This window comes from Platichthys flesus, chromosome 11 (genome assembly GCF_949316205.1).
Source record: "Platichthys flesus chromosome 11, fPlaFle2.1, whole genome shotgun sequence".
NCBI classification, from domain to species: Eukaryota; Metazoa; Chordata; class Actinopteri; order Pleuronectiformes; family Pleuronectidae; genus Platichthys; species Platichthys flesus.
The window spans coordinates 6,337,763-6,407,440 of record NC_084955.1 but is presented as its reverse complement, the minus strand read 5'-3'; the positions used below and the strand labels follow the sequence as shown (position 1 = coordinate 6,407,440).

The following is a 69,678-nucleotide window of genomic DNA, read 5'->3' as shown; positions in this document are numbered from 1 at the left end:
ATAACACATTCTGTATCAACAGTTGGGAATGTGATAATTTGAACAAAGTCAACTTTTTCATTGAACTGTTTGAGTGTCATTCCTCATGCTGATGTCTTTCAGTAACACTTTCATAATGATGTCATGTCAGGTAATCAGCAATGACTTAGTGACATCAGAGAAAAATACAGAACCAATGAGTGGAGGGGACCTCTGCTGTAAAAGAATGTGTTGTTTCACAGCTTCTCTTCTCCCTGTATACCAACAGCTGCACCTCCAGTCACAAGTCCGTCAAACTCCTTAAGTTCGCGGATGACACCACCCTCATTGGGCTCATCTCTGATGGGGATGAGTTCGCAGGTGGGAGATTGACCATCTGTGACCTGGTGTGACCAGAACAACCTGGAGCTCAATGCTCTGAAAACAGTGGAGATGGTTGTGGACTTCAGAAGGAGTCCATCCTCACCTCCTCCATCACTATCTGGTTCGCTGCTGCCACCGCTAACGACAAAAGGAGGCTGCAGCGTATCATCCGTTCTGCTGAGAAGGTAATCGGCTGCAATCTGCCATCTCTACAGGACATGTTTGCATCTAGGTCCCTGAGGCGTGCATGCAAGATTGTGGCTGATCCTTCCCACCCGGGTCACAAACTCCTTGAGGTTATTCCCTCAGGCAGGAGCCTGCGGTCAATCAGGACCAAAACCTCTTGCCACAAGACCAGCTTCTTCCCGGCTGCAGTTGGCTTTATCAACAAGGCCCGGGACCCACACCTGACTCTGACTTTATTCCGCCCCCACAACTCCAGGATGTGTTAAATTAACACATTATATTATATTATATTATACTGCATTACATTGCATATTGCAATCTGACACTGATTGTCTTGCATCTTGCGTTTCACTTTTTACTTCACTTTTTATATCTTTTATCTATTATATATATTTTATTTAGATATGTTCATGTCTAAATAAATGTTACTTGTATATATATAATAGAACAAGGGAGTAAATAAGAAGTAAATAGTGAGTAAATATTTATTGTTTCTTTTATTGCCTTTCTTATGTGTGTTGTATTTATTGTGTTTTTATGTTTTTATTTTCATTGTATGCACCAATAACCAGAGCAAATTCCTTGTAGGTGTAAACCTACTTGGCAATAAATACTTTCTGATTCTGATTCTGACTTTCATGGCACATGAGCAGAAAGCATCTTCAGGAGCTCAGTAGCTCTCTTTGCTGGAGAGGTGAGGAACGACATGACAAAGTAACCGAGGCAAAGAATCAATCACCTTTCATTTCGAACCTTTGAACTCAGTAATAGAAATGGTCCGCCAGTGTTCACCCTCGTAACTTTGCTTACTGTGATGTCACTTATTGTTAAGAAATGACATCCCAATTTAAAGAAATTGTCATAATTGTGTTATAAACAAAATAAAATGCCTAACGTTCTGTCATTACATTTTACAAAGTTAATACATAAAATAATGATGCAAACCATAGATAGGAGGAAACATTTCAATTTTGAGATGCAGCCCTTTTTGCACCACAAATAACAGAACCTAATGATGTCATCACAAGCGTACAACACGATGAGATGGAAGACACAGGTCTTGGATTTCTGCTTCATAAAAAATGTATGATTTGACTTGACTGTGTAATTTATATTTTACATCGATTTAAACAGGGTTGTGCAAACAAAAATAACAGTATGAAACTAACTGGACAAACTCTCAGGAAACAGAAACCAGTGCTTCTTAAAACAACAGCAGGAGCTGTATAAATACAGAGCTAGAGTGGCGAGCTGTTCACACTCTCAAATACAGCTTCCCTGACTGACCAGCTGGACAGAAGTTATATCGCCAGCCTTAAGTGCTTCGTCATGATGGGAGGCTCGGGGTTGATACCGGTCCAATCCGGACCCTTGTCTCCACCAGCTGCCAGGATTCCACCAGATACAGACACACAGAGAGACACAACGCACACTGACATCGACAGGTGTGGTACGCCAAGCCTAGGAAAAACCTGAGCATAACATAAAGTTTGGCTCCCCTCTTTCCCCTCTCCCAAGGATGACCAGTGCCACAGCAGATTGCAGTCCGAACAAAAGCAATTTATCTTATCAATCAGATAGAAGAGGTCTCAGCCAAAACAACAGGCAAAACTAACTATAATACCAACAAACGATATACAAAAGAAACAGAAAGAAAATAACCACAAAATTCCCAAGATCCGCAGTGTGCCAGCATCCTGATAGAACATTAGCCCGAGGCGAGACGTGGCGCTGGAGGCCGTGCCTGTAAAGTCCTGCAGGGCTAATGGCTGGCTCCTAAGAATACCCGCTTCAACATGCAATCCCAGCAGCTCGGTGTTCTGGCGGCTGTACAGACAAGTGGTTGATGTGTGGTTGTCTAAGGTTCTGCCTTCCCTGCTGCGCCAAGTCACCCTCTCCCCCTCCGCCAGAGACAATGTGGTCCTGTCAATCTTGGAAACTGTGAGACAGGACTATGCTCCACGCGTCCTGGTACGGGAGATCGACTGCTTTGTAGCTGACCTCTTAAAAAACTGCAGTAATGTGGCTTCTCAGAAGATCTGTGTACTGTTTTTGCTGCAGTCCTGGAGAGAGAGGGTCTTTGTCTGGGACCCAGCAAACACTGTGTTCCAACCAGCTCCTGTCACCACTGCAGAGCAGCCTGAAATAGACCTCAGGCAGGATGATGCCAAAACTTCAAAGAAAACCAAAAAGATTCGGCTGAATCCACACTGTAAAAAAAAAAATGTTGTTTTTACAGGAAACCGCTGGCAGCTGTGGTTACCAGAGAATTCCTGTAAAAAATACAGCAGCACAGTAGATAACTTTACGGATAAAATATGTAAATTGATTTACAGTAAATGAAATTACATCGGAATCACATTAAAAAACTGTTACGTCTACAAAAAAAACTGTGAATTTTGCATAACGTTGTTGTATATATTTAGACCATTTTCTGTATTTTTTACATCCAATAATTGCTCATTGTGTATCAATAAATTATAAAATGAACAGGGAAATATCAAACAAAAAACTTATTTAAACTGGTAGAATAACAGTAAAACTTTGCAGTTTAAATAGAGCGGTTCTGTAAATTATACATAAAATCGATTAATGTTGTGCTGTATTTTTTATGTTTTAATAATCAAGTTATTATGTAAAATGTACTTCTAAAGCGTCAAAATTATTTCTACTAGGCCTAAACCAAAACATGCATAATTACATTTTGAACAAGGCAAGAGAGGAAAATAACACTTTTAAGGATATTTATTTAACAGCCATTTTAAATAGTTGTAATCAATTGGATGCATTTTTTTTCAATGTATACAACATACAAAGATGCTTCAACAGGCCAAGTTTCAGGTCAGATCTGTGGAGAGGTAAGCCCCCTCAGAGTAAGAATGCACGTTTGTTAATGTATTTTTTTGAAAAAAAAAAAAACTGTTCTAATTGAATAAGTGCAAGATAGAAGTTTTATACCATACTTTGGAACATCTTCACAAAACAAGCAGGTGGCGGCCCTCTACCAGAAAAAGTAACGGTGCACCATTAAGACTTTAAAACAAAAATTCATTATTGTGCCTTAATTACCACAATACACATTGTGGATTAAACGAAATGAAAATTGACACCAGCTCTTCTCAAACAAACATCCAGAGTCCATAGAGGTACTTTTTTGAAATAAAAACAGTTCTAATTGAATAAGTGCAAGATAGAAGTTGTATACCATACTTTGGAACATCGCTGCAAAGAAAGAACATCTTCACAAAACAAGACGATGGCGGACCCTCTACCAGAAAAAGTAACAGTGCACCATTAAGACTTTAAAACAAAAATTAAATATTGTGCCTTAATTACCACAATACACATTGTGGATTTAACGAAATGAAAATTGACACCAGCTCTTCTCAAACACACAGCCAGAGTCGAAAGAGGTATTTTTTTTAAACAAAAACAGTTCTACTTGAATAAGTGCAAGATAGAGATGTTGTATACCATGCTGTGGATCATCGCCACAAAGAAAGACCATCTACATAAAAAAAGCAGGTGGAGCACCATCTACCAGAAAAAGTAACAGTGCACCATTAAGACTTTAAAACAAAAATTAAATATTGTGCCCTAATTACCACAATACACATTGTGGATTTGACGAAATGAAAATTGAGACCAGCTCTTCTCAAACAAACAGCCAAAGTCCATAGAAAGAGTCCACATTTAGGCTTAACGCCACTCGTGATCGGAGAGTTCCTGTATCAGGGTGAGGACTCGTGGGTTCATGTTGAGATGGCGCCTGCAGTTTTTATTCTCTACTTTGGTTCCTTTATCTGGGTTAATTGAGAAAAAACACCTGTAGAATAAAAGCATATTGAAGGATATTAAGCATTTTCTTCTTGTAATTCCTTGCACAAAATCAAAGTCTTTTGCACTGGGAAGACTGCTCCTCTCACTGTTAGTACTCCTTCCGTCATTACTTTGATAGAGAGAGCTAAATATGCTTGCTCTGAGTGTATGTTAGTTTGAGCTGTGCAACACCCTGAAGGACAATGTGAAGTTGAGGCGGGCATTACTCAGTAATATTGACAGATAAAAACAACCAATCATGTACAAAAACTTTCCAGACTTTGTATTTTGATTGGATATGTTTTAGTAATGAATGTAAAAGGCATATTTCGTTTGGTTAAGTTTCATAAATACAACGCCCCCTCGGTCCCCAACAGAAGCTCGTAGTAAAGTGACTACACACGTATCTCAAGTTTGAGGAAGATGAAGGTTAGCTTACCCGTCCTTCAGACCACCGCCGCCATCCTCAGGTAACTCTGCTGCGTGCTAACTCGGCTCAGCTCCAGGCGATAGCGACCGGTCGGAGTGGTGGGTTGTGGCGGAGTGGGGAAGCGCAACAGCGCGCGCATTCAGGCACGAGCGGTGAAGTTCACGGATCTGGCTGCTCTAGTCCAATCACAATGAATCTCTAACAGTCAGTGAGTGTTTGAAATTCAAACACAGCCGTTTATTTTAGCGGGAATGTAAAATGTACATTGAAATTCATTACATAATTCTTGGTGGAAAACGCTATATAGTTTAGCAATGTTTCTTATAAAAATGCGTTTTGATGATATTTATGGCGAGATATGTGTGTAAAAAACAAGCGGCTGTGTGTGTTGCTCCCATCTTTTGTAGTTCTAATGTGTTTTCACTATTATGTGAGTTTGCGACAGGGAACGTTGCATGTTTCTTTAGGTTTTTTTGCTGTGAGAAAAACACCTGTTTAGTCAGATTTAGTTTTTCTTACCAATAAAACGGTCAAATCTAGTTTTTAAGATTTTGGCCCTACTCAGTGGTGCCCCCCATAGTTTTGCATTGGGCTATGGTAGTGGAGCTCTAGACCTTTCCAAAACAGTTCATACAATGTCTGTTTCATATTTAGTTTCCATCCTGTAGGCCATCAAAACTGACTCAGGTGCAAGGTTCAAAGGTCATCTCTGAGGAGCAGGAGCCATCCAGAATGTTCCCAGTGACAAAATGTTACTCCCGAGGTCACAACCTTTACGATGATGTCTTTGCTTTTGTCCTACGACAACGTTTACATTTTATCTTGCTCCAAGGACAGGCCCTCTCAGGTCTACTTTCTCAGACCCCTTTGAGGTCCAAGCTGGAACAAATCTGTCAAATATGTTTTAAGTGGTATTTAATGGCCAATTATGATACAAATATGAACGTTTACTCTATACACAATCATATGTTTCCCTTTGGACCAAGTTAGAGACATCTTTGTTCATTAACAACCCAATTTCTCACACTCAGACTGTTTGCCCTCCTCCCCTCTGGGAGGCGCTATAGGGTCCTCTGTTCCCGGGCCAGCAGGTTCAGGAACATCTTGGGGCTGACACACCGCTGAATGTCTGTGGTGTTGACTTCATATGTATTTTTCATGTTAGGGTTAGATGAATGTCCGCCATGTTTTTTGTTTTCACGAAGCGAGAGAAGCGCATAGGTCACTTGTCCCTGGCCTCTTTACTCACGATAACTTGGAATTCATACGAATTCTAGTGCATTACTTCTTGTAGCATTTCCTACGAAATTTTGATGAGACCAGCCGGAAATACTACAATGAAATAATTATTTAACCAGGCTATTGACGAATTATTATTTATTTTTTTTTAACTTATTTATGTGTCAAAGCTGGGATCTCGTTGTTTACATGTCTAGTCCATCACGCCCCTCTGTGATGACAGGCTACGAGAACTTAGAAGGCTGTGCAAAAAAAATGAACGGAAGTGGAAAAAGACCAAACTGCATGTCCACTGCCTAAATATGAAAGAACTATTAACCTCCTATATGACAAAATAAAAATTGCAAGAGCCAACTATTTCTCGAAACTAATCACTATTAATTACCATGATAACAAGAAAAGTTTTTATGATCAAGTGCTTGCTCATTTTGGGCTTACTCAAGTCTAAACAGACACATCACCTGGTTTTTTAAACCCCTCATATTAACATAATTTAGCTGTATTTTTGCATATTATTATCTGTAAAGTATAACATATCAATTTGTAAAATGTAATACAGTTTTATTCTGTATAAAAAAGTTGTTTTTAACACTGTCATGTTGTAATTTAAACTGTATTGTATTGACTTTTGTATTACAGTTTTTCTTTGTTTAAACTACAGTTTACTGTAAATTCTACAAAGAATTATAATTATTTTAGCATATTTTCACCTTAAATTAACTGTTACGTTACGTTCAGTATTTTACAAAATATTAATGTAAATTAAACCCTGCTTTATTGTTTTTCCATTTAAATTATTTTTATGTCAGGATATTACAGCACTTCACTGTTAATTTCACCGCCTTTTTTTACAGTGCAACACTTCTCTTGATGGTAAAGCAAAAATCTCCGCCGCTGTTTCCATTTGAAATCATTGTCCCTAGAAATTTTGTATGCATATGTTCATTCTGTTCACATTGTGAGACTGCTCACATTATTACCATAATGAATAAATAAATTGCAAATATTATTCTAATATATATTTTTTTCATTTTGGTATATGACCTATTTCAAATCCACTGAATGTTGTTATAATTGAAGGGGAACATCAGAGCAACAAGTTTAAATCTAAGAAGAAGCAGCTACAAGTCGATGGAAAGGGATCATTAGGGGCAGCTGCTCGGAGGTGGAATGCACTTACTGTTTGAAGGGGTGAATGCAGAAACTGTAATGTAAATGGTTTTAGTGGGCATCAGAAGTTCCTTTACTCTTAAGATAATAATTTACACAGTTTGGGATTTTGCCTTTTTTCCAGTTTACATTATAAGCTCTGAATCAAATGTTTTATGGGCTCCCCTCCTCTGACCTCCTCTCTCCTCCATGCAGGACCAAGCACCAGACCTGGGGAGACAGAACCTATTCTGTAGCGGCCCCATCCCTCCGGAACTCTCCTCACAGAAACAAATCAGAGACTGCACTGAACTGGCCACCTTCAAATCATCCAATTAGAACTGCTTTTAATGTATGATTATGATTTATATTTTATATTCAGTTGTTTGCTTTTAGGTTTCATTTTGTGTTGTTGAAATCCTACAAAGTGTCTTGAACATATATTAAATCTTTTTTTGACTGGAATTTTCTTGCGTTGTTATGAGGTAGCGCTCAAAGGTTTGAGTCCTAAAGCAAGACAAACTATTTTTATAGCCTTCATCAGTCATTTAACAATGCGGCGGCATTGTGTTACAAACAAGAAAGTCCAGTTCACCTCCCTCACTTATGGGAATCCACTCACAATGACAGCCCATGTTTTCAGTAACTAATTTCTCTCATTCCATTTAACTACGTCACTACTCCATTTGAATGGAATTTTTTTTACACATTCTTGAAGCACAAGATAACAATAGGTGTGTAAGCCAAAAGTCAAAATTTATACTAAACTAGACCGAAACTGCAATGACCCATATTCTGACCTTTCCTGCAGCTAAACACCTCCTTTTCTCTCTATCTCCTCAACCTGAGATACTTGTGTCCAGTTTGACAGTGTGGTATGGTGGCCACCGCTGTTTATTCAGTTTAACAGGATAAGACGGCATGTCTCTAGATCGGACCATCTTCAGAGCTCAGAGCTCACTGTGGCTCTACACACACACACACACACACATACCCCCCCACACACACACCCACGCCCACTCCTGGTATTTCATGAGGGCCTGATACGATGATGATTTAAAAAATTAACGTGACGTTCACTCACGTTCATCGTTACCCACACGTTAATAATATGAAAACTGATTTGTTAAGTTCAGCAATCGCGAAACATATGCACAACACTGTACAGTACAGCCACTGCAGAGGGACTGAAGAGTCGCGTTCGGCTCCAGAGCCGCGGGTTGCCGACCCCTGTGCGGAACCAAATGTGTATGATGTATTGGACGTCTTTGCGTCTCATGTGGCAGTGGTGTCCATCCCTTTTAGCTGTCCTCTGGAAACACTTCCGTTGTGTTGTCGCCTCTATTTGCAGCGCGTTTGTCTATTTGCAGCGAGTGTGTCTATTTGCAGTGCGTTTCTGTAATGTGTTGTTTTGTGAAATTGATGCAGATGTTTTCTTACTTTGCTTGTGTTTTGGCAAGTTGACAAGTTGCTGTTCGTTGAGCTCTCAGGGCCACCGTAGTACGGGCTTGATGCACCCATTCAAACACATGGTAACTACGACTACCAACATTTGTCAAACTGATTTTCCCCAGAGAAGAACAGACTCACAAAAAACTCAGGAATTAAAAAATCACTATCAGCCAATGGAAAAAACTTTAATCAATAACACACACCAGTGTTGGAATAGCCGCATGTAAAGAAGAGGCTATTGTTCAGGTGTTCAGGAAACACAAACTGCAACATCTGAGGAATTTAATGATGCTGATTTTCCACCTCAACAGTTTGACAGGTTTGACTTTGGGCTCTCAATCCACACTTTTGTCTTTTGAACATTTCTTAAAATGTAATCTTAAGTCTCCAACCCCCTCTCCTGCTGGTTGGGTCCTTTGTGACTTTTTTTCATGATAATGGACCATCCACCTCTGCGATCAACTATGGTCACGGAGCCGTCGGCTGCTCTTTGTCAACAGATGCTTTGACAGCAATGACTGCAGCTAAGAAATGCAGCATCAGCCAATCTCTGAGACCTACATTTTTGATATGTCTGAGGTTTGGCATTACGAAATCAATAACCATCCTGAATGGGAAAGCATGACCCCCAGATAAAAGTAGGTAGAGTGTGATTAAAAACACACTAAAAGAAAACAATGTCAGAATTCAATCCACATAGGCCACCTGGCAGGGGATTTTCTGATGTGCTCACAAGGAAGTCTAGATTTATCATAAATCAAATCTCCCCCCTCCTCTCTCTGTGTCTCATGTCCAAATATTTTTGGTAAAGGGTGAGGTCAAGTACAAGTGAGACATGTCGGCCAAGGACTCCAGGTGAGTCCAGTAGAACCAGTTAAAGCAATCACGAGGAACATTTGTTTTGTGTTACTTCCTGGTTTTATGTAACTATGAAGAATGTCACTTGTCCACAGGAGGACAATTTCTATGAACTGTCAGAAGGTGGATAAACTTTCGAGTTAATTGTATTATTTGTATCGACCAGTAACATGTGTAAAAGGCTGGTGGGTAGAGTGGTCGTTCTCCAACAAGAGGTTGCCGGTTCAATCCCCACTCTGTTCCATCTGCATGGCAGATACTGAACAAGATAGTGAACCCCTAAAAGGCCCCTCATAGATGTTGAGTGTACTAATTGTAAGTCGCTTTGGACAAAAGTGTCAGTAAAAAGACATGTAAAGTAATGTAAAACCCTGTGATCTCTGTTTTTCCTTACCTTCCATATATCGTGATTAATAAGAATAATTGTCATTATTGAGTCATTATAATGTTTTTCATGAAATGAAACTGACTTTGTTTTGAATGATTTATTGAACGGTTGTTATTTTTATCATACATTGCATTTCGGCTATTTAACTGGTCTGTTTAGTAATCTTCAGACCCAAGTTCACAAACAGTAAAATAAAAAACTGTGCAATTGAACTTGATATAAATCAATAAAGCAACAAACATTGTGCTTTTACCCTGTGGACAAATTGTGAAACTGTCAGTGTTGTTGCTATGACCGAGATCAAAAACCACCGTGGGTCAGTCCGTCTGTGTCTGTGTCCAAAACAGTGACATACAAATATCTAATCATCAATATGATCTGGTGGTGACTTTGACCCATATTCATTTGGAATTTGCTTTAAACTAAAAAAAATAGCTCCTGCAGAGCTGTTAAGAATTTTATGTAGGGCAAGTTTGAGAATAATTCACAAATCTGGTGTAATGTTTTTTTTTGTTTGCTTTATTGCCAAAATATTTCTTTTGAAATTGTTGGGATCAGTAGCATTTTACAGCAACAATAATAATAGAGGAGAGCGGGGTAATGTGGGACATCGGGTAATGTGAGACACCCCCTGTATCTAGGCAACGGAACATTACGGAAATTAACGGAATGTCCTGAAGACATTCTGATAATTTCCATTTCTAGAAAACATTCTGAATTAATGGGAAATATATACATTTTACTGATATATCATTTTAGCTCGCCTAGAGGGGAGCAAATGTAAAAATGTCTCACATAACCCCGCTCTCCCCTACCCAGTTTAAAAATATATGGAAAGAAATTAAGATTTCAAGATTTCCATTACAACGACTGCTGGAAAAATAATCGGTTACATGCTCAAAAGCTGCAGAGCTACTAAATAGGCATCAAGGTGAGATAAAGGGAGTTTTCACACCTTAAGGCCTGGATGTCTTTATTACACTGTTCATATTTTGCCCAATTAACAATTTGCCAAAATTGTCTGAACGATCAAATAAAATGTTTTCACATTTCAAAAGAGTTGAACCAAGGTTCCATTGATCTGGAACTTTTGTTCGGCTTAAATTTCGGTCTGTTGGTCCTGTCCGTGTTACGAGGCATCTATTAGTTAATCAGGAAATGTACAGCTCTACTTACTGTAACAATCATAATCAGATTCATATCAATGGATTTTTCCATTTAGCCTGCGGAAAAACATGCCGCTGAACAAATGCACCGAAGGATGGCTGTCAAAATTCTCTTCCTGGTTCAGCGTTTATTTCCTGCAACCAAAAGCTTTTCTGTGACATAACAAAAACTCAGCTACTATTCATCCAATCACAGGCCTTCAAGTAGAAATGTTTGTTTTTTTGAGTGGTCAGCAAGGTAGGTAGCTGAAGGTATTTAAATGCCAGTGTCACAGTGTCTGCTCATCCTCTGCTCAGTCTGCTCATCCTCTGCTCATTCTGATCACACAGGTACTAGAAGGTAAGTTGGATGCATCCAATTATTTCAGATTGAAATATTCTTATTTGATATATTTGATTTATATTTAGTTACATGATTAAAGGTAATGTTTAGTCACTGCTTCTAATAAGTTGAACTTAAAACATTACCAATGCAGATGACACTATTGCTCTTTAATGTCATCAGAATGCTTTCCCTCCTGTTCTTCGTCGGGCTCTTTGCCAGCTGCCTGGTAAAACGTAAGAAATTAAGCCTTTTTAAACAATTGCTGAACTTTGAACGCATCCTACATCCAAGATATCTCTATTTGGATGGTTTAGTGAAGAGATGAGATTTTTCCCTCATGTCATCCTTTTTTTTCCACTTCTCCAGCCAACACGGCAGACTACTCCTACTCTGGTTCCATTGGTGGTAGTGGGATTGCCTTTGCCTCATCAGGAAAGGGAAGGGTCACAGGGATCAGGGTCTGGGAAGTCCCAGGTACTTACATCACTGGGTGAGTCTTTCTTCCTTTCATTTATTATGAAAATCTTATATTGTGAAAATGATTTCATCGTAAGATTTAAATGGCACAAATAACAAATCCTGAGATATGGTAATATAGTGATGTTATAAGTAAAAGTTATATCATATCCTCCAACCAGATCTATCCTAGTCTTCCCCATCCCTCATGCCGAAGTGTTCTTGGGCATTAATACTGAACCTCCTCAAAAATTCTGCAAATAGATGCACTGTATGAATTGATGAAAACTGTTCTGTACAGCGTTTGAGTGGTCATGAAGACTAGAAAAGCGTTATATAAATACAGACCATGAACAGACCATATATTAAAGTAAAGCATAGATTCTTCTACTCTCTGTTTCCCATAATTTCCATACAGGTCCTTGCTTAAGATGGTACCAGTGTTTATCACTCCTTTCTGTGCATTTTTTCTTTATAGTACTTTTATTTTTTAATTGAGTAAGATATCCAGACTCTATGTTGCATCTTTTTTAGTTCACTGAGTGTTTCATCTGTTTCCTTGCAGTATCCAGGTGCGCCATAACTACATTTGGTCTAAAGTATTTGGACGAGCATATGGCCCGGTGCTTGAGATGTCACTTTTTGACGGAGAGAGCATTGTTCAGGTTAGAGATTTCATCGGTACTAAAATAAACAACTACTTACAAAAAATTCTGATAATTTCAACGATTAGATTTATGATGTTTTTATTGAAATGAAAATTTCACAAGTTGTTAACATCATGTATTAACTTATTGAGTACTAACTACATCCACAAACCGTGGTAGTTTGTTTACATTGTCTCTCTTGTTTCAGGTCTCTGGTAAATACCACACCGGCGGTTATATCTATCAGCTGATATTCATAACCTCCAGAGGACGATCCCTGACAGCTGGCCAGCCTGCTCAGGTCTGCTACCTATTTTCTATATTGGAATTATCAATACGAATGCTTGTGGTCATGCAATAACATTAAAATTATATAATAATGTTGTGTTGCAGAAATCATTCAACTTCTACCCGACTCACCCTGAATCAGAGCTGCGAATTCTGAGCGGGAAACATAACGGCAATGGGATCACTGCACTGGGAGCTCACTGGGCAACTGGGTTCAATAGCACTAGCGAATAATGAGCGAGTTCAAAGCTGAGTGGTGGAGTACTAATGATTGGTTTGATGGAATAATCTAAACTTGTCACCTATCAACCTGTGAATAAGTGACCAACATGTGTTCACCAATGTGCACTAAGTAATTTCACACCACTGTTGGAGCAATACCTTTGACAATTGAATATGAAACATTGTTTTATGAGTTAAAAAACAAAGATTTAATGGTGAAGGCTTTATAATAACTCATTCTGTGACTTTGGGGTGCATTTATCCTAAACATGCACATATCAGTCTATATACTTTCTTATGTGTCACATAAAGGGGCATTTATTCAAAGCACTTTGCTCATCTGTATTCCTGAAGGAAACAAACCAGAAATGTATGTCACTTTTAATCAAAATCATATAGTATATTTGGAGAATATTCAGTTGTTATGATAAAGGGGGATTATTGAAAAGACTGTATGGTTCATTCATGCATATTTTTAATGGTTGGAGAAAATGTACAATTTGAATCTTATTAAATTCGGGTGCATGCAAACACTGTTAAAATGTGTAATAATTTCCCCTATCCATACCCCTTACCAATCGCCACTCTCCCTCCAAAATGTAATTTATAATTCACGTTTTTTTCTACGGAGGGAGGAGACAGAATTATTCATCGTTCTTATAAACTAGTTGATACATATTTTTAGGCTCTATATACAGTTATTTGAGTATGTCATGGAGGAGAGAGCCAATACAAAGTAATTGCTTGGTTAAAATCCATCAGATATTGATGTTTAAGGTTTGTTAATTGATTCCAAATGTCAACCCATGCACTGAGGAACACACAAGAAAACATCCCAGTTTCAACGTTGCCAGTGTGAGTCGGAGTGATGCAAGAAGAAATACCAGCCATTTAGACATAAACATGCATTATTCAGAGGGAATAACATTGTGCAATAATAATTATAACTATTTGTCTGTCGATTCTTCTCTCTGGATCTCTTGCTCTCCAACACACACACACAGACAGACACACACACACATACACACACACACACACATACACACCAGTTTTGGAATAGCAGCATATAAAGAAGAGGCTATTTTTCAGGTGTTCAGGAAACATGAACTGCAACATCTGAGGCATGTAATGTGATGATTTTCCTCCTCAGCAGTTTGACAAGACTGACTTTGTGCCAGAAATGTCTTTTCTGATGTGATCTCAATCCACACCTTTGTCTTCGGAACATTTCTAAAAATGTGATTTTAAGTCTCCAACCACATCTCCTTCTGGTCGGGTCCTTTGTAACTATTTTTCATGATGATGGACCAGCCACCTCTGTAGGTCAGCTGTGGTCACGGAGCAGTCGGCTGCTTTCAGATGCTTTGACAGCAATGACTGCAGCTAAAAAATGCAGCATCAGACAATCTCTGAGACGTACATTTATGATATGTCTGAAGTTTGGCATTAAGAAATCAATAACCATCATGAATGGAAAAGCATGACCCCAGATACAAGTAGGTAGGGTGTGATTAAAAACACTTTAAAATAAAACTATGCCAAAAAAATCGATCCACATAGGCCACCTGGCAGGGGATTTTCTGATGTGCTCACAAGGAATTCTAGATTTATTATAAATCAAATCTCCTCCCTCCTCTCTCTGTGTCTCATGTACAAATAGTTTTTGTAAAGGGTGCGGTGAAGTACAAGTGATACATGTCGGCCAAGGACTCAAGGTGAGTCCAGTAGAACCAGTTAAAGCAATCATGAGGAACATTTATTTTGTGTTACTTCCTGGTTTTATGTAGCTCTGAAGAGTGTCACTTGTCCACAGGAGGACAATTTCTATGAACTGTAGGAAGGTTGATAACCTTTCGAGTTAATTGTAGTATTTTATCAAATAGTAACATGTGTACAACCCTGTGACCTCTGTTTTTCCTAACTTTCTATATTGTGAATAATACGAATAATTGTCATTAGTGAGTCATTATAATGGTTTTCATGAAATGAAACTGACTTTGTTTTGAATGATTTATTGAACGTTGTTATTTTTATCATACATTGAACTTCAAGCCTTATCTCTTGATTTTTATTAGAAAATAGAGTTTACCCAGTTTAAAAATATAAGGAAAGAAATACAAATTTCAAACTTTCCATAACAACGACTGCATCTGCTAGAAATATAATCTGTTATATGGTCAAAAAACGTCAGAGTTACCAAATAGGCATCAAGGTGAAATTGAGGGCGTTTTTGGACCTTAAAGACTGGATGTCTTTATTACATTGTTTACATTTTACCCAATTACCAAATTCCAAAAGAATTTAACCAAGGATAATTTTATCTGGAACTTTTGGTTGGACTAAATTTTGGTCTCTTGTCCCTGTCTGTGGTACGATGCACCTATTAGTTAATCAGGGAATGTACAGCTCTACTTACTGTAACAATCATAAACAGATTCATATCAATTTTTTCATTTATCTTGGAGGAAAAACATGCCGCTGAACAAAATTAACTTAAATATGGCTGTCAAAATTCTCTTCCTGGTTCAATGTTTAATTCCAGTAACCAAAAGCTTTTCTGTGAAGGATAATAATCTCAGCTACTATTCATCCAATCACAGGCCATCAAGTAGGAATGTTTGTTTGTTTGTGTGGTGAGCAAGGTAGGTAGCTAAAGGTATTTAAATGCCAGTGTCACAGTGTCTGCTCGTCCTCTGCTCAGTCTGCTCACACAGGTAACTAGAAGGTAAGTTGGATGAACCCAATTATTTCAGTTTGAAAGATTCTAATTTCATATATTAATTTTTATTTAATTTATTATGATTAACATAATGTTAAGTCACTGCTTCTAATAAGTTGAAGTTAAAACATAACTAATGTAGTTGATGCTATTGCTTTATTGTCATCAGAATGCTTTCCTTCCTGTTCTTCGTCGGGCTCTTTGCCAGCTGCCTGGTAAAACGTAAGTAATTAAGCCTTATTATACAATTACTGAACTTTGAACACATCCTACATCCAAGATATTTCTATATGGATGGTTTAATCAAGAGATGAAGTTTGTCCCTCACGTCATACTTTTTTTCTCCACTTCTCCAGCCAACACGGCAGACTACTCCTACTCTGGTTCCATTGGTGGTAGTGGGACTGCCTTTGCCTCATCAGCAAAGGGAAGGATCACAGGGATCAGGGTCTGGGAAGTCCCATCTCAATACATCACCGGGTTAGTCTGTCTTCCTTTCAGTTATTAAGAAAATGTTATTTTGTCAAAATTATTCTTCGCAGGTTTTAAGTGGGACACATTTATAATCCTGAGTTGTGGCAATAATGTTATAAGTTGTTATAAATGTTATAAATGTTATAAATGTTATAAGAGTTATATAAATACAAGACCATGTACAGATCATATATTAAAGTGAAGCATAGATTCTTATACTCTCTGTTCCAAAATCCTTTCTTATTGCTTAAGATGGTACGTGTTTATCAATCCTTTTTGTGCATTTTCTTTATTCTACTTTTATTGTTTAATTGAGTAAGACATTCAGACACTTTGTATCATCATTTTAAGTTAACTGAGTGTTTCCTCTGTTTTCTTGCAGTATCCAGGTGCGCCATCAATACATTTGGTCTAAAGTATTTGGACGAGTATATGGCCCGGTGATTGAGATGTCACTTTTTGATGGAGAGGGCGTTATTCAGGTTAGAGATTTCATCTGTACTAACATAAACAACTACCTAACAATGAAGATTTTGTTTTGATAATTTCAATGATTAGATTTTTTTATATTTTCATTGAAATGACAATTACAGAATTCTTTGACATCATGTATTAACTTATTGAGTACTAACTACAACAACAAACCATGGTAGTTTGTTTACATTGTCTCTCTTGTTTCAGATCTCTGGTAAATACCACAGCAATTACATCTATCAGCTGATATTCATAACCTCCAGAGGACGATTCCTGACAGCTGGCCAGCCTTATCAGGTCTGCTACCTATTTTCGATGTTGGAATTATCAATACTTTTAATCGTGGTCATGCAATAACATTACAATTATATAATAATGTTGTGTTGCAGAAATCATTCAACTTCTACCCAACTCACCCTGAATCAGAGCTGCGAATTCTGAGCGGCCGACACAATGGCAATGGGATCACTGCACTGGGAGCTCACTGGGCAACTGGGTTCAATAGCACTAGCGAATAATGAATGAGTTCAAAGCTGAGTGGTTGAGTACTAATTATTGCTTTGATTAATAATCCAAACTTGTCACTGATCAACCTGTGAATTAGTGACCAACATGAGTTGACAAATGTGCACTAGGTAATTTCACCACACTTTCGGAGCAATACATTTGACAATTGAATATGAAACATTGTTTTATGAGTAAAGAAACTAAGATTTAATGGTGAAGGCTCTCTATTAACTCATTCTGTGACTCTGTGGTGCATTCATACTCAACATGCACAGTCTTCACATTAAGGGGCATTTATTAAACGCTCTTTGCACTAAGTATCCCTGAAGGAAACAAACCAGAAATGTCACTTTTAATCAAAATCCTATGTATTTGGAGAAGATTCAGTTGTTATGATAGAGGGGGATTATTGAAAAGACTGTATGGTTTTCATTCATGCATATTGTTAATGGCTGTAGAAATGTTCAATTTGAATCTTATTAAATTCGGGTGCATGCAAACACTGTTAAAATGTGTAATCCTTTACCAATCACCACTCCCCCTAAAAAATGTAACCTATATTGCACGTTTTTTCTATGGAGGGAAGAGACTGAATAGCTCTTATAATTTAGTTGATACATATTTTAATTTTTAAGCTCTTAATGTGTGTTAATTCATTCAACAATGTCAATCCATGCACTGAGGAACACACAAGAAAACATCCCAGTTTCAACGTTGCCAATGTGTGATGCAGATGCAATAAGAAATACCAGCAGCTCTCAGAGTGGCACAGTGATTTACAAATACTAAAGCTAACATTAACAACAAATAAGGAGCCAAACATTATTTCATCATCATTTACCCATTTCAAGATTTCTTTTTTTTTTTTTTTTTTAAACCAGCCAATTAAACGTGGTCAGTTTGAAGCTACATATTCACGGCCTGACCTCTGTCTGCATTGCGGCTTTTCTTCAGAATATTTTCAACGCTCTTTATTTGTTCACTAGAGGGAAGATTAAATGATGTAAAACTACTCGATACAAAACGTTATATCTGCTACTTAACCATTTGTGTGACTGACTATGAATGTGTTGAATCTGGTCATGAGTTGTGGTTATCTCTGCCAAGGAAGTTTTTGTTTGTTTGTTGGCAGGATGGTACAAAAAAAAATACTGAACGGAAATCCCACAACACATTTGAACTTTGCCAGATCTAGCACTTTTTGACATATTTTCCATTTTCCCAGAAGCAATTCATGGCTGTTGATGAAAAAAGGCATATTTAGGGAACTGTTATCCATAAGTGTGTGAAATTTGCTGCACTTTGATTTAATTTAAGGAGATTATTGGAGAGATATGAGCTATAGAATCTTAACCTTGAGAAGAACCACTGATTAACTGTGTCTGTAAACTAGTTTACATGACAAATAATCAAAAGAAAAACTGACTCTGTTTGTCCACCACACATACACAATATTAATTTCTTATTCTTTTGTTTCGACACAAGAGCACTGATGATTGTAAATGACTTCAGTGTGACATAACCAAGCACAAACATTTTGAAAGCAACTTTTTGTTACCTGTCAAATACTCTACATTCCATCAAGATCATTTACAGTCTTCTCTCAAGTTTAGATTGAACTGAAGCATCTTGTTCGAAGCTTGATCTCCTGTCATCTGATATTCCCTTCATGTCCATTCCTCGGTAATGCACCTCCTTGGTTGATGGGAACTTAATTACACTAGTGCTCCTCCTCTGTGGTTTTCCAGGCATGGAAACTCAGGTAGCTGCTTCCTGCATAGCACAGTGTGGTCAGAGTGGCAAAGAACTGGAGGAGTGAGAGGTTCAGAAGAGATGACAAACACAAGGAGGAAAACATTATAAATTCAGCTTGGTGGTAAAAAACAAATACTAACAAATATTCTACTATGTTATTAAGTAATATATTATCCTAGTAAATGATTAACTAGGTGAAAGGCTATAGTCACACATACCAATATCGTTCACTAAAGTGAACTACACACTTTGATTTACCACGCTGAAGGAGGTGAATGTTTTGTGACCGGGCCCTAACAACTGTGAAAACATTTGCACATATAATGGCAGGAAATCTCTTACTGTAGATGCGACCCAGCAGTTGTAGTTGTGCCGCCCCCTAGTGGCCTGGTTGACAGTCAGCGCATCTGCCACTGCTGTCGCGAGATAGAGAGCTGCTGCGCTGGAGTTGAAAAACAGGGACTAGAGGAGACAAAGACACAAAATGTGAATTACAGATAAAAAGACCAAGTAGTCCAATCCTCTTTCTGGAATTTACATCCTAATAGTATTTAACGTACTATATAGGTATGGGCTGTAGAGTAATTTTTGTGAGCTTTGTGGGTGTGCAATTCAGCACAAAGGCCTGATACTGACTCACAGTATCTTTCATGCATGTTTGTCACCACAGTGTATTCGGGATGACACTTACAAGGTATATTCTGAAATAGTTTCCAGGAGAATAGGCTTCTGTACACTAAGGAATATTTGTTTTGTTGTTATGAACATTGTCTGATGTTTAAAACGATTGTGCTGGATCTTAGATAAAGACATTGCTTCATTCATCTGACTCATCATAGGACCAAAGCATTATTCCACAGTAGTGAGCCCTAACCAGACCAAAATAAGAATTTTAGTAACTATGTTATTTCAGAAAGAGAAAGGAGAAACTGAACAGAATATAAACTCATCAAGAATAAGCAGAACAATTTCACAATGCATAAAAGAGAGATATGTTTTTAAACTTGAAACTTGTAAGAGGGATTTGCATGCACAGTTCCCTTGTATATAATCTTCTAAGTAGGCTAAAATACACTATATATTGTTTGTGGGTTCATGACTTTGTCCCAATCCAGGGGCTACATCCTTTTAAGGAAGTGAAATTAGACTCTCTGGTGTAGATTTCCTTTTTTCCTAGCAACAATTAAGTTAAAAAAATTCAAGTATAAATCCTGCTTTAGGTTGGTGTGAGAGGGATCTATCTATTGAATCCTTTGTCGCTCAGGGATGGAGGGATGCATTTGCCAGCCATGTTTGAAGAAGCCATTGAAATGGGACAGTCTCAGTGGTCAAACACAACCTCCTAAATAAAGCCCCTGAATCGGGACATAGCTCATATCTGTTGAACTTGAAGGATGTTAATACGACCACTGTCATCACAAGGCATGCATTGTGTCAAGATTGTTGACACAACAATCTTGACACGATCATGGTACGTTACCAGTGTCGTCCAGGGGACCCGTGGTATTCTCCTGTGAGCTCCAGTGAGGTAAATTAAAAACAGGCAAACTGTCAGAGCCCAGCACGAGAGGGCGACAAACATCACCCAGCAAAGAGCAGAGAGATGAAAATACTCTGTACCTCCAATGAGAATCCACACTAACATACCAAACACCTGGAAGAGAGGAGAGGAGAGGAGAGGAGAGGAGAGGAGAGGAGAGGAGAGGAGAGGAGAGGACAGGAGAGGAGAGGAGAGGAGAGGAGAGGAGAGGAGAGGAGAGGAGAGGACAGGAGAGGAGAGGAGAGGAGAGGAGGGCGATTAGGCACAAAAAATTGCTTTATGATGATTATTTACTGAAGCACAAAATTAAGTTTTCTATCTAAACCACCTGAGCAAATATTTGTCTCAGTTTCTCAGTAAAGGCAATACATTCGATGTGGGACATGAAATGTAGTATTTGAGCTGGTTGAGGGACGACTTTTCCATTTTTTTCCCCACTTTTTCTTGTGTTTTTCGATTTGTTTTTTTTTTTTTGTATTCATATGTTGTTCAAAGAGCACTTTCACATCCAGCATTTCCCCTCTCCACTGCATCAAAGAGCTGTGGTCGTCAGTGACAAAATCGCTTTGCTCCCATGCAGCACTTCACCAAACCCACCCTTCCTGTCTCACAGGATTCCGGCTGCATGTTTCATATCACAGGAAGAAAACCGGTTTCCGGTGTGAATCACAACTTCGAAACCACATCGGTTTCTTTTACACTGAAATACAAATTGATTATTTTATGAAGTTATGAAATTCAATATCTATGAATATAGCTGTATAACCTATAATTCAATCTTACAGTGTGCTGTACAATTTCCTAAATAAGCAGCTTTAGAGTGTTCAATTCTACTTATTAAAAAGTGTTACAATCAGATCGGCCCAGCCTCTGCATGGCAGCCAGCCAGACTGTATTTACAGACCGGCTGTCCTGTTTCTTTCCCTCAGCTGATTTGGAAAGGAAGGGAAACAATGAAGGAGAGAAAGGAGGAAGAGTTGTTTTGCCTCGTGTGATGGTTGGTAACTTCCTATTTTCATAGAAATATAGTTTTAGTTTAATCTATTGAATACAATTCAAGGAAAAACACAAAAATAAATGAATGCTATTATTACCCAAATAAATTTCACATTGATTAATAATTTTTTTTCCTAGTGCAAAACCTGCTTTTATATGTTTCTGTAGCCTGGATGCCAGACGAACTTAGCCCCGCCCACAACATTGAGGTCGGGAAGTTCGGTCTGGCATTGCTCCGTTGGGGAGAAACAATGCCGAACAGAAGCTGTTCGGACCAATCAAATTGTCAGGGCGGGCTTTATTCGATGATGGACAGATGATCAACAGTAATGTAATCAACTACGTCACCAAAGAGCGCTTGGGTTGAATTCGTTTTCAACCAACATGCCTGCTGCTGGAGAGCTGAGATGTGTAGATGCTGCCATTGAGTCTGTTTTAGAAGACATCGACAGCTCATTCATTTTGAAAGAGGAACAGAGAAACGCTATCAAGGCATTTGGAGTTTAGTTCATCAGATGGGTTTTTGACCACCGTCCCTGACCGGCTGCTTCAAGCGAACGAGCTCGGATCTCAATGTGTGTCTCTGAGCAAGTGGGCAGGGCAGGCGGCGGGGCTCTTTACAGTGGACCCCCCGTTCCCCCCTTGTCCATTCCATTTGGGAGACCCAGAGGTGAACTGTCCTCCAAGACCCCTCCCCTTCCCCCTTCGCACACAGCATCAAGCAGGGGCGCCTGCAGTTGCAAGGACGTCAATTTGCCAATTCCCCACACAGTGATATGATAGATAATAGAAAACCGCATCGCGGGCCAGATGATTTTTTTAAGTGCTCAGACTCATGTTTTGACTAGAATTATGAGTATGACTGTGGGGATTGTGGAGTTTGTTGTTGTTCTCATCTTTCCCTGTAGTGTCCCCTCGGCGCGTGTGGGGGTCCGGGGCGTGGCCTGATTCCTGGCGACAACAGACGAGGCACACCGGACCCGAATCATCTCATTCACCTCCTCCATAAATGCCGGGCTCGATCATCACTCCAGCGCCGGATTATTCAGTATCCTCGGTAGCTATACGACGCGACCTTCTTAAACTCAGGCACCGTGTTGGAGGTATTCTAAAACCTTGTTCTTCAACTTCTACAGATCTCCGTGTGCCTAACCGCTGACGTCGCCTCCTCGCTTCCACCCTGGACTTCTTAACCAGCCGGCACCCTGCCACTACTGCCAGCTGTTATAACTGACAAAATAAACATTCCTCTTACGAACTCTCTCGTCCGTGTCTGTTGTGGGGCCACGATCTACTAAATCCCTAACAGAATAATCCGGCCACGACATGGACCCCGCAGACACGGAGAGATTCAGACTGGCATTGGCCTCCTACGAAGACCGGGTTGGACAACAGGAGAAGACACTACTCGAGACCATGGCGGCCATCACCACACTTACCTCCCAGGTATCGCTGATCGGCAGTCGGGTGGAGCAGATAGGGTCGCACCTCGCCTCGCATCCGTCTCCTCCAGCTCCGGGTCCAGCTCCAGCACCGTCATCAGCCGCTGCTTCGGGCTCGTTTCCCACTCAGCCCCGGGAGCCTGTTATCCCCACACCCGCCAGGTTTTCTGGTCAGTCTGGTGCCGGTAGAGAGTTTATTTTTCAGTGCGGACTCGTTTTTGAGCAACAGCCTTCAACATACTCCACAGATAGGTCGCAGATAGCTTTTGTGATGAGTTTGCTTTCAGACAGGGCCGCGGCTTGGGCTGTTGCACTTTCTCATAGTCATTCTCCGGTTTGCTCTTCATTTTCCTCGTTCTCCGACGAGTTTCTCAAAGTTTTTGACCATCCGCTACGCAGCAAGGAGGCCAGTAGCCGGCTCCTGTCTCTTCGCCAGGGAGCTAACTCCGTGGCTAAGCACTCGGTGGACTTCCGCATTTTAGCCATCGAGAGCGGGTGGGACGAGACAGCGTTACAGGGGGTGTTTCTCCGGGGATTACGAGACGACGTGAGAGACGAACTAGCTGCTCGCGACGAGACCACCTCACTGGACGAGCTAATCTCGCTAGCTATCCGCTTGGATTGTCGCCTCCACGAGAGACGCAGAGAGAGATCCGGGGGTGTCGGTCATGCACCTCCCGTGACTCGGACAATGGGTCCCTTCCAACGGGGATTTACGTTTTCTCCACCACCTCCATTCGGCCCGGACAGGATTCCTCCGCGGACCACCTCTTCTTCCTCTTCTTCTTCTCCAGGCACCGAGGAACCCATGCAGCTGGGGAGGACGAGACTACCTCCACGGGAGCGTCAACGTCGCCAGCTACAGGGTCTCTGCGCCTACTGCGGGCAGGAGGGACATCTTCGTGACAACTGCCCGGTTTTGTCAAAAGGGGGGGCTCACCAACCACTGGGGGAGCGTTGGTGAGTCAGTCTTCTGTGTGTTCGTCTCCTCCTCGCCTGCTGATCAAAGGTACTGTTTCCTGGAATCAAAACTCCCGTTCGCTATCCATCTTGGTGGATTCGGGGGCAGATGACAATTTTATCGACTCAAGTTTTGTTACGCAGGCTCAAGTTCCCTGTCAGCTCCTCTCTCACCCCAAGAGGGTCTTTGCTTTGGATGGCAGGCTTCTGGCGCAGGTTACTCACCGCACAAGGCCTATTTCCCTGTTGTTGTCCGGGAATCATCATGAGGCCATTTCTTTTTTTGTTATTTCTTCTCCAACTTCCCCTGTGGTGTTAGGTTTACCCTGGCTAAAGCTACATAACCCCCACATTGACTGGTCCTCGGTGTCCGTCCTAAATTGGAGTTTATTTTGTCATGCCCACTGTTTACGTTCCGCCGTTCCCTCCACTCGTTCTATGCCACAGGCTCCTCCCAAGCCCGTGGATGTGAGCTCCGTACCTGCCGTTTATCACCACCTCCGGGAGGTGTTCAGTAAGGACCATGCTCTGTCACTTCCCCCTCACAGACCTTATGACTGCGGGATTGAGCTTCTCCAGAACGTTCCGTATCCTTCCAGCAAGCTCTATAATTTATCCAAGCCAGAACGTATCGCCATGGAGACATACATCACCGAATCGGTGGCCTCGGGTCTCATTCGGCCATCGTCATCTCCTTTAGGGGCGGGGTTTTTTTTTTGTGGAGAAGAAGGACAAGTCTCTGCGGCCTTGTATTGATTTTCGGGGACTCAACGACATTACGGTTAAAAATAAATACCCTCTCCCTCTCATTGACTCTGCTTTTGGGTCCCTTCATGAGGCCACTATTTTTACTAAGTTGGACCTCAGGAACGCCTACCACTTAGTTAGGATCCGAGAGGGGGATGAGTGGAAGACGGGGTTTAACACCCCCCTGGGGCATTTTGAATATTTGGTGATGCCTTTTGGCCTCACCAATGCCCCCGCTATTTTTCAATGCTTGATTAATGACGTGTTAAGAGACATGCTTAACTGTTTTGTTTTTGTTTATTTGGATGATATTTTGATTTTCTCCCGTAACCACCAGGAGCACGTGCAACATGTCCAGCTAGTGCTCAGAAGACTCCTGGAAAACAGGTTATATGTAAAAGCAGAGAAATGTGATTTTCATGTATGTTCTATTAGTTTTTTGGGTGTCATTGTGGAGAAAGGGCAACTCAGGACCGACCCTGCCAAGGTTAAGGCAGTGGCCGAATGGCCCACTCCTACATCAAGGAAGCAACTTCAGAGGTTCCTCGGGTTTGCCAATTTCTACCGCAGATTTATCCAGGACTATAGTATAGTTGCTACACCTCTGACGCAGCTGACGTCGGTTAAAATTCCTTTTGTGTGGTCACCTGCAGCGGAGGGGGCGTTTGCTAGACTTAAATTGTTGTTTTCATCTGCTCCTGTACTCATTCACCCTGACCCTGCCTTACAGTTTGTGGTGGAGGTGGATGCCTCGGACTCCGGGGTGGGGGCCGTGCTGTCGCAGCGCTCCACCATCGACCAGAAGGAGCACCCATGTGCCTTTTTCTCCCGCCAGCTCTCACCGGCGGAGAGAAACTATGACGTCGGGAACCGGGAGTTGCTGGCGGTGGTTCTGGCTCTGCAGGAGTGGAGGCACTGGCTTGAGGGATCCACGCATCCGTTCATTGTGTGGACCGATCATAAAAACCTGTCTTATCTCCGCTCTGCTCGTAGGCTCAACTCCCGCCAGGCCCGGTGGGCACTCTTCCTGGGGCGCTTCCACTTTACACTCACCTACCGGCCCGGGTCCAAGAACATCAAGCCAGATGCGCTGTCACGTCAGTTTGCGCTCCCTATGGAGGACACGGCTGGAGACACCATCCTGCCAGCTGCCTGCGTGGTGGGAGCGGCCAGGTGGGAGATCGAGGGTGTGGTCCAGGGGGCCCAGAGGGACCAGCCGGTTCCACCAGGCTGCCCTCCGGACAGATTGTTTGTTCCTGAGGGAGTGAGATCCCCGGTTCTGCAATGGGGACACGCCTCCCGGATCGCCTGCCATCCGGGTTTTCGGCGAACTCTGGCCCTTCTCCAACAGCGTTTCTGGTGGCCCTCCATGGCGGCCGATACCAGGGGGTTCGTCGCTGCCTGTTCTGTCTGCGCCCGAGGTAAGGCATCACATCAAGCCCCCGCTGGTTTACTGCATCCTCTGCCCATCCCTCACCGCCCGTGGTCACATGTGGCGGTTGACTTCATAACTGGCTTACCCCCATCGGAAGGCAACACAGTGATTCTGACCGTCGTTGACAGATTCTCCAAAGCAGCTCACTTCATCCCGGTACCTAAGTTACCTTCCGCCTTGGAGACCGCTAACCTTCTCATCACACACGTCTTCCGTTTGCATGGCATCCCGGTAGACATTGTCTCGGACAGGGGTCCTCAGTTCACCGCTAGGACGTGGAAGGCGTTCTGCCAGGCGTTGGGGGCGTCGGCCAGCCTATCTTCCGGATACCATCCTCAGTCCAACGGCCAGACAGAACGGGCGAACCAGGATCTGGGGTCAGCACTGCGCTGTGTTTCAGCCCGACATCCGGTTTCCTGGGCCACACACCTCCCCTGGATCGAATACGCTCACAACTCCCTGGTCTGCTCCGCCACAGGTATGTCGCCGTTCATGGTTGCTAATGGGTTCCAACCTCCTCTGTTCCCATCTCAGGAAGCTGACGTGGCAGTGCCATCCGTGGGGGAGTATCTGCGGCGTGCTCGTCGGGTCTGGCTCGAGGCCCGGGCAGCCCTGGTCCGTACTGCATCCCGCAATCAGCGAGTGGCTGACCGGCATCGCACCCCTGCTCCTGACTATCAGCCGGGACAGATGGTCTGGCTATCATCCCGGGATCTGCCTCTCCAAACCGAATCACGTAAATTGACACCTAGATACATTGGGCCATTTGAGGTCGATCGGATAATAAATCCGTGTGCGGTGAGACTCAAACTCCCCCTGTCTTTGAAAGTTCATCCCACGTTCCACGTCTCTCATCTCAAGCCAGTGTCCACAAGTCCATTAAGCCCTCCTGCGGAGCCTCCCCCACCCACCCTTATCATAGATGACCACCCGGCATATACGGTTAATAAGGTATTGGATGTACGCCGGCGTGGTCGAGGTTACCAATACCTCGTGGACTGGGAGGGATATGGCCCAGAGGAGAGACAATGGGTTTCTCGTTCCCTGATTTTGGACGGTACCATCCTCGATGACTTTTATGCTTGTTTCCCGGACAAGCCGGGTCGGCCGCCAGGCGGCGTCCCTTGAGGGGGGGGTACTGTGGGGATTGTGGAGTTTGTTGTTGTTCTCATCTTTCCCTGTAGTGTCCCCTCGGCGCGTGTGGGGGTCCGGGGCATGGCCTGATTCCTGGCGACAACAGACGAGGCACACCGGACCCGAATCATCTCATTCACCTCCTCCATAAATGCCGGGCTCGATCATCACTCCAGCGCCGGATTATTCAGTATCCTCGGTAGCTATACGACGCGACCTTCTTAAACTCAGGCACCGTGTTGGAGGTATTCTAAAACCTTGTTCTTCAACTTCTACAGATCTCCGTGTGCCTAACCGCTGACGTCGCCTCCTCGCTTCCACCCTGGACTTCTTAACCAGCCGGCACCCTGCCACTACTGCCAGCTGTTATAACTGACAAAATAAACATTCCTCTTACGAACTCTCTCGTCCGTGTCTGTTGTGGGGCCACGATCTACTAAATCCCTAACAATGACAACGTCAGGTTAATGTTTCTCTACACATCTAGATGATTAAACTGTGGAATAGAAACACCCTAAACAGAGATTACACTGTGTCTGTTTTTCAAGTTTTACATACTTTTGTGATAAATATTTAAAATTATGATGATCCTCAACGTATGATCACATGATCCAATAATAAATTGTAATCACGAGTTGTATTGTAAACTTGACATTTAGACCTGCTGATCATTTCTACAGTAATTTAAACACCTCAAAACTTTAAATCACACTTACTATTTCAGCCTGGAGGAGAACTCCCTCAGCGGTGGTGGTGAAATGCTGGTCGAAGGCCAAGGTGGAGGTCGAGGTGTTGTAATCTGGTACTGGGGGACTCCTGCGGCCCGACACCACAGCGGATCTCTCCATGGTGCACTGACACAGAGAGAGTTTGTGTTTGTGTGAGTATTTTCAGTGTCGCTGCAGCAGAGGAAGTCGTGTTCCTGTCCTGGAATCTAACAAGGACACCCCTCTATGAACTGATGTTGTAGGTCAGTCCTACATTAATAGAAACGACATGAACAAATGTTTGAGTTGTGCCCTGTCCCATTTGATAATTCAAGAAAAAAGACTTTTCTCTCATTTGTAAATTTTAAAAGTCAGTAAACTTACAAAGTAAAGCCCGCCAAAATAGGTTTACAGTTCCGTGGCTGCTTTTCTGTTTCTCCTATTGGTTGATCTCATACAAGCTTCATTTGTAGGAGCCATGATGCATTACACAACTCATTACAGCATTGCTGGGATGTAAAGTTCTATTTACTTCTTCACTCTACTAAAATACATTTTTCGGTTACATTTTACCTTTAGTAGACTACATATATCTTTAAAAATCTTTACTTTTTACTATATTTTTATAATATTTTAACTAATCAATAAGAGAAGTGACCCTACCTCAATTAATTAATATGCAAAAGTCTTTACTGTTATTGTATTAAACAAATTATACAGTATAGGCACATCTTATGATAAAGTAGACATTGGAGAATACAATACATTCATACAAAAGTACTTTTACTTATAATATTATTTAAATGCATGTGCTTTTACACAAATGAAAACATTTATGTGGTACTTTTACTTAACTTCATTGAAATCTGGATTCAGATAAATGATACTGATCGTCAAGAGGAAGAGTTGATGTCTGTGTGATGGACCAAAGTAATGCTACAACCATTGTTAACCCCTAAACTACAATTATTTACTATTTAGGTTGATATGCTACATTCATCAATCCATCACTTCTAATTTATTTATTCCCTATTCACATATCACTTTTAGTCTCATTTGGCTTAACAAGGTGCCACATCTTCTGCGCTTAACACTCAACAAGAGAAATGAAAAACATAGAAAACACAGACAGAGCCACATGTGAGGGATTCCTCTCCCAGGATGGACAGAAGTGCAATAGTGTATTTTTTCAACAAAATAATAGTATTTACAAAATTGATTAGAAGAAATAATGTTTAACATAATGGAGATGTGTGTCAATGTTTAAAGGATAAGACAATGTCCGTCCGCACATTGAGATCTATGCTCCATGATCACAATTTCTCAAATTTATGTATATATCAAATGTATAATCAATGTCGTATGTCATTATTCGACACAAAAAGAGGTAGCTAAACATTCATACAGTACCAATAAATATGCTAATATCCCTTGTTAACACAAGTAATATGTGACTAGAATATCCCTCCTATATTCCGACTAATATCTACACACACTTAACTCACCATTTTCAACAGTAAGGTCAAACGTCCAAGAGAAGAAACCATGGGGAAAACACATTCTGAGCTCGTTAAGAGGGGAATGTGAGAAATTGATGCTCTAATAAGTAATTCTGTTAATTTATAGGATAAAGATTAAAACCAGGCTTGTGACGCGCTGGTGGAGTGGTTAGGGCTGTTACAGAATCCTGTCTATGTTGAACTTGTATGTTCTCCACATGTTTCCATGGGTTTTCAACAGATATTGTGACTCTTTCCTACAGTCCAAAGACTTGCAGATTTGGGTTCGGATAGTTTGAGACTCGACTGACAAAAGGTGGGTATGTGAGTGTATCTATTCCTGTATATCAGCCCTCTGATTGGCTGGTGACCTGTCCTGTGCCCCCCCTCTCTCCCAATGTCTGCTGGGATCGGACAAGCAGTAAGGATAATGAAAATATTGATTAAAACCATGGTCCCATCAAACTTCTGCTCCTTTTTTGATCAACATGCTATTGCTTGTCCACCCGAACAACTGAAACTATTTGTGTTTATTTTCAGGGTTTTTAGACTGCTATACCCTTCACGACCATGTGGGGTCCTCAGTGTTCTTGTTTTCCCTGTCACATGTGTGTTGACTAGATTGTTTCATTGTGTGAAACAATCACACTCGGTCCAGATGCAGATCCTCTCTCACTGATGATCACCTGTCAGATGTCCTTCGCATATCCATCTCAGATATTCATCCTGACTTCTGTGCACTTGTTCATGCCAAAAACAGACTAGATTTCTCTCACTGAACAAGAAAAAAAAATGAAAACCAGCAAATGGGGTGATTAGACTATATGCAAATAGTAATACCACTTTGTATAAATTTAATTCATTTCTTTGAAATACTGAAAACAATTTGCATATTTTGTTCACAACTGTTCTAAGTGTTGATTAAAGTGTGATATAATGTTAGCGTTATTACTTTGCCTGCCTCACTTTTTCATTGCCTAACCATAACATTTACTCTTACCTGTAGAAGCTTATCAAATAGAATTGAGTAGAATTGAGTTCAGCTTATTGGTCCGGCCCGCCCTTTCGAGACTGTTTCATAGATCAGAGGCTGAAAGAGTTCAAGCGTCCATCCACCTGCGCTCGTGGATTGTTGCTCCTGTCCGATGGGGAGTCAAGACACTGGTGCGCCAAGCCCAGAAGAGAGAGCCAGATCCCTGGGACGGACCCTCCAACCGGTTGTATGTCCCCACTGTGGTGCGGACCAAGGTTCTGCAGTGGGGGCATTCTCCGCGTCTGACCGGCCACCCAGGAATGGGCAGGAATCTAGAGTCCCCCCATTGTCTCCTTAACCCTCTACCCATCCCCAAGCGACCCCGGTCCCACATATCCATGGACTTTATTACAGGTCTTCCCCTCTCCCAGGGAAACACTGTTATTTTGCTGATTGTCGAACGCTTTTCTAAGGCCTGTCTGTTTGTCCCCCTGCCCACACTCCCTTCGGCTCTCGAGACTGCTGAGGCTATGTGTGAGAGCGTCTTAAGAGTCTTCGGTCTTCCCCTTGATGTGGACTCGGATTGTCGGACTGCAAGCTAATTTAGGCTACTGTCAGCCTCTCCTCTGGTATTAGTTTTCTACAGACTCCAGAGGGGCAATTATGCAACCAACCTAAATGTGCAGAATTGTACCCTTTAAGATTAAGATATTAAGATACATTTATTTATCCCAAACACATGCACAGACATGCAAAGGCACACTCATGCAATGGAAGGGAAATTTAACCTCTGCTTTTAACACATCTGGTGCAGGACACACAGAGCAGTGAGCAGCCATGTACGGTGCACAGGGAGCAGATGTTGGGGGAGTAAGGTGCCTTGCTCAGGGGCACTAGACAGTGTAGGGAGAATCCTCTTGGATTTTTGGACAGATCCATCCAGGTTCGTCTTTTTAGAGTCAAACCAGAGATGAACCAGAGACCTTTTCTGCCCATAGTTCAAGTTTCTGCCACTAGACCACCGCCTCTCTTTGTAGCTGAGGTTCACTCTGTACATTGTACCTTGTATTCTGTGAGTGTGGAGAGACAGACGTCGAGGTGTCAAGTCTCTGCTGGAAATGACAGGGCTTTTATTACGTTTTCAAACTCTTGCCTCTTCATCGTCTTCATCACTCCACTGGATTTACTCTTCGATCCCTCTAATTCTTTCCCCCCTGTTCTGTCCCTGTCTTCATGGTGTGTGTTTCCACTCGGCTGCAGTAACACAAAACCCCATTGTCACTGACACACACACACACACACACACACACACACACACACAATCACACACACACACACACACACACACACACCAGTGTTGGAATAGCAGCATGTAAAGAAGAGGCTATTTTTCAGGTGTTCAAGGAACACAAACTGCAACATCTGAGAAATTTAAAGATGACGATTTTCCTCCTCAGCAGTTTGACAGGTTTGACTTTGTGACCAATCAGCAGATAAAGAAAAGGGATGGGCCAGAAATGTCTTTTCTGACGTGATCTCAATCCACACTATTGTCTTTGGAACATTTCTAAAAATGTAATTTTAAGTCTCCAACCCCCTCTCCTGGTGGTCGGGTGCTTTGTGACTTTCTTTCACGATGATGGACCAGCCACCTCTGTAGGTCAACTGTGGTCACGGAGCAGTAAGCTGCTCTTTGTTGACAGATCCATTGACAGCAATGACTGCAGCTTAAAAAATGCAGCATCAGCCAATCTCTGAGATGCACATTTATGATATTGTGGCAAGACAAGGAAAGGCAGAGACGCAGGTACTGTTTACTGTCGTGTATTCAGTAGCAAGGAAGAACTAGCACATGTTCCCCATACGGGAAGTATATATAGCTACAGCCTCTAACATAACCCATCAACCCACTGGGTGAGAGGACACACCCATGAGTGCACGCCACAATATGTCTGAGGTTGGCATTAAGAAATCAATAACCATCATGAATGGAAAATCATGACCCCAGATACAAGTAGGTAGGGTGTGATTAAAAACACTTTAAAATAAAACTATGCCAAATAATTCAATCCACATAGGCCACCTGGCAGGGGATTTTCTGATGTGCTCACAAGGAAGTCTTGATTTATCATGAATCAAATCTCCTCCCTCCTCTCTCTGTGTCTCATGTACAAATAGTTTTGGTAAAAGGTACAGGGAAGTACATGTGATACATGTCGGCCAAGGACTCCAGGTTAGTCCAGTAGAACCAGTTGAAACAATCATTAGGAACATTTGTTTTGTGTTACTTCCTGGTTTTATGTAGCTCTGAAGAGTGTCACTTGTCCACAGGAGGACAATTAATATGAACTATAGGAAGGTGGATCAACTTTTGAGTTAATTGCATTATTTGTATATACCAGTAACATGTGTACAACCCTGTGATCTCTGTTTTACCAACTTTCCATATCGTGAATAATATGAATAATTGTCATTAGTGAGTCATGATAATGTTTTTCTTGAAATTAAACTGACTTTGTTTTTAATGGTTTATTCAACATCTGTTATTTTTTTCATACATTGCATTTCTGTTAAGTAATCTTCAGATCAAAGTTCACAAATAAGAACATAAAAAACTGTGCAATTGAACTTGATATAAATAAATGCAGCAACATTTATTTATATCAATGTTGCTGCATTGATATAATGCAGCAACATTGCATTATATATGCTCCCGGCTCACAGGGTAAAAGCACAATTTTGTGCTTTTACCCTGTGGACAAATTGTGGAACTGACAGTGACTATGATTGTTGTTGCCATGACTAGAGATCAAAAACCATTGTGGGTCAGTCCATCTGTGTCTGTGTCCAAAACGGTGACATACAAATATCTAATCATCAATATGATCTGGTGGTGACTTTGACCCACAGTGGGACACAGTTGGTGACCGCTGCTGCAGTTTATCAGAGGACGTAGAAGAAGACATTTTTTAACCTGAAAACACTGCCCCAGCCCCCACTGACTGCTACACAGGGCTGGCCTGTTGAGTCAATGCTCCTGCAGAGCTGTTAAGTATTTTATGGAGGGCAAGTTTGAGCATAATTCACAAATCTGGTGATGTAATGTAATTTTTTGTTTGCTTTATTGCCAAAATATTTCTTATGAAATTGTTGGGATTCTGAAGCATTTGAGAGCAACAAGAATTATACTGGCTAATATCCACTTATAAAACAAACAGCTCTACTTACTGAAACAATCATAAACAGATTCACATCAATGGATTTTTCCATTTAGCCTGGTGGAAAAACATCCTGCTGAACAAAATAAACCTAAATATGGCTTTCAAAATTCTCTTCCGGGTTCATAATTTAATTCCAGTAACCAAAAGCTTTTCCGTGAAATCAAAAAAAGCTCAGCTTTTGTTCATCCAATCACAGGCCATCAAGTTGGAATGTTGTTTGTTTGAGTGGTGAGCAAGATAGGTAGCTAAAGGTATTTAAATGCCAGTGTCACAGGGTCTGCTCATCCTCTGCTCAGTATGCTCACACAGGTACTAGAAGGTAAGTTGGATGAACCCAATTATTTAAGTTTGAAAGATTCTTATTTAATACATTTAATTTATATTAAATGTAATTTATATTAAATGTATTATGATTAAAATAATGTTTAGTCACTGCTTCTACTAAGTTGAATTGAAAAAATAACTAATGTAGATAATACTATTGCTCTTTATTGTCACCAGAATGCTTTCCCTCCTGTTCTTCGTTGGGCTCTTTGCCAGCTGCCTGGTAAAACGTACGAAATTAAGCCTTTTTACACAATTACTGGACTTTGAACACATCCTACATTCAAGATATTTCTATATGGATGGTTTAATCAAGAAATGAAGTTTGTCCCTCACGTCATACTAATTTTTTCCACTGCAGCCAACACGGCAGACTACTCCTACTCTGGTTCCGTTGGTGGTGGTGGGATTGCCTTTGCCTCATCAGCAAAGGGAAGGATCACAGGGATCAGGGTCTGGGAAATCCAATCTCAATACATCACCGGGTTAGTCTGTCTTCCTTTCATTTATTAAGAAAATGTTATATTGTGAAAATTGTTTCATCGTAAGTTTTAAATGGGACACATTTAAAATCCTGAGTTGTGACAATATAGTGATGTTATAAGTTATACGTTATATTATATCTCCAACCAGAACGATCCTAATCTTTCCCATCCCTCATGGAGAAGTGTCCTTGGGCAAGAACCCCCTAAAAAATACTGCACATAGATGCACTGTATTAATGTGTGTGTGAATAGGTGAAAACTGTTCTGTAAAGGGTTTTGAGTGCATGAAGACTAGAAAAGATTGATTGATTTTATTTTATCTGGACATGGACATGACAATGTCATTGGACGAACCAGATGCATTGTTTACAGTGTATTAGCATAAATGCTAGTTTACAACACCTGTCCACAGGAGGCTTTTTGAAAACAACAAAAGAAACTGAACTGAAGAGTTATATAATTACAGACTATTCACACATATTTACAACACGTGCCAGTGTTTATCACCCCTTTCTGTGCATTTTCTTTATTCTACTTTTATTGTTTAATTGAGTAAGATATCAAGACTCTATGTATAATTTTTTTTAGTTCACTGTGTGTTTCTTCTGTTTCCTTGCAGTATCCAGCTGCGCCATAACTACATTTGGTCTAAAGTATTTGGAAGAGTATATGGCCCAATGCTTGAGATGTCCCTTTTTGATGGAGAGGGCGTTGTTCAGGTTAGAGATTTCATCGGTACTAAAATTAAAAACTACTTAACAATGAACAAAAAGTTCCAATAATTTCAAGAACTAGATTTATGATATTTTCATTGAAATGACAATTACAGAATTTTTTGACATCATGTATTAACTTATTGAGTACTAACTACAACAACAAACCATGGTAGTTTGTTTACATTGTTTCTCTTGTTTCAGGTCTCTGGTAAATACCACAGCAATTACATCTATCAGCTGATATTCATAACCTCCAGAGGGCGATCCCTGACAGCTGGCCAGCCTTATCAGGTCTTCTACATATTTTCTATATTGGAATTATCAATACGACTGCTTGTGGTCATGCAATAACATTACAATTATATAATAATGTTGTGTTGCAGAAATCATTCAACTTCTACCCGACCCACCCGGAATCAGAGCTGCGAATGCTGAGCGGCCGACATAACGGCAATGGGATCACTGCACTGGGAGCTCACTGGGCAACTGGGCTCAATAGCAATAGCACTAGCGAATAATGCATGAGTTCAAAGCTGAGTGGTGGTGTACTAATGATTGGTTTGATGGAATAATCCAAAGTTGTCACTGATCTACCTGTAAATTAGTGACCAACAAGGGTTGACAAATGTGCACTAGGTAATTTCACCACACTTTCGGAGCAATACATTTTACAATTGAATATGAACCATTGTTTTATGAGTAAAGAAACTAAGACTTAATGGTGAAGGCTCTATATAAACTCATTCTGTGACTCTGTGGTGCATTTATACTAAACAAGCACATATCAGTCTATATACTTTTCTATGTATCACATAAAGGGGCATTTATTCAAAGAACTTTGCTCATCTGTATTCCTGAAAGAAACAAACCAGAAATGTTTGTCGCTTTTAATCAAAATCATATAGTATATTTGGAGAAGATTCAATTGTTATGATAAAGGGGGATTATTGAAAAGACTGTATGGTTTTCATTCATGCATATTTTGAATGGTTGGAGAAATGTACAATTTGAAACTTATTAAAATTCGTGTGCATGCAAACACTGTTCAAATGTGTAATCATTTTCCCTATCCATACCCCTTACCAATCACCACTCTCCCTCCAAAAACCAAAACTCCAAACGGAGGGAGGAGACTGAATTATTCATCGTTCTTATAATCTAGTTGATACATATCTCATAGCTCTCATACAATTACCTGAGTATGTCACACAAGAGAGCCAAAATAAACTAAATGCTTGGTCCAAATCCATCAGATATTGATTCACAATGTCAACCCATGCACTGAGGAACACAAAAGAAAACATAACAGTGTCAACGTTGCCAGTGTGTGTCAGATTGTGGCAGATGCAATAAGAAATACCAGCAGCTCTCAGAGTGGCACAGTGACTTATAAATACTAAAGCTTACATTAACAACAAATAGGGAGCCAAACGTTATTTCAATCATCATTTACCCATTTCAAGAAGATTTTTATTTATTGTTTCAAACCAGCCAATTAAACATGGTCAGTTTGAAGCTACATATTCACGGCCTGACCTCTGTCTGCGTTGCAGCTTTTCCTCAGAATGTTTTCAACGTCTCTTCATTTGTTCAACACTAGAAGGTAGATTAATGATCTTAAACACAAACTACTCGAAATGAAACGTTCTGCTACTTAAACATTTGTGTGACTGACTCTGAATGTGTTGAATCTGGTCATGAGGGCACCATTTGTTTGTTTTGTCAGTTGTGGTTATCTCTGCCAAGTAAGTTTTTGCACTTTTTGACATATTTGCCATTTTCCCAGAAGCAATTCATGGCTGTTGAGGAAAAAGGCATATTTAGGGAACTGATAACTGAGTATGCAAAATTTGCTGCACTTTGACTTAATTTAAGGAGACTATTGATGAAGATATGCGCTATAGAAGTTTAACCTTGAGAAGAACCACTGATTAACTGTGTCTGCAGTAGTAAAGGTAAAAGTAGATTGCATGACAAATAATCAAAAGAAAAACTGACTCTGTTTGTCCACAACACACCTTCACAATATGTAATTTGTTTTAAATGTCTTATTCTTTTGTTTCGACACAAGAGCACTGATGAGTGTAGATGACTTCAGTGTGACACCACTAAGCACAAATAACCACATGCATTTTGAAAGCAGCTTTTTGTTTCATCTTTCATCTTCATCGTATGTCTTCAATGAACTTTACTGAATTACCTGTCAAATACTCTACATTCCATCAAGATCATTTACAGTCTTCTCTCAAGTTTAGATTGAACTGAAGCATCTTGTTCGAAGCTTGATCTCCTGTCATCTGATATTCCCTTCATGTCCATTCCTCGGTAATGCACCTCCTTGGTTGATGGGAACTTAATTAAACTAGTGCTCCTCCTCTGTGGTTTTTCAGGCGTGGAAACTCAGGTAGCTGCTTCCTGCATAGCACAGTGTGGTCAGAGTGGCAAAGAACTGGAGGAGTGAGAGGTCCAGAAGAGATGACAAACACAAGGAGGAAAACATTATAAATTCAGCTTGGTGGTGAAAAACAAATACTAAGAAATGTACTATTATATTATCCTTACATATTATCAACTATAGGTGAAAGGGCCTGGTCACACATACCATTATCGTTCACTAAAGTTGACCTACACACTTTGATTTGCCTCGCTGCAGGAAGTGAATGTTTTGTGACCGGGCCCTAACAAAAGAGAAAACATTTGCACATATAATTACAGGAAATCTCCTACTGTAGATGCGACCCAGCAGTTGTAGTTGTGCCGCCCCTTAGTGGCCTGGTTGACAGTCAGAGCATCTGCTACTGCTGTCGCTAGATAGAGAGCTGCTGCGCTGCAGTTGAAACACAGGGACTAGAGGAGACAAAGACACAAGCTGTGAATTACAGATAAAAAGGCCGATCACGGTGTGATCCGCAACACGGACCACGGTGTGATACGGTTTGCGGGAACCGAAAGCGGGTTCACCTGCACAAAGCCTTCCCTAATTAACAGGCCACTCTCAATCAACTGGTGCACCTGGCGTTCTTCTTTTAAAAACACCACCACTGCTCTGCTCATTCTGGAGGCGAAAACTACATTATCGTGTCCTACCTGTTCGCCCACAGCCAGCAAGACCTCCTCCACCCTAATGTCCTCTCCCGGCCTGGACTTTCCTCACTCCCTGCCGGATTGACGGAGGAGGCTTCCCGGGGACGCCATTCCTCCAGAGACCCCCGACAAACCAGCGGTCTCTTGGTTGGTAATCAAAAACAATATTAACGAGAAAAACGGGAAGATAGGAGAAGAGAGGGGATTAGACATAACACATTGCTTAATGGGGATTATTAACTGAAGACCAAAATCAAGTCTTCTATCTAAACAAGCTGAGCAAACATTTGACTCAGTTTCTCAGTAAAGGAGATTCAGTAAATGTGGGACATGAAATGTAGCATTTGAGCTGTTGTTGGGATTTTAAAGTTTGTCTGTTTGTGTGTCTCTGCAATAGAACTGAAATCTAAATAAATGGAGGGTGGGGGCAGGAGCAGTTGGGTCACATATATGGCCTTTACACAATGACTTATAATAAACGTTGCTGCTTATTGTTAATCTTGAAGTTGGTTAGAATGTGCGTCACATCGCTGGTCAGTCTCACACCTGTCTTGATAAAAGGTCTGATAAGAGCTGCTGTCTGTTGTGAGACTGTGAATCTGTGACATAATATACACCGTACTTTAACTTGTTCTCATTTCTAACTTTTTATATTAAAGCATAACTCCCTTTAGATTTATTCAACATCACACAGAGTTCAAGCAGCTGCCCCAAGTTGTGACGGGCAGATAGAAAGGCATTGTTTGGTTTGGAGGATGCAAATTTTTAAACAAACATTCTTTACTCCAGTGACATCAGCACTGACCCACAAGGCGTCAGCTGAATTAAGGCTTGTTTAATATTTCACAAAATTCAACTGTCATGGTGTGAAAACTTTGCCCGGCGTGTCAGGGCTGGCAGAAGCGATGCAAACAAATCCAATAAGGAGCAGGCCAGAGATAATCCAGTGTAGACAGAGCAGAGGTCAGGAGCCAGGTAGTCAGTCCGAAGCAAACAAAACCGACAAGGAGCAGGCAGAAGAGGAATCCAGGGGAAAAGCAGTCAGGTCACGTTGGAGATCAGGCAGGCAGGAATCAGGAAAGTAACGCTGGAAAGATTAGGCACGAACACACTAAGCGATCTGGCAGAGGACAAGGGGAACAGGCATGCAGATATAGAGGGGAGACTAATGAGAGAATGGAAGACAGGTTCATCTGTGGGCGGAGCCGGTGAAGGGATAAGAGGAATAAGGAAGGTGCAGAGCAGGAGGGGAGTGGCAGAGTTCTGAAAAGAGAAGAGAATTAGTAACCAAAACTTAACAGACAAACTGAAAATATTAATAAGAAGGCGAATTATACCTACTATTATAAAATATTACAACCGCCGTCCGTGCGATACAAGTCTTTACTGCCCGGTGATGCTAGAGGGCCGGGGCTGTGCGGCCCTCTAGTGCCGCACAGCCCATTGCTGTGCGGCACTATGGGCTGTGCGGCCCATTGCTTTTCTGGGTGCCCATTGCTTTTCTGTTACTTTTCTCCCCATTTCATTGCTTCTTAATAAATACTTGATTTAACCAAACCGAGACAGGCTCTTCTCATATTTGGGATAAATACACAGGCGACACTGGTTGATGGACGAATTTTCCATTTTGTGTCATTTTTTATTCTATTTTTCGATTTGATGGTTGTCTCTTGTATTCACATGTTGTTCACAGACCAATTTCACCTCCAGCATTTTCCCTCTCCACTGCATGAAAGTGCAAAGGTGGTCAGTGGCGAAATCGCTTTGCTCCCATGGAGCACTTCACCAAATCCACCCTTCCTGTCTCAAGAATTCCTAATGCATGTTTCATATCACAGGAAGAAAAGAGTTTCTGGTGTGAAACGCAACTTCAAAACCACTTCGATTTCTTTTACACTGAAATATAAATTGATTTTGTTATGAAGTTAAATAAATTTAATATCTATGAATATGGCTGCATAAACCTAAAATTCAATCTTACAGTGTGCTGTACAATTTCCAAATTAAGCAGCTTTAGAGTGTTCAATTCCATTCTACTTATTAAAAAGTGTTACAATCAACTGATTTCGAAAGGAAGGGAAACAATGAAGGAGAGAAAGGAGGAAGAGGAGATTTGCCTGGTTGATTAAGACGTTTTTTCTCTAGTGCAAAACCTGCTTTTATATGTTTCTGTACAAATCTATACAATTAAACAGTGGAATAGAAACAACCTAAACAGAGATTACACTGTGTCTGGTTTTTAAGTGTGACATACTCTTCTGATAAATAATTAAAACTACGTTGATTATCAGCTTATGATCAGCATTCAACACCATCGTGCCCCTGAAGCTCGTCAACAAGCTCAGAGACCTTGGGCTCAACATCGCCCTCCGTGAGTTCAGGTTCTTCGGGGTCAAAATCAGTGATGACCTGTCCTGGATCCATCACACAGACTCCATCAGGAAGACGGCCAGGCAGCGGCTCTTCTTCCTCCGCAGGCTGTGGAAGCTCCACAAGGACTCCAGGATCCTCTGCAACTTCTACAGGTGTACCATAGAGAGCATCCGGACTGGCTGCATCACCGCCTGGTATGGCAGCTGCACCGCCCTTAACCGTAAGGCTTTACAGAGGGTGGGGAAGTCTGCCCAGCAAATCACCAGGACGGCGCTACCATCCATATAGGGCACTATATAAGCACCGTGGCATATTTGCACTATTGCACAAAATTGCACTACTGTTTTTTTTCTTTCTTAAGCTGTATATATATATATATATATATATATTTTATTTTAAATTTTTGATATTCTATTTTACCCCATTTGATTAAATTTTGTCTTTGTTTTTTTAATTCTTGAGCATTGTTAGAAGAGAGCCTGTGACTCAAGCATTTCATTGCCAGTTAATTGTGATCTCTGTGCATTTGATCATAAAACTCGAATCTTGAATCTTGAATGATCCAATATTAAATTGTTATCATTATGTTACCTTTCTGGCGCAGTATCTCGGCTTCTCAACCGTAGTTGGAAGCTCACTGTTGTCTAGGCTCGTTGTCTGGCCGGTAACCAGCCATCCGGACAACATTATAAAGGAGGAGGAGACGTTTTGGGAGTTTAACACCGCCACTTGCTCCATCACTTCTCGTTGTCACACACAATGTATCACCCTACCCACCATGCACAGGTGCACTACCCACAATCCTTAGGTGTACTACGTCACACAACACAACAACTAAGTTAAAGGGACAGGCCATACCTGCAACACTACCCCCACCTGGATGATGACTAAACCCTTAACATCACTCCAGCATGTATACATTATAAAGGAAAAGCATGAGACATAAATGGTACAAACACATTCCCCATAACCAATAGCCCTGAATTCCCACAGTTCTTGAAGGCATCTTTACCCAGTGGAAACAGCTTAAAGCAGGAGGCAATGTCCATATAATGTCCTTGAAGCATACTGCATAGATCCTTTTTTTTTATGCAAAACAAAGATGTCTGTGACACACATACTGAATATAGTGACGCTATTAATCGTTCCAGTTACCTTAAACTTGAAAATGGGACTAAAATGATACTGTTGTCAAACAACAATAAACATTCCACCTTCTTTCCGGTTGTTTACTCTCATACTGTGATCTCCATGGCGACATATTGTATAGCGAATTCAAAACAATAACAATAAAGCCTTCAGGTTGAAGGCTTTGCACACTTTAGTGACCCACCAAGTTACCAAACCTGTCTGGTGCTCCTCTGGTCCGCTGGGACCTCCGGGCAGAGGTAATTGGCAGAGGGGAGTCACTTGCTGCTCCCCTAACCAGATGCTGAGTCCCAGCCTCATCCAGCTGTGACTGAGAATGGTGGTCAGGAAACAGGCAGATGTCCGGCGTAGCAGGGGACGAAGAACTGTGGCCCTGGAGGTCCTCCACAGCAGGATCCTTTGTGTCTGATGGTGTATCCCACAGGTTGAGGGGCCCGATGACTGTGTAAGATGAGTTGAGATCTGGCTGAGGGGGCTCCACCTCTACAGCTGCCCAGGTGTCAGTGTCGTTGAAGACCCAGCTGTTGTCCAGCGGGGCCCTGGAATATTAGGGTTTGAGCTTGTCGTGGTGGACTACTTTGGCCTTGGCTCTTGGGCTCTTTTTAATCCTGTAGATCAAGTCGTCCAGTAGGCCCACGATGAAGTAGGGGCCCTCATATGCTGGAAGAAACTTTCGTACCCTGTCTTTAACTCTTTTGGTGCCTTTAATCAGGTGCCAGACAGCATTTCCGACCTTGTGTTGGACTCGACAGATGTTTTTGTCGTACTGTCTTTTAGCACGTTCAGAAGATTTCCCCAGAGCTTCTCATGTCAGCTGGTGAGACAGCTCTAGCCGTTCTCTGAGCTGCATGACATACTCTGGTGGGGTGTTTTCATTGTCACTGTCAGGTGGCAAACCAGCGACCAGGTCAACTGGCTCAGTGATTTCTCTTCCAATGAGCATCATGTTTGGGGTCAGTCCTGTGGAGCTATGTTTGGTTGCTCTATAAGCCATGAGTGCATAGGGAATCATCAGATCCCAGTCCCAGTGACATCTCTCCGCAGTGGTAGCCAGGATTTTCTGAAGGGTGGCTTCAGTGTGCTATGTCTGCATATGGTGGCCTGTCTCTCCCTTCATCCATCCATTTCTTCACTGGTCCTATGTCAGGATCAGACTCCTGGGCAGTGCTAAGCTGTTCTTGAGTCCAACCAGCGAATAAGTTGGTGTTGGGAGGCTCACTCACCCAGTTGATGCTTGGATGTAACAGGTCCTCACTACAGGCGTCCTCTACCCCCACTAGAGGTTTCTCTGTCGGAATCACCATGGTGACTTCAGCTGTGATGTCTGTCAGGTCACACTGGACCCCTTTGTGCTGGAAATGGTCATTGTTTTGCTCAGGCTCTGGCATCGTGCAGGGGCATGACTCTCTGCAGGGCCTCCTGGAGAGTGCGACAGCGTTTTGGTGGTGCTTCCCTGGGCGATGGACCACCTGAAAGTCGTACTCTGCCAGCTTCTCAAGCCAGCGAGCGAGTTGCCCGTCTGGTTCCCTAAACCTGGTTAACCAGCGCAGGCTGCTGTGATCAGTTCGGAGTGTGAACGTTCTTCCTAACAGATACTGTCTGAAGTGTGAGGTGAACTCTATGGCTGCCAGGAGTTCTCATCTGCAATAGTTTTGTTCTGTGGCTGACAGCCTCATGCTTCCATAGGCTAACACCCTCTCCTCGCCCCCTTGAACTTGGGAGAGGACCGCTCCGATCCTACAGTCACTTGCATCAGTGTCGAGAAGCATCTCACCGCTGTCAAGGGGGTAGCCTAGGACAGGAGCTGTTGTCAGATGTTCTTTCAGTTCATTGAATGCTCCCTGGCATTCTTCTGTCCAGTTAAAGCATGCATACTTTTTGGTGAGTTCGTGGAGCGGCTTAGCTATGGTAGCAAAGTTTTCTACAAATCATCTGTAATAGGAAGCTAGGCCTACAAATTGACGTACCTCGTCAATTTGTAGAGATGTTAGGAGGTGCAGGCCAACCTGCCACCTTTTTCACCTTCTCAGGGTCAGTTGCTACTGCCTGTGCAGAGACAATGTGCCCTAGATAGGCCACCTTTTCCTGGAACAGGCAGCACTTTGCTGGTTTCAGCTTGAGATTAGCTTCACGTAGCCTGGTGTAAACTTGGCTGAGTCGTTCTAGCATGTCTGCGCCATCCCTCCCCAGGACGATGATGTCGTTGAGATATACCAGGCACATTTCCCACTGCAGCCCAGCCAGCACCCAATCCATTAATCTTTGGAACGTGGCAGGCACGTTTCACAATCCAAAAGGCATCACATTCCATTCGAATAATCCTTTGCAGGTGCAGAAAGCTGCAGCTTTACGGGCTCTTGGTGTCAACTCAACCTGCCAGTAGCCTGATGTTAAGTCCAGTGTGCTGAAATACTTGGCATTGGAAAGAGTGTCCAACGTGTCCTGGATACGTGGTAAGGGATAAGCATCCTTAATAGTTCTTTCATTGAGGAGTCTATAATCCACACATAGTCGTGTGCTTTGGTCCTTTTTCTTCACCATTACAATTGGGGCAGCCCAGCTGCTGTTGCTGGGTCGTGCTACTCCAGTCTCTAGGCTCTGTTGCACTTGTTGATCTGCTGCAATCTGTTTGTCTCTGGCCATCCTGCGTGGTGTCTGTTTTACATGTGGCCCTTGGCTGGTCAATATATCATGCTGCACTAGGCTAGTGCGGCCAAGGTCTGTAGGACCCGTCGAGAAGACATCTCCATACGTACGTAATACGCCAGCTAGCCGGACTCTGTCTTCCTCAGAGAGTCGGGCACCACTCTCAGCATACAGGTCCTGTAGGTGTCTGGGTACGTAGGTAGATGGGGCGTCAGTGGGCGCAGGTGCTGCTCGGGCCTCAGTCGGTTGGGGATCCAGCTCCCCCAACACCTCTGCTGGCTGGAGAACCCTGCAATAGGGCTGCAGGATATATCGGCTATTTACGATATATCGATATAATTTCCACGGGGATACAAGATTTGACAATATCGTTTATATCGATATATGCGTTAAAATGGTCAGTTTCGCCTCAAGCGTCTGCGTTTGCCTTGGGAGACTGTTAGCGCTAGTGGTGCAACGGATCATCATTGATCCGTGATCCGTTCGGATCAATTATTTCGGTTCGGCACACACATCATCCGCGGATTGATTTATGGAGAAAAAAATATTGTGCGCACGTTCAGTCCACACACGGCGTGGTCATGGCGAGCGGAGGAACGGAGGAGCTTGAACACCCCGCGTCATTTAAATCCCCTGTTTGGGAGCATTTTGGCTTCCCTGTCAAAGTTAATGATGAAGGAAAGAGGTTAGTGGATAAAACCGTGATGGTGTGTAGGCACTGTGGCATAAGAAAGCCATACAACAGTGGAAACACATCTAGCATGGCCACGCATTTGCAGCGACATCACCCCGGTGTTTCACTGACAGGAGTGAAACCGAAAGCGGCTCAACAACCGCTTATCACCGCAGCATTTAAACAGCCCCTTCCTGCACAAACCGACCGGGCTAAAGCTATCACAAACGCTATTGGTGTGTTTATAGTTGCAGACATGAGGCCATATTCGGTTGTGCAAAACGAGGGTTTTAAATACATGTTGAACGTGCTCGAGCCACGTTACGACATTCCGTCGCGAACCCACTTCAGCGAAAAGATTGTGCCAGATCTTTATGAGCAGGAGAAGAAAAAAGTTGTGGATGAACTATCTGTAGCACCCTCTGTTGCACTCACAACAGACGGGTGGACGTCAAGGGGAACGGTGAGCTATGTGACAATAACCGCTCACTTCATCACAGCAGACTGGGAGATGAAAAGTCCGGTGCTGCAGACACGCCCCCTCTACGAAAGTCACACAGGCAGTCATCTTGCGCAGATGACTGCCTCATTTATATAAAACTATTTAATATATTTGTTATTTCACACAATGTTAGATGTTGGCACCACATAATTTGTCAAAGAGATTTAAAGATTTTATTTATTTTGTTAAGAAGCATAAAAACTGTTCTGTTCATGTGTTCATGTGTTCATTCAATTTACCTTTCTTGCACTTGGCACATGTGCCAGCCAGAGTTCCATGTTCCATTCTGGTGAAAATGACTATACAAAATCACATGTTGATATATGTTGCAGTCATATACTGATCTGTGTTTTATTAAAGGTGCTTGCAACGTCTCACATGTGGCTTTTGACTTAAAAAAAAACATCTAACCCACTCTATAGAAAATATCGAGATATATATCGTATATCGCCATTCAGCCAAAAAATATCGGGATATCATATTTTGCCCATATCGTGCAGCCCTACCCTGCAACCATCCCTCTCTTCAAGGTGACAGGCTCAGGACCTATCACAGTCAAGAATGTCCACCAGAAACGGGTTTGTGTCGGAGTATGGTCTCACGACGTTAGCATTAGCATTAGCTCCGAGCGCCGACATCTCCTCCGTTAATCCGCTCCAAACTTTTCTTGAAGTCATCCCGGGCGGGCCCCCAATGTTACCTTTCTGGCGCAGTGTCTCGGCTTCTCAACCGTAGTTGGAAGCTCACTGTTGTCTATGCTCGTTGTCTGGCCGGTAACCAGCCGTCCGGACCACTTTATCAAGGAGGAGGAGTCGTTTTGGGAGTTTAACACCGCCACTTTCTTTATTCCGCTGGAGTCACACACTTAACGCACTAAGTGCTCCATCACTTCTTGTTGTCACACACAATGTATCACCCTACCCACCATGCACAGGTGCCCTACCCACAATCCTTAGGGGTACTACGTCACACAACAGAACAACTAAGTTAAAGGGACAGCACATACCTGCAACAATTAGTTGTATTGTAAACTTGACATTTAGACCTGCTGATCATTTCTACAGTTATTTAAACACCTCAAAACTTTAAATCCCACTTACTATTACAGCCTGGAGGAGAACTCCCTCAGCGGTGGTGGTGAAATGCTGGTCGAAGGCCAAGGTGGAGGTCAAGGTGTTGTAATCCGGTACTGGGGGACTCCTGCGGCCCGACACCACAGCGGATCTCTCCATGGTGCACTGACACAGACAGAGTGTGTGTTTGTGTGAGTATTTTCAGTGTCGCTGCAGCAGAGGAAGTCGTGTTCCTGTCCCGGAATCTAACAAAGACACCCCTCTATGAACTGATGTTGTAGATCAGTCTTACATTAATATAAACGACATGAACAAATGTTTGAGTTGTGCCCTTTCGAATTTGATAATTCAAGTAAAAAGACTTTTCTCTCATTTGGAAATTTAAAAAGTCGAGAAACTTACAGAGCACTGCCCGACAAAACAGGTTTACCGTTCCGTGGCCCTTTCTATTTCTCCCAATGGTTGATCTCATACAAGCTTCATATGTAGGAGCCGGGATGCATTACACAAAACATTACAGCAGTCCTGGGATTTACTTCCTCACTCTACTAAAATACATTTTTCATGTATCTTTACCTTACTCATTTTGCGGGTTCATTTTACTTTTACTTGACTACATATATCAGTACTTTTTGCTTTTTACTATCTTTTAATAACATTTTAAGTAATCTATTACATAAGTGACCCTACCTCCATTTATTAAAATGCAAGAGTCTTTACTATTATTGCATTAAACAAATTATACAGTTTAATGATATAGTAGACTGTTGCTTTGAAGAATACAATATATTCATACACAAGTACACTTTCTTTTAATATTGTTTAAATGCAAGTGCCTTTACACAAATAGAAACATTTATGTGGTACTTTTACTCAGGGCTGGTGTTTCCTACAGGCGACATAGGCGGTTGCCTAGGGCGCCATTCAGAGGGGGGCGCCAAAAACTGCGCCGAGCAAAAAAAAATCTAAAAAATCTATTTTTTCAGGTAGTTTCATTAGAGAAATCAGTAAATGACAGCAGCACTCAAGAGGAACGTTTGGCACGGGAGCAGTTTCACCTCGTCCTGTCTCTTTGGGGTTCCGCCCACCTGCCAGGTGCAGTCTGGATGAGGAAGTGAATGCTCCGTGTCTTTACTGCTGCTGCATTCATCCTGTACTCTACAGGTTAGTAGTGGGTGAGTGTCACCTACGTTAGCTCCTAAAGCCTCGCTTGATCACCACGAGTGTCATTGAGACGTGTTGATGTGGTTCTGATTTTCTACTTAGACTGTTAAAACTTAGAAACTCCGCTGGGCAGTGAGGCGGGAGACAGTCGCGCACTAGGTGGGCGGGGCTACATTCGCGTGTATAGGTGTTTATTTTACCTGCACGTCGTCTTGCAGGCGGGTCGCGCTAGTATATTGTTTACTTTACAGTGTGTAGTTCAGCTCCGACACACACAGACTCTGTAATTAATGTATTGTTATTGTGCCTTATAAAGACCAGTTATAAGCTAATGTTCAATTGGTCTATATTGTAAATGTTTATATTTCTTTATGAGCGATAATGTATATTAAGATGTTTGGAGGAAAGAGACACCATAATAATTGAATGTATGTTTTATGCACTTTAAAATGCAGTTACACTCACAGAAATGCTTGTACTAGAAATTGTGTTTAATCTGAATAAGATGCAGTCTGGATGAGGAACTGAAGGCTCTGTGTCGTTATTGCTCCTGCATTCATGCTGTATTCTAGAGATATACTTTGTTGCTGTGGTATCAATTTTGGGACCCATAACATATATCTCCAACCAATATTTTGACATGAATTTTTTAACTAACATAAGGGTTAAATGAGGCAAAAATCGAGGTACGTACCTGGTGTTGTCAGAACATGCTAAAACATTGAGGCTTATGGTTAGAGTGTGTGTGTCCAAGCAACTTCGACGAAGAAAGAAATAATTTTATATTAAGTTTTCGTGGAAAATCGCTTTGAAAAAATATTTTTTGTGGGAGGGGCGCCAGGAGTGAAGCTTGCCTAGAGCGCCAAATGTGCTAGGGCCGGCCCTGCTTTAACTACTATTATTGACTATTTAGGTTGATATGCTACATTCATCAATCAATCAATTTTAATTTGTTTAGCTCATATTCACCAATCACTGTTAGTCTCATTGGGCTTAACAAGGTCCCACATCTTCTGCTCTTAACGCTCAACAAGAGAAATGAAAAAGATAGAAACCACAGAGAGAGCCACATGTGAGGGATCCCTCTCCCAAGACGGACAGAAGTGCAATAGTGTATTTTATCAACAAAATAACAGTATTTACAAAATTGATTAGACGAAACAATGTTTAACATAATGGAGATGTGAGTCAATGTTTAAAGGATAAGACAATGTGATCTATGGTCCATGATCACAATTTCTCAAATGTATGTATATATTAGATTTATAATTTGTGTCGTATGTCATTATTCAACACAAAAAAAGAGGTAGCTAAACATTCATACCATACCAGTACCAAGGAATATGCTAATATCGCTTGTTAACACAAGTAATATGTGACTAAGATATCCATCCAATATTCTGACTAATATCTAAACTAACTTAACTCTGGAAAACTTTCACCGTCAGCAGATGAATGTAAAAACTGTTCCTCATGTATCAGACTCTGCACATTAACCATTTTCAACAGTGAAGGTCAAACAGTCAAGAGAAGAAACCATGAGGAAAACACATTCTGAGCTCGTTAAGAGGGGAATGTGAGACCTTGATGCTGTGATAAGTAATTCTGTTCATTCATAGGATAAAGATTAAAACCATGGTTGTGACTCGCTGGTGGATTGGTTACAGCTAATACAGAATCCTGTCTATGTTGAACTTATATGTTCTCCACATGTTTCCTTGTGTTTTCAACAGTTATTGTGACTCTTTCCCACAGTCCAAAGAATTGCAGATTGGGGTTCGGATAGTTTGAGACTCGACTGACCGAAGGTGAGAATGTGAGTGTATCTATTCCTGTATATCGGCCCTCTGATTGGCTGGTGACCTGTCCTGTGCCCCCCCTCTCTCCCAATGTATGCTGGGATTGGACAAGCAGTAAGGATAATGAAAATATTGATTAAAACCATGGTCCCATAAAACTTCTGCTCCTGCTGTGGCGCTGCAATGGGGGCATGGGAAGCTTTAACCACTGGGTGGCAGAAGTTACACATGGATGAAAAAAAACTACAGAGACTAGGGGAAAATGCAGAGTACAAGGACAAAAGGTTGAGGGAGACTTACAAACTAACAGGGCTGATTAACACAAATATTTGTTTTCATTAATTTATTTATGTACGTTGTTATTTTCAAAGAGTGAAAGGTGTACGTATTCATTTCCTGAATGTTTAGGCCCTGCAGAAGCAGGTGTGAATTAGGCCCCACTCCACTCAGGCAGAAACTTCAACAACTGAATGTTACCTGCTGCTGTTACTGTTGCAAAGGCATCTATATCTGTACATGCCTTATATACTCGTTAACAAAAACCCTCATTTTAGAGATGATCAAATCTGATTCCTATTCAATTAGTGTTTGCATGTAATCAGTGGGATTATGTGTTTCTCGACTCTGGCAGCAGTTTCCCCGGGAGGTTCTTTCTGATTGGATGGGATTAATTGAAATAAGCTGGTGACTTCAGTCTCAGGCCTGTGAATTACTCAAATTAATTTGCAGACCAATCCAGAATTCTTTAGGTCGCACCCTGAATTCTCACTCCACTTTGACAAATTGCAAATAAACAGAGCAATAACCTTCACATTGAGATTCTTTGTGTTGTTGTGCTGCAGTCGATATCCTGGACCAGGCATTATCTGACTGGATATTTTACATGGGTTATTGTGTGGTACTTGATGGCCCGATCTTTCCCAGCTGAGCAGATTCTGCTCCGTACAGCAATATATCCCCCGCATCAATCTATACTCTGCATCACTCTCCCTCCATTTACTGGACCAATAGGCATGCTTTTCTTCCTTAAGCCGGTGAGTGGTTAAATCGAGCCAATACCATAAAAACAAATGTCAGCCTCTGTGTTTCACGGGACTGGCAGCCTGAGACAAATAGATTTTCTATAAGTGCTGTCTAACAACTAATTATCACAGCAGGACTGATGTCACTTTTGCACTAATTAATTGAAGATGGAAAAAAGATTTCAATGTCATTGAGTAATGTCCGGGCAGATTCTTAATTATTTTTTGAAAGAATGAACACGAAGAGCTTCTAGAAGTTTGAGCTTCTACAGAACATGCTCCTTTGTTGTGTATTGTTGTGTGGAACATTGCTGTGTAGATGACTGATGTGTTTCCTGCCCTCGTAAATTTTAGTTTGGATTAAAATGCTATTGCTTGTCCACCCGAACAACTGAAACTGTATGTGTTTATGCTCAGAGGGGCGACATTAGTACATTAGTTAAGAGTGTCCTATAAAGTCCAACATTAAGGAGGCTTGCTAGCTGAGGTGTACGTTGCAGATTGTGCAGTCCAGCAGAGTATGGAGCGTATTAATAATGGACGCCACTGTTGATGTGCTCGCATTAGAGCCCAGTCTCTCCTCAGCCACACACAGGGAATAACCCTGATTGATGACATGATCACCTGGAGTTATTCCAAAGCTTCCCCCCCATCCGATATGTCTCTGTCCACTGTTACTCATCTCCTCTCGACTCGTCTTTCTTTAGCTCGAATGATGGTACCATTATTTGTCCACACAGCAGTTTTCATAAAAACAAGGTGAGAGTTTAGTTTTGCATTAATCATTTTGGACTGAGTTTTGTGAAATCATTGAGGAATTCATCGGATGTTGAAGGAACATGTGCAGAAGATTAGGAAAAACACCATTTACTAAAATCATTTAATGTCAGAACATACCTTCAACACATATAAGTATAGAAGTATCATATCAATTAGTATACAAGCATGATAGTGCATAGTCCTTGATAGGAATAGAGCACTTTTGCTGTATTGGTTTAGAAGCTCATATGTACTGCATATTACTTTAAATTCTCAAAAATACCACAAAGGCTTGGAAGCATAAGGTTCCCTGTCAGTACTCTACTTCTGCTTCTGATTCCATTTATAAAAAGGATATTAAATTGAATGTAATCCTTCATAAGACCCAAGTTAGCCACACAGTAAAGTTATCTTCACCTCAGGTTGATTTGATTGAAAGAAAGGATATAAAACAAATGAGATTAGTTTTCTACAGACTCCAGAGGGAATTATGCAACCAACCTAAATGTGCAGAGTTGTACCCTTTGTAGCTGAGGTTCACTCTGTACCTTGTATTCTGTGAGTGTGGAGAGACAGACGTCTGGGTGTCACGTATCTCCTGGAAATGACAGGGCTTTTATTACGTTTTCCTCCTCTCGCCTCTTCATCGTCTTCATCACTTCACTGTATTTACTTTTTGATCCCTCTAATTCTTTCCCCCCCTGTTCTGTCCCTGTCTTCATGGTGTGTGTTTCCACTCGGCTGCAGTGACACAAAACCTCACAGTCACACACACACACACACACGCACACACACACACACACACACACACACACACACACACACACACACGCACTGTTTACTGAAACTCTACATGCCTAAGATGTAAATAACCTGAACTCCGCCTGAACCTCCCCATCCCCTCCAAACACACACACACACACACACACACACACACACACACACACACTAATAAATGTGTGCTAGCCCAGATGCTGCACTGTAATTGGCCACTGTGGCTTCCCGCTGTGGCAAAGATATTTTTAATGCACACACTAATCCTTGCCTCTGCAACATCTGCCAGATCCCGCAGCACATGTGCTGGTTAAACACAACCACACATGCATGTACACACACACACGTATTGTGCATGCTCCCATTGTAACCACACTGGCTGCCCCTCCCTGTTAACCACTAGCCCTGACGTCAGTTCTAAATAAAATGATGCAGTTCACAGAAAGGCACAGCCTCGCCCTCCGAGGCTAAATCTGCAGTTTGCTCTTCAGCAGCAGAGTTTCCCCTGCACTGCTTTCCTGGCTGTGTGGAAAGGCCTATAAGCATCATGTGATGCTAAACATTGCTCCTGGAACTTTCAATGAGAGTAAATCAGAGTTATTCTAAAGGGTGTTTTTCATGTGACAGCACCATCAGTCAGAGACAACTACAGTGTTCAGTTTCTCTATTTGCTGCTTTCTAACTTGTCTACTTATTTCCCTATGTCCTCAACTAATAGGACACTATAGGAAAGAAGAGTCTATTAAATTTCATTTGCGCTCTTATAATTTTCACTTTACTATGGTTGTTGTTGCTCTTTTGTGGTTGGCTAAAGAAAGACACATTTTGATGGTAATACTTCAACATGTAAGTGCTTTAACTGTTAGTTAAAAGCAGGTATTGCAGGTCCCTAACTAGGAACTCATTGAGGGGAGCTGCTCACCTCGTCGGCTTTGAGTTAATTACAACAGAGAGAGTCATAAGGTGAAGTGATTATATTATTTGAAATAAATGAAATGTTCATTTCTGATCAAGGTGATATTGAAATCTGATAATATGAACTGACAGCTGGTACAAGTGGGCCACCTCTGTCCTTGGGATATATTTTAAACTGTACACCTTTATATTGTATTGTTTTGAAAAACAATTGACATAGCCTATATAATTTTATGGTACATTATCTGGGAAATTCAAATGATATTGTGGATGAAGAACCATATATGAATGTCTGTTTCTATCTAATCCAGTGGTTTACGGATCTGCTAAATAAAAATGTCATCACTCAGAAATCACACAGAAATCCATTATGACCTTCTGCTCATGTCCTGCAAACCGCCAGAAATATATAAGTGATAGCCACAACATTGTGAAAGTATAGAAAAACAACTGCTGCGGGACAAAGATTCATCATCTTTTATTATACCGTCGTATTTTCTACACAAGAGTCTGTAAATCCTCCGCAGTCTCAATGGTGGCCAATACGTTCTACTGAGACCACTAATTAGTATGCAGTAGAGATAAGTGTGCAGACGCTTGGATCTCACTGATTAATTCAGTTTTCATTGTTTCTCATGGTCTTGGTAACATTATGAAATGTGAAAAAAATCGTGTTTTTTAATGGTAGAAGTTGTTTTGTTCTTTTAGACAAGGCAGAGCTGCTTCGTTTCTCGACGAGCATTTACTCTCGACTATCCTCACTAGTTAAGAGAGACGGAGAGAGTTAGGGGAGGGGAGACAGGGAGAAAAAAGGGAGAGAGAGAGAGCAAAAGAGAGGGAGCGAGAGAGAGGGAGAGAGCATGGATGTATCAAACAGCAGCCTCCTGCTGAGCGGGGAATGGAAAAGCTGCTGGCACCAACATGAATATTTCAGCAGAAAGCTACAGCTCTCTGTACCCCTCTCTCTCTCTCCCTCTCTCTTTCTGTGTCTCTCACCTTTTCCTTCCCTCTACCCTTCTCTCCCTCTCAACCCTCCACCACCGCCCCCTCACCTACTGCCTCCCCTCTGTCCCTTTACTCTACTTTGGAGTGGCCAGTTATAATGAAGGGTGATGGAGATGGAGAGAGCGAGACAGAGAGACGCTAAAAAGAGGGAGACGGGCTCAGACTGAATTCTGGTCAGCCGAATCAGAAAATGGCTCCTGAATGTAAATCTGGGAAGGAAGCAGCCGCAGCAGTGTTGCCTCAACTTGGCTGCTTCCCCAACCCCCCCTGCTAGATACTTGTAATGGTTTGGCCCGGGGTAGTTTGACAATGAAAACAGAAGGCATGGAACAAAACAAATATCAGCAGGCGGGAAGTTTCTCTGGAGACATGGATTTTTAACAGTTTACCATTAGGTTTTTTCCCCCCCAAAATTTGAACAACTCTTTTCTTCATTTGATGTTTATTCATAGCAATCTTGTTATCTTTTCTGTGTAGAGAGTGTGTGTATGTATATGTGGGACTGTTGTCTGTTGGGGGTGTGATGATAAAGACCACTGATTGATCAATGGAAATCCCCTAATCAGTAATAATGACATTTTCTGATAATAACATATGGCAAATGTACAACATTAGAATGCAGGACACACAACACAGGTGACCTGCTGCCTGGAGGAGCAGCCTGTGATCTGAAATCGTGGTTTATTTGTTTTTTTACTAAACAAAAAATGAAAAAAAGCACCGTTGTAAATTTGTCTAGAAAGTGTACATTTTGAGCTTTAACAAAAAAAGTCACTTGAGATTGGATAATGTATCTGCGTGACATTCACGGTCCTTTGTATTTTTTTTGCGTTGCACCGAAAATAAACAAAACCCTTGGGTTGCCAGGAGTTTGTCATCTGAAACATTCAGAGAGCAGGGACTTCAGCATGTCGCATGCATCCTGTTTGAAAATGCTGCTGCCATTGATTAATTCAGTTCTATGAGTTAAACCTCCCCCCGAAAACAGAGATTAGTAAATTGTTTCCTAAAGATGGTTCCGAAAATGATTGTTTGAAATCTCCATTTTCCATTTCATATTGTGACACCTACAAAGCCATAGGAACCTATGGAAAGTGGAATGACACTTTACAACATATTGGCTTTTGATAAATGTTGGATCTATTGCCCTGCTCAGCTTGTTTTGTTGTATCAGCCTAATGGACGGGCTAATTCAGCCTGTTTCTTTTGGGAATATAACTGAGCCGTTGCTGGTACTGCCAATATAAGCAGCCAGCCAAATAGCCTCCAACCTACTGTACAGATACTGCCTCATTATTTCTATTTGTTTGTTTCTCTCCATCTGTGTTCGACCTCTGCAACTGGCTGACTCTTATTGGGCTAGCAATATGAATAGCATTGTTTTAGGATTAAAACAAATATATTTTCAGTGCATGAGTTGGTGCAACAACATGATGATGTCATCAATCTGCACAGTAGAACTTCTTGCAAAAGGTGATTATGGGAAAACTTCACAAAAGCCCTGCACTCATGTGCCACTCTGAGGTAGGACATGAGTGGGCGGAGTGAGTGGCCGAGCAGACCTTGTTTTTGTTTGAATCATGTGCCAGTTTTAGTGAATATCCTTCAGAAGGTTCTTGCTTGTGCTCCCAGCGCGACGCCCTGATTCATAGTTAATAACACATTGAGCTTGCATCATGCAAAATGAAGAGGCCCACATAGCTGCTTACATTATTGCTGAACAAAAACACTCAGAGGAATCTGCAGATGTGTGGTAGAAGTGCAAAGGGACTAATTCCGTTTTAATAGAAATAAAGTTAAAGAATGACAAATATTTATAAACCAATACTTGTATAGCTCTCTAAGTATCAAATCTTTGGTCACATTTTTTATTTCATGGACAATGACTCCCTGCTGCTGACCTGCCAGTTGAAAGTGTGAGCTTAAAGGGAGTTTCTTCACAGGGATCCATCGCTGAGTCCAGGTCTAATTTAGTCAAGGTTCCTCAAGACAAAAAGCACAGAAAGGTAAAAATCATAAATGACAAAAATATCCATCCATCCATCCATTAGCAGTAGGGATTATCTGGGAGGGTTGCAGGGGCCAGCTGGACCCAATCAAAGCTGACATAGGGCAAGATGCTTGGCTCGGCCTTTACAGGACTAATAAACATTCACACCCATGGCCAATTTAAAGACTTCAATTAACGTAACAGTGGGAGGAAGCCAGAGTATACCCAAAGAAAACCCACACAGACATAGGTACAACACGAAAAGTAAGTGGATTTGAATCAGAAACCTGACCTGAGAGGCGACCTGAGTGCTAAACACTGTGCCACTGTATTGCCAAAAACATCCACTGTCAGAAGGTATTACAGTAGAAAATGCCACTGGATAGGCAGGTATAGTGATTATTAAAAGGGCCTAATAAGAATAGAAATACAAGATATATTTGTCAACACATCAATTTAATTTAAGGTCCGTTTCCAGCACAACAGGAGATGAATTGTGAACTACCTTGAATAAATATCAGGATCATGGGGGTTGCATGTCTCTGGCACGGATATTTTGGGAACCACTGGGAACCACTGATCTGATGTTTCTCTGTGGTACTCAACAACGAATGGAGGAGCTAAACCATTCATAGATTTAAAAATGATAAGTAGTTTAAAATCAGTTCTTTGTTTTACAGTATAACCAAGTATTAGCGTAATGCTATATATGTAAGAGTACGTGTGTGTGTGTTGGGGGGGGGGTTGAGTGTTGTGCCATTGGCTGGTTATTTTTCTATCTGCAGATACGCTTGTCATCATACAGGCCCAAGTGGTTGCCCCTGGCCAAGATATGGACCAATAAAGAGCTCTGATAGCACTTCTGCTAAATATGAGTCAGTTTGTGTGTGTGTGTGTGTGTGTGTGTGTGTGTGTGTGTGTGTGTGTGTGTGTGTGTGTGTGTGTGTGTGTGTGTGTGTGTGTGTGTGTGTGTGTGTGTGTGTGTGTGTGTGTGTGTGTGTGTGTGTGTGTGTGTGTGTGTGTGTTTAATAGTGTGCTTAGTGTTTCATGGTGGTAAATCGTTCGTTCTGTCTCATCTCACACACCGCTGGACAGCAGAGTCTGCACTACCCAGATAACACACACATGCACGCACACACCGCCGCATCACACAGAGGCACAAGATTTCTCTCACACTCTTTTAGGCACAGGAACGCACACACGCACACACACACAAACACAAACACACACACACACACATACACACACACACACACACAAAATACACTCACTAAGGCTACACACAGCACCTCTCTCCATCCTTAACTTGACAGTTCAGTAAATACTGCAGCCTGTAGAGTAACATCCAGTCTATTTGTATGTATGTCTGTGTCTGTTACTGCCCTGCTTGTCTCGCCCCTGCTGCCACGGTCAGTATCGATAAATCTAGGAGTCAGTGAAGCACTGTGTTACAGTGGAGCTGGAGCCATACAAATTTGACGTAAAGGCTAAAACCTTCCTAACCTGCTTTACAAAGACTTTACCCATTTTATCTGTAGTCACTTTTTCTTTGACATTGATACCAAAGGGCTAAGAAACTGAAACCTCAATCAGGAGGAGAATTTGTGAAGGAGCCTTTGTTGCTGAATTGAAGCTGCTTGAACCAGACAAAGTCAAATTGTTAATATAGTGTCAGTTTGTCTCAAAGAACTGTCATAAAGTAAATTACAGATGTGATACGGGATGAAATGAAAAACAAGGAAGGACACAACAAGAAATATCATCATCACTATCATCTGACATCAGAAGCCTTGTCAAAGTGCAGTATTTCCAGCATCATATTAGAGAGGTTAATGTGATGTAGTTAGAACTAAATGAAGAAAACAACAACTTTCACAGACGCAGAATCACAAAGTGATTTACATTAACGACAACAAACAAGTGAAGCACGAAATGAAGTCAGAACTTAACACAATGCATGTTTAATAATTCTGTCACACACAAAGGATGTTAGATAATAAAAACTGATCAAGTCTGGGAAAGCAGATGCCTGTGCTTGAAAACAAGATTAGCACTGAACCAAAATGAGAGGTCAAATATTGTAACTTCTGTTTCTTTGAAAGTGGCTAAACTGGCTTTCACATTTAGAAGTGTATTGATATATTTGCAGAAATTCAAAAATATTGATGTTTGAAATGAGAGCGATGCATGACTTGAAATGGCATTTACACAAACTATCCTGGTGTACACGCAGATACAACAGGGCTGTCTGTTAGAGCTTAGTAGTTTTCTGTGTTACTTTATTTTTCCTTTCGAAAAAAAGTTTGATGATGATCAATGACATCTTTACTGAAATACAAGGTCCATCTAAGTGGACAACAGAGCGAGAGCTGCAAATGGAAAGAACGATTGATAAAGTGATATGAAATATAGAAAACACAAAAATTCCGGAGATGGAGGAGAGGGGTAGATGAAGGAAGAGGTTGGGAGTAATGATAACAGAGAGGAGGAGTTGGAGGTGGAGATGGCGGCTGTGAGATGGCAAAAATGGAGGCAGGAGCAGATGAGAGAGGGACAGATAGGTGAGTAGAGGAGAAAAGGAGAGCAGGAAAATCTACTAGCACACAGGGGTTATTAAGCTATTGAACTCACAAAGAGTAGTAATAAATAGCAGTATGCTGTGTGTGTGTTTGCGCGCGGAAACAGAGAGAAAGTGTATGTTTAATGGAGCGTTAATACTATTGGCTCTTAAAGGTAATTTTGGCTTGTCACTCTTCTAAAGGCCATCGCTGTGGGCCATCGGCCAGCCACACACAACCACCAGCACACTGCAAATGTCAACATTATCACAACGGGCCATGCCTGAGTGTGTGTGTGTGTGTGTGTGCATGATAAATTACTCTTCTGTATTCTACTAAATCACTCTGATTTTCTTGCTTTCTTTTCCCTCTGAGATCCTCTGATCTGAGATCATCTGATCCTCAGAGGGACATGTCTTTATCTTCATCCTGACCATCCTCGTGTCTCTGTATCGACGAGGCAGACTGTAAATATTTACATGTCCTGGAACCCAACTGATCGATCTTTGTCCATTTCTTTCTCAAAACTAAAAGAGATCAGCTATGCAATCTATTTAATTGGCTTTTTTTTCCCCCAGCCATTGTTCATTATTTATGTTTTCTGTGTCTGCAAGAACCGTAGCTACACTTTAACATTTCTTTTGAGCGGCTGACAGCCAACATTGTCTCCCAAGTGTTAAAAATGTTTTGTCACCATGAGGCCGAGTGAAACCATTGATAATGCATGGGAACATGCTTGTCAAGGGAGAATTCAGTTTTCCTCTCTGGAAAAAACATTGTTTTAGGCTTTTTTTTTGGATGCCATGGTTTCTGCAGAAAGTTTATGTTAAAGAGCAGTTTTCGAGTCGAGCTGTTGTCTTTTGACCAACTGCACATTTTTATTTTAGGAGGTCGCTACCAGATAATGAAAATATTAATGTGGCCTTCTTCAGTCTCGAGGTTTTACTTCCTTGATTTTGTTTCTCATCTATCATACAGACTTAGCAAACAAAATTTTTATTTTTTAAAAAATTGAGTATGGGTTAATATTACTTTGATTGTGTATTACAAGGTCTCCGGGTCGTCCTTAATGAGTACTTTTTGATGCTTTTTCACTCGATTCAGCCTTAACATTTATTTTATTTCAGCTCAAGAACACGCTCCAGCAGAAGTTACCACATCAAGCATCATTGAACCACACACTCAAAGCTTTTAATAAAACAAGCAACAAGCTTGTCCAGATCAGCAACAAGTGTCTTATGTGTCTGTAAAAGATTCTCTGCTTTCACAGACAGTTTAGAATCGAATTTGATGATGATTAAAATTGTATTTAATAGCCAAAAGTGAATATACTGAAGCTCAGACCCAATTAGTTATATTGGTGCATTAAAATGTGTCAGTTAGTTGGTGACAGTAAACTTTTTATACAATATTAATTTTGATGAAAATGTGTCATATGGAAACTGACCTTCCTTGTCACATAATTTCCAATGGTTTTAGCTGTGTATCGCACACATAAACGTCTTTATATTTGTGCATGTAAGGCCGACATTGGGGTTATAATTACATGTCAAACAAACAGTCATGACACATGATGAATCTGCTAATATGCAATGGTTCTGATTTAAACTTAACACTACAGGAGAACGATTTTGCATCAATGAAATAAAATAAGGTTAGGATATTACATCTTTCTTCTTGTAAAAAGAAAATGAAAACATCCAATCCTGAAAAGTTGTGGTAAGTATGATACCTATTTAGCCTTTGTCAGACAGGAACCATGCAGCAAGAGTTTCTCCACTCAGAGTTCACGGTGCAACATGTAGGACGTAATGTTCTTAATGACATTAGGGTCAGCCCTTATCACCAAAAGCTCTCTTGACATCTTCGTTCACTCACAATGAATCCTGTGGAGGTTCTCCTGCTGTTTTGTTTCAAATGGGCTCTCTTGGAAATTATCCAAGTTTAGTCTGGGGGCTGACAGGAGAAACTTCAAACTCCTCTCTGGAGAATTTCAGCACATTATCCGGAGTTTAGCGCATGTCTGAAAGCAGCTTATGTGTTTCATTAAGGTAGGTCACTGAATAACATTGGAACAGTCATAAAGAATGATCCAGTCATGGTAAATAGTAAATACTGACATAATTTGTAGTCTATACTATTAAAGTAATGTCATTAAAGCGATGTTTTTTTTAAAGCTGAAGGAATTCACTGAGGTAATGTAGCCTGATGTGTTGTGTGGCATGCTGGGTAATGTTTCCTGACAATGACTCTATAGACTTAGAGAGCTTCCAACAGACTGAATAGGAATTAGTCTCTATTCACCACCACACCCGAAAGGTCTGACCCCTGTGTCTGTGTGTGTGTGTGTGTGTGTGTGTGTGTGTGTGTGTGTGTGTGTGTGTGTGTGTGTGTGTGTGTTTCTCTGATAGGCTGGTGGTAACACTGCACAGAGGGCGCAGTATTGTATTGTCCTCTGGGAGATCAATGACATTCCCCTGCTTTGAGTCCACAGATAATCTGTCTGTCTGTGTGTGTGTGTGTGTGTGTGTGTATGTGTGTGTCTGTCTGAAAGTCTCTGCCAGCTGAGCTTTCTCTCTTCTACACACCACTCTGTCCTTCATTCTGTTTTGCTGCTTTTCCAGTTGCAGTGTTGGTCGTCCTGTGTGCCAAGATAATCTTTAAAAAATTAGACTTTTACCTGTGATGTTGAGGTAAAGGTTCTGTGCATCTAAACACATAAAGTAATATGTTCGGAAGCTGTAGGCATGATTTCATATGAATGTGCAAATGCTGCTCTCCTGACAAGCACTTCTGTTCAAGTATTCTTGTCTCTGAATTAAAAGATGCACCATATGACTTTGTCCAAGGATCACTATGGCAGAGGCTTCCCTGTGTGACTCTATAGTTGCTTCCAGACATGCACTAAACTCTGTCAAATCTTCTGAAATTATCCGGAGAGGCCTACGTGAGAACGCAAATGTCCGAGTCAGTAGCTGCAGACGTTCTCCGGAGTTTCTCCTGCCAGCCGCCAGGTTAAAACTCTGGAGAATGTCCTAATGAGCCCAAGTGAGAACATAGCAGAAAATTTGTCTGAAGATTTACTGCAAGCGAGTGGGCCTGTTGATGACGTGTGGCCTTTGCAAGACAGGAAAAAAAAAAAAGACTACAAATATGTCAGTCTGAAAAGTAGGTTTCATATATGTAGAGGACACAGATGAAGATGTTAACCTGGAGAGACAACAAGATTCGAGAGCTTTTGGTGATAAGAGCAAATGCCGGTGTTGATTTGCTGTAGATAAAATGTATACGTTACATCTCACTACTGCAGCAACACCCACTCGCTTGAATGTTCAGCAGATTTTCCTGTTGTTGTGAACGTGTCTAAATGGAGAATTTCCCGCTGCATTGTTCGAGCAGCAAACTGATCAGAAAGTCTGGACCCCATTGTGCGGACATTTTCCAGAGTTCATGCCTGTAAACTGCTTTAGATAATGACACAAACAGACAAAGCTGGCTTTACTTCCATGGATTATATACAACTATGAGGTAAATAGGATCCAAAACCTTAAAGTACACAAGTCAAACAGAATCAAAGATCCATCAATCCATTTCATAAGGTAAAGAATCACGGGGGGAAGAGGTCTGAAAACATGATTTTTGGTTTATTTTCTTCAGAGGTGAAACTCTTTTGCTGGAACAGGTTCAGTAAGTGATTGTAAAAGTAACTGACATGGGTGCTTAAAGATAGAGGAGGGGTCATGACCCCCACTGCTGCACCCGCATGTGTTCTATTTTTACCCCGAGGATCAAATCCCCCTTTCCCACCCTCTCTTCTCTCTTTCTAAGTAAAGAAAAAAAAGACTAATAGTGGCAAGATATCCCAGTCTTTAGAAAATAAAAACATACCCGTTCATTTTATAATATACAGTATATTGCACAATGATTTATTTTACTTGACTGAGGTATTAAATCACAAGTGTTTTTTCATACAGTGTTTCTTTGATACAAAAAAGGCATCCCCACCTTTTACCTTTTGGTAATGATGAATGACTCCGTTATGATTGTAATTCTGGGCAACAAAGATTTCTCAAAATCGGTGGCAGTGATATATGTTTAAATATGTGTTATGTGACAATTCTACATTAAAATAACTAGACCCGTGTTACATTATCCAATATGTTTCCAACCATGGTTAAACCCAGAGAAATTCCCAATCAAGGTAATGTCATGTTTCATGTTTGCTTTTCCCATCTCTGCTTTAACTTCTTAAATGATGCTATGCTATGCTATGCTATGCTATGCTATGCTATGCTATGCTATGCTATGCTATGCTATGATGAAGGAAAATCACAGGACTAAAGAAGTCTTTTGAAATTGCTTTGATCAAGAGAACCCGAGAGGCAAAAGTTACATATGTTTAGTGAAAGGTGTATATTATGTAAATATTCTGCATTTCTCTTTTTATTTAGAAAAATTATTCTGACTTGTCTGGAGCTGTAACAAGTGCATTTCCCCCAGTGCATGGATCAATACAAATTTATCTTATCTTATCTTTGAGGCAAATTATATAGTTTAGATTCTTGGTTTATAAGAAAATTACAAGTGGCTAAATAAGTCATGGTATTATGAACAGCATCTGCACCGGTGTAACTGTAACACAGGGTTGTTTTGGACCTTGGATTACTAATCAACCAAACACAAGTGTCATTGAGATTAAAAGAGGTGGTTGCTGTACTGTTAGTTAAGCAACCTCGTCTAACAAATTTAACAGTTTTTCTACAAATCAAAATCAATCTACCAATGTCAAGATGGCTCATTATAGATTCTGTTTTCAAAGTAAGGTTGTTCATATTTGCGAAAAATCAATGTGCAAATTGGCCTCTCTCCCCGAACCTTGAAGGCTTAAAGCAAATTATTTGCCTTTATCCAACAATGCAAAATGTAATCAATAAACCGAAAAATAATTTAATGAAAAAAATTCTTAGTGGTGACTTTTGAGAACAGAGAGCAGTGCCTAGTTTAATATAGTGTTATTGGCACTGAATCCCATGGAAATAGACCAACCACCATGGAATTGAGCAAATTGACAAATAAGCGGAGCCTAAGTATCTAAAGTCTGATTCATTCCTCTGCGGCGAAGAGCTCCACAAACCACATTAAGTCTCACTGTTGCGCTGGTTGACATTTCTCCGTCATATACAAGTCAGACCCTTTTCGGAAATGTTCATTATATATTTGTGAAGTGTATTTACATCCCCAGTGGGGAAAGTGGACTGTAGGTTTAGTTTCTTTGTGGAGTTTTTGGCAGAAATGTAAATATAGAAAATCTTCACTATTATCTAACCTCAAGAGAAGCAGCAATAGATCTAGTTGCTTGCTTGGCTGAAACAGACAATTTGTTCTGTAAGTGTTATGGAATATATGTGTGTGTGTGTGTGTGTGTGTGTGTGTGTGTGTGTGGAAGGGCCTAAAATGAGTCAAAAATGAATGATGTCGGGATGTGGGCTGAGATAGAGAGGTGAGCCGAAGAGAAAAACACGGAGAGGGAAATTCAGGAGGAGTCAAGATGGAGGAAAAGTAGGAAGGAGAGAGGGCATCTCCACAGCTGATGCTACGCTCAGCCAGAGGGTTCCAGAAAAACAAACACAGTAGCCTTAGCTATGCACATGTGCACACACACGCACACATGCACGCACACACACACACACAAACTCACTACCCTGCTTTCCACACAAATACACGCAGGTGGGACTAAGGAGTGTAGTGTGCCAATTTGTTGTACCCCTGATCCCTTCTCAGGAGACCCACAGACAGGCATACAGCCATGCCAACACTGGCACTGGTCCCACTAACACACGCACACACACACATGCACAAACCTGCACGCACACAAAAACCCTGATACTGCATTGCCTGCAGCCACAGTGTGGTAGGGAGGTGTGTGAGTGAGTGTGTTTGCCTCCGCTTTTCTCCATTTTCACAGACCACAAGAGACAAACGCTGACGAATTGGGAGCATGTCAAAGACACTGCAGCCATTTTCACACATGGAAGATGGAACATTTCTCACTTGAAATATCTGTGTAAGGTTGTGGTTCACGCTTAAGGTTCCCATCCCATCCATTTGGGCTCTTTCACACCTAAATGTTGTGGATACAGCAGGGTTCTCTCCTCCCGACCGCGGTGGCAGGACTGTCGGAGAACAGCAGCTGGATAAGGACACACATTGAGGGAGAAGACTGTCTCAGTTCTGTCACATGTTGCCTCAGGGATAAATTTCAGAAATCATTTAGCATCTGAATGACTGTTTATCTCCCCGCCTTCGTCAGCTTTGAGGGAGCTCATCCTCTTTTCAGTAAATGGGCAGAGAAATGCAAGTGGCTGTGTTGGTGTCATTGAGGCAGATATGATCCCAGAAGTCAAGTTTGAGTCAGAGCTTATGAGCCCACAAATCACTACACGGTAGTTAGGATTTAACACCCATTATACTGTCATGATAATCATCGACTAAAAGGTGAAATTGATGGTATTCACATTGCATTGTGTATGTGTGTTTACTACACTGCAGCACTTGACAGAGCTTCGGTGGATTAGCACAGCAGGAAGATAAATTCTCCGTGTTCCAACAACTGGTTCAGCTCCACACTTTCAATAACATCATCATTTTCTTCTTCAGGGACACTTCAACCTCTGAGGACATGGTTTGCTGATCCAACAGGATGGCTTCTTTGCTGCTCAAATCGAATTTCTTTAACAAAAAACCATGAGTCCTGCTTTTCTGGTCTGTTCTTCCTCTCCGCGCTAATGTCATTGTGACCGTCCTCTGGGCCAATTATGCGGCGTGTATTGTCTGATTGGACGACATATTGTTTCAGCAATCAGCGCCACTGTGTGTGACTGTATGTGTAAAGGGATTGTGTCTATCTGGCTAAGTGTGTCTTAATTTATTATCTGATGTGATAAGTATCTCTGCAGAGGAGGGTGGAGAGGACAGCATAAATTGAAAGATAAAACAGAAAGAAAGAAAGGCCTGACTCCTGTCTTTCTGTCTTTTCAGGGGCCCAGTCTGGCTCTAATCAGGGAGACGTGGGGCCGACCGCACTCAATTATTCACTCATTAGTCAGCAAACAGGAGAGGCCAGGGAAAGCTGTGTTCCCCTGCATGCTACTGCTCACACACCCCTCCACGCTCTTTGTCTCTTCATCGGTCCGTCACTTTTCAGACAGCCTGTGCACTTGTTGCATTTTCTGGTTTTGTTTTCCACAGCCTTGTGCCTCAGTGATTTTGAACGCCAGAGCTATAATGATTGTTACATGAGACTGCAACCTGAAAAAGAAACAGTGTTCCCTTTCTACAATGCTGTTCTGAAAATCAAGATCTTTTTTACTGTGATTTTTTTTATTTATTTGTTTTTGTTTTTGCTTTGAGGCCATCACAGCTATTCAAGGGAATAAAAGCCAGACAATACTGCCCTCAGCAAGAACGGGATATGTATCTCAGAAATAAATCAATGTCTTCAACGCAGTGCACTGTGAGGGAGCAAAGCATCATGGAAAAATACTGATGGTCATAATCGTTGGCTAAATTGCTTGTCTACTTTGGCTCAGAATGTCCGATGCCACGGCCTTGACTTGCGGCCTGTGGAAATAGTTACTGTTCAGTTGGCGTTCTTGAACCAGCCACTCATTTTGTTGGCATGGTTTACTGAACTCTTCAATTCAGTAGGTAGATGGACATCGTGTTGAGCCTTGTGGGGCACGGTCTCTTGAACTAAAGGCCTGGAAAATATGCCAGTGCTCCGACTCTGTTACTTATTTATTAAATGCTGAACCTAGAGAAACAGTCAATGGGCCAGAGAAACATTGTAGTTTTGCTCTATTTTTGAAGAAATTGTACTTTCTTGATTCTTGTTGTTATGGGTTTGTACTCTTGAATGCACTTATTGTAAGTCGCTTTGGATGAAAGCGTCAGCTAAATGAAATGTAATGTGATGGATTATGACCCACTGTATTGCAGCTGTCCCTCAGAACGCCGCCACAACCCCCCACTGTCAATAGTCCGCTCCAGGGCAGGGGGGCGTGGCGACGTGAGTGGCCAAGACCTTCGTATTTTCTCTATATGTGGCCCTCGGGATAAAAGGTTTAGACACCCCTGCCTTAGACTTTAAATAAAGATGGATGACGCGTCTCAACTTCCTCCAGAAATGAAGCCAAACTATCCTGAACAGAAACGCTGCCTTATTGCATTGATAATGTCATTTGGAGCCAGTGGTCCATGGTAGCGCTGGCGTTCAACCAATCGCAAGTGACTCTCAGCAGTCAATCATAGTTTCATCCCATTTTTATAGTAATAAAAAAGTGAATAGAACCACACTTACCTCACTGTCTCGCTACCATTGCTGTGATAAGAACATCCTAGTCGCACAGTTGTGACGCAATTGTTCTTCAAATGCGTCTCCGAAAGGATGCAGCCCCTGAATAGAGACACGTTAGCAAAATTCAGACACAAGAAAGACAGGAAAAGAAGCTCAAAATAAAACAGGAAATGACACCACACAAGGATATTAAGACATTAACTAAACTGAGACACATGAGGAAGGATAACAATCAAATAAAGAATATAAATCCACACATCCAAACAAAAGGAAACAAGGTAAAAGTCCACACAACTTAAAATCTTTCAGAAAGGTCCATAACACAAACATTCTTTTAAAAGTTAACTCCAGTTCAGAGTCATGACACCATGTAACACAAACACATCCAGTCATTCATATAAACATTGCTAAATATGCTTGAACAGTTCTCATTTTCTGGTTTGCCCAATTCGAACCAGTGGGAAAAGAAATAACAAACATCCCTCTTGCACACCTGCTCAGCCCATAAACTTTCCATTGAGATTACAGCACAAACATGAAAATATTTTTTCTCAGGGAACACCCGTTGCTCAGATGTTAAAACGTCATACATGAACCTAAACCATCCTGGGGTTAGAGGTTGACTGAAAAACGTTGTTGTTGTTGTGGTGGTGCGATCCAAAATAAAATGCCTGAAGAAATTCTTACAAATAATACATAAAAAAACATTGTGGAACAGGTTAACAGATGTCTCGTCCTTCGGTAACACGATTTTTGGAATTTTTAATACGGTTAGTCACTGGGGAATATTGGCAGCAGGGCTGACCAGGTATTTCCAGCTCTTTAAAGAAATTACTACTATTTGTCACCATTACCAACATTTACAACCTGACAAAAAAATCTGTCAATAATAACATGCTTTAGGAGAAGTAGGCTTTGTTATTTTGGCAATTTAGATTCACCATTTAGTTTGATACTTAAAGAGGCCATTGTGATTCAATATCTGCAATTTACCGATAAGGGGCTTAAAAATTTAACAAAAAACATTAATAAAAGAAAACAAAGGTGGCCATGACTTAAATAAGCTAAACTTAACTAAACTATTCTTACCGCAAATGTTGGGGAATGAATGAACTGTGCTCCTTCGTGTATTTATCATTATTGCTCATCATAACTCACCTGAATGATCCCTTTTCATTGAGGTTTCAATGACACCATGAATTAATGTCAACTCCCACTGTCAAGGCTCACTCACTGTCTTTGTCTCTTATGGTTTTCTGTCTCTCCATCCAACGTTCTCTCTTCTCCCCTCTGCTCACTCCCTCTGTCTCTCACTCCCTCCTGTGCATGCAACTGCACCCCCTTTACAACAGAGCTGTCAGCACCGTGTGTGTGTGTGTATGTGTGTGTATGTGTGTGTGAGTGCGTGTGTGTTAATGAAACTGACAAATCTACTCGTGCTACTCCTCCCTCTCCAAACCAGACCTGAAAAACATATGAAATATGCATGCTCAGCAATTTGTTTCATACTCTCCTGGCAGTGGCCTTCTCCAGAAGCTTCTTTCCAGAAAAATACACTTTAAGACAGACAAACAGCTTTTTTTCACATTTCTCTTTATAATTACTGTCAGTTTTCTCTCGTTGTTTGGTCAGGGTTCAGCAACGAAAATATTCGGTAATGTTTCAGGAAAATAAGTACTCAGTCATTAAATCAGGTTAGGGTGAGTATAAACAGTAAGCAGACAAGTTCATAGGCTACATGGAGCAGCGTGTGGCAGGTGAAACACAGGACTAGGGTTTGACTTCTGTATTATCAGCTTTACAGAATCGCATGAACTCATGAGATCCTCTGGAGTCTCTACTAAGGAAGTGTTCAGGTATGTGTGACTTTCTTCACCTGGCCCCCTTGTATAATGCCCTTAACCCTCAGAAGCTCAGAATTTCCAACCCCTGAGTCAGAATTAGCCCTCAAGTCTGAATTTCAGCTCGGAAGGTCAAGCAACCTAACCGCCCACAACTTCAGAACTCAAGATGGCCTCTCCGTGATACAGTATAAACAGTAGTGAAAGCCGTACTGTTTACTAAAACTTCTGTCATTAAATGTGCCATAGATATAGTACTGTCCATAACTGTGTGTGTATTTTTTACTCCTGTAATAGTATGTGTGCAATGCCATTTAATGCATTATTAAGAATGGCCAGCAAACATAAAACATTGTCCCTGTGCAACTGGAACACCATCAACTTGGGTGTGCCATCATTCATAGCTCCAAGGTGTCATGGAAAGCTAGTATTGTGAATGAGTTTCATCTATAACAGTAGAGGGGCACTCAGTTCAGTGCAAACCTTCGCTAAAGCGTAAAAGCCCTCTCATGAAACAACATTTAAATTCACTAGATAGACAATCTTTATTTGGATCTGCACCAAGTTACACACACTCAATATCAATCCCCTAAACATGTCAGAGTTTTTATCAAGATCGAACAAAAATGTTGAATAATGTTCTATATCACAATGTTAAAGACAATGAAAAAGATTCCTGAATGCCTCCACTGATCAGAATCGGCACCAAAGTTCAATGGGTTTTTCCTTGACTGATATTCCGTCCTTTCGTTAAGTTTTACGGTAATCTGTCCTGTAGTTTTGTTTAATTCTGTTAACTAACAGGCAATATGATATTAAAAGAGACTGTAGGATGCCAACAGTAAAAACTGCAGTTTGGAGACCATCAGAGGTGAAAATACTTCTAACAACGTTTATGAAATATATGATGACAAAGTCAT

The 69,678-nt window shown here is 41.4% G+C and overlaps 4 protein-coding genes and 1 long non-coding RNA gene across 5 annotated transcripts; 3 read left to right on the top strand and 2 right to left on the bottom strand.

Moving 5' to 3' along the window:
- The first annotated feature begins 11,330 nt into the window (after window positions 1–11,330).
- Window positions 11,331–12,987, top strand: LOC133964856 (zymogen granule membrane protein 16-like). The gene is made up of 6 exons (XM_062399144.1): window positions 11,331–11,369; window positions 11,535–11,587; window positions 11,721–11,844; window positions 12,376–12,475; window positions 12,666–12,758; window positions 12,851–12,987. Exons 2-6 carry the CDS (start codon window positions 11,536–11,538, stop codon window positions 12,977–12,979), a joined length of 498 nt encoding a protein of 165 aa, XP_062255128.1. The 5' UTR covers window positions 11,331–11,369; window position 11,535; the 3' UTR covers window positions 12,980–12,987.
- Window positions 12,988–15,652: 2,665 nt separating this feature from the next.
- Window positions 15,653–17,641, top strand: LOC133964857 (zymogen granule membrane protein 16-like). Its single transcript, XM_062399145.1, has 6 exons — window positions 15,653–15,692; window positions 15,856–15,908; window positions 16,043–16,166; window positions 16,543–16,642; window positions 16,842–16,931; window positions 17,024–17,641. Exons 2-6 carry the CDS (start codon window positions 15,857–15,859, stop codon window positions 17,150–17,152), a joined length of 495 nt encoding a protein of 164 aa, XP_062255129.1. The 5' UTR covers window positions 15,653–15,692; window position 15,856; the 3' UTR covers window positions 17,153–17,641.
- A 348-nt stretch (window positions 17,642–17,989) lies between these two features.
- cmtm8b (CKLF-like MARVEL transmembrane domain containing 8b) lies at window positions 17,990–28,022 on the bottom strand. The gene is made up of 4 exons (XM_062399141.1): window positions 27,867–28,022; window positions 20,377–20,550; window positions 19,239–19,358; window positions 17,990–18,948 (listed from the first exon to the last, which is right to left on the bottom strand). The coding sequence occupies exons 1-4, from the start codon at window positions 27,996–27,998 to the stop codon at window positions 18,862–18,864; spliced, it is 513 nt and encodes a 170-aa protein (XP_062255125.1). The 5' UTR covers window positions 27,999–28,022; the 3' UTR covers window positions 17,990–18,861.
- A 5,790-nt stretch (window positions 28,023–33,812) lies between these two features.
- On the top strand, window positions 33,813–36,204 carry LOC133964855 (zymogen granule membrane protein 16-like). Its single transcript, XM_062399143.1, has 6 exons — window positions 33,813–33,869; window positions 34,052–34,104; window positions 34,236–34,359; window positions 34,979–35,078; window positions 35,277–35,366; window positions 35,459–36,204. Exons 2-6 carry the CDS (start codon window positions 34,053–34,055, stop codon window positions 35,591–35,593), a joined length of 501 nt encoding a protein of 166 aa, XP_062255127.1. The 5' UTR covers window positions 33,813–33,869; window position 34,052; the 3' UTR covers window positions 35,594–36,204.
- A 2,864-nt stretch (window positions 36,205–39,068) lies between these two features.
- On the bottom strand, window positions 39,069–68,202 carry LOC133964858 (uncharacterized). The gene is made up of 4 exons (XR_009923828.1): window positions 68,076–68,202; window positions 66,921–67,016; window positions 46,603–46,740; window positions 39,069–39,422 (listed from the first exon to the last, which is right to left on the bottom strand). It is a non-coding gene; the product is annotated as an uncharacterized LOC133964858 (long non-coding RNA).
- Window positions 68,203–69,678: the final 1,476 nt, after the last annotated feature.

Excerpts from the sequence above, each read along its gene's own strand:
- LOC133964856 (XM_062399144.1), top strand. The coding sequence starts at position 11,536 with ATGCTTTCCCTCCTGTTCTTCGTCGGGCTCTTTGCCAGCTGCCTGGTA. Across the intron at positions 11,588-11,720 it reads TGCCAGCTGCCTGGTAAAAC|CCAACACGGCAGACTACTCC; the intron begins GTAAGAAATTAA and ends CCACTTCTCCAG. Across the intron at positions 12,476-12,665 it reads ACGGAGAGAGCATTGTTCAG|GTCTCTGGTAAATACCACAC; the intron begins GTTAGAGATTTC and ends CTCTTGTTTCAG.
- LOC133964857 (XM_062399145.1), top strand. The coding sequence starts at position 15,857 with ATGCTTTCCTTCCTGTTCTTCGTCGGGCTCTTTGCCAGCTGCCTGGTA. Across the intron at positions 16,643-16,841 it reads ATGGAGAGGGCGTTATTCAG|ATCTCTGGTAAATACCACAG; the intron begins GTTAGAGATTTC and ends CTCTTGTTTCAG. Across the intron at positions 16,932-17,023 it reads CAGCTGGCCAGCCTTATCAG|AAATCATTCAACTTCTACCC; the intron begins GTCTGCTACCTA and ends GTTGTGTTGCAG.
- cmtm8b (XM_062399141.1), bottom strand. The coding sequence starts at position 27,998 with ATGGAGAGATCCGCTGTGGTGTCGGGCCGCAGGAGTCCCCCAGTACCA. Across the intron at positions 19,359-20,376 it reads GGGTCCCCTGGACGACACTG|TCCCTGTTTTTCAACTCCAG; the intron begins GTAACGTACCAT and ends TGTCTCCTCTAG. Across the intron at positions 18,949-19,238 it reads ACTGCTGGGTCGCATCTACA|TTCTTTGCCACTCTGACCAC; the intron begins GTAAGAGATTTC and ends TCACTCCTCCAG.
- LOC133964855 (XM_062399143.1), top strand. The coding sequence starts at position 34,053 with ATGCTTTCCCTCCTGTTCTTCGTTGGGCTCTTTGCCAGCTGCCTGGTA. Across the intron at positions 35,079-35,276 it reads ATGGAGAGGGCGTTGTTCAG|GTCTCTGGTAAATACCACAG; the intron begins GTTAGAGATTTC and ends CTCTTGTTTCAG. Across the intron at positions 35,367-35,458 it reads CAGCTGGCCAGCCTTATCAG|AAATCATTCAACTTCTACCC; the intron begins GTCTTCTACATA and ends GTTGTGTTGCAG.